General features: G+C 44.2%; 1 protein-coding gene and 1 pseudogene across 1 annotated transcript; one reads left to right on the forward strand and one right to left on the reverse strand.

The window, feature by feature from the left end:
- Positions 1 to 6075: 6075 nt before the first annotated feature.
- On the forward strand, positions 6076 to 22474 carry LOC148121886 (uncharacterized). Its single transcript, XM_087907336.1, has 3 exons — positions 6076 to 6348; positions 7135 to 7230; positions 8011 to 22474. The coding sequence occupies exons 1-3, from the start codon at positions 6317 to 6319 to the stop codon at positions 21584 to 21586; spliced, it is 13704 nt and encodes a 4567-aa protein (XP_087763462.1). The 5' UTR covers positions 6076 to 6316; the 3' UTR covers positions 21587 to 22474.
- LOC146894344 (intraflagellar transport protein 172 homolog) lies at positions 22468 to 45345 on the reverse strand (annotated as a pseudogene).
- Between the last annotated feature and the right edge of the window lie 26744 nt (positions 45346 to 72089).

Genomic DNA, 72089 nt, shown 5'->3' on the forward strand with positions numbered 1-72089 from the left:
TCTGAATTCTTTAAAATTCCCATTACTAGCCAAGAGGGGGGTTGGAGGGCTGCCTTTAATCCCAGCACTCAGAGGCAGAGGCGGACAGATCTCTGAGTTTGAGGCCAGCCTGGTCTACAGAGTGAGTTCCAGGACAGTCAGAAACCCTTCTGTCTCGAAAAAAGAAAGAAAGAAAGAAAGAAAGAAAGAAGAAAGAAGAAAGAGAAGAAAGCAACAACAAAAAATTCACATTGTTTTTCACATTTGATTTTTTTAAAAAAATTAAGAATTGTTTTTATTTTCCATGTATGAGATTTTTGCCTGCCTGTGTACATGGCAACACGTGTTGCCTGGTGTTCAGGGGTCATAAGACAGCATCAGGTCCCCTGAAACTGGAATTACAGTTAGAAGACACTGTGGGTGCTGGGAACCAAACCTGGGTCCTCTCCAAGAGCAACCAGTGATCTTAACGGTTGAGCCTCCTCTCCAGCACCCCACATTTGAATTCGCAATCCTCTTAGAGTCCGTCTCTGAATCCCATATTGAGAAATGTACACTTTATTTTTCTCTTTGTTATTTGCCACTGTCTTAGCTCCTTTCCCGTCGCTGTGAGAGACTGCTCTAACAGAAGTGACTTAATTGGGGGAAAGGTTCAGTTCAGGTCAGTCACCCAAGGTTATGGTCCGCTGGGGAAATCGTGGCCGCGGTAGCTTAGGGTAGCGGTAACATCGCTTCTGCAGTAAAGAAATCAGGGAGGAGTCCAGACTGCAGCTCGCTTCTCTTTCCCCACGGACACAGTCTGGGTTCCCAGAGAAGGGCGCCACCCACAGTGGCACCCCAGGTACAAGACGGTTCCCCATGGGCGAATGTGCTCCAGAGTCTCATCTTCCCGTGAGTCTAGATTTTTCTCAAGTTGATGACGTTTCTCATCACAGTTATGGAATCCTTTCTTGCCACTGTGTGGGGCTCTCTTCAATTAAGCTGCCACACATACGTGAATTTATTTCAGAGCTGGGTTTTGGGGGGTTTGTTGGTTTATTTTGAGACAGGTCTCTCTATGTAGTCCTGCCTGTCTTAGAATTTAGATCAGACTGGCCTCAAATACACAGAAATCCTTCTGCTTCTGCCTCCTGATTGTTTCAGAGATTTTTTTTTTTAAACTCAAATCCCACCTGCCTGCTCCCGTACTTATGAACTGGTTTTGTAGGATGTCTTAATTTTTAACTCAGCAAGTTGCTCCCTTACACTTCTGTTTCTGGTTACTTTTGGCAATGAGCAGGCCTTTATATTGCCACATAAGGGTTAGAGTTTACAAGTCTTGTAACATTCCAAGAGATACATGGATTAAGAATGCCCTAAAGTAGAATTTAAATTGGGGAGGACTGACACTTTTGAAAGTAAAATCATCCCAGTTAAGAGCCTGGAATACCTCTCTAATTATTCAGATCTTTATTTATGTCCCGTGTTAAATGTTTATAGTTTTATATAAGAAAAACTTCTGTATTGGTTGTTAATTAACTACTTTTTAAATTAATTAAAATTTTTATTAATATAAAGAATATAGTTTGTTACTTTAAACGTTATAGAGTTTTTACTGAAATAAAAATGCTCCTTCTTAGTCCCAAATACTGGTATTACAGGCATGTGCTGCTATATGCAGCTGCAATAAATATTTATAAATTGTTTTGGATTAGGGAAATTAGGGAATTTGGTGACTTGTACTATATGCACTATATATAGCTTGGTCTGGTAGCTACATATTAAATTCAAGGATAGCCTGGGCTACATGAGACTGTCTCAAATTAAAAAAAAAACAAACACAACACAATATATGTATTGTATAAATATATTAGATTTGTTGGAGATTATCTATTATTGCCATTGCTTACTGATCCTACTCAAGTGATCTATAGTTTTGCAAATTTTGGTGCAAAAATATTTTTCTAAGAATTTAATGATTTTGATCAGGTTTCAACATGTAGTTATTCAAACTATTTTTTCTTTCCTCTTCTAGTTTTCTGTTTCTAAGACTTACAGTTCCACCTGCAGAACATTACCACCTAGGGTATCTGTCAATACGGTGACATCAGTTAGAATTCCAAACCGATGTGAAGACAGACTCACTATGAAATTCTCTGACAAGGTCCTTTTACAACCTTGCTTTAGTTTCTCACAAAACTGTAAGGAAAACTTACAGGGAGAGTGGTTTAGACACTCGCAGTTTCAGTCCTGCGTTGGCTGGTTCTGAGCCAAGGTGGAACCATCATGGTGAAGCCATCTAATGGCCAAGGGAAATAGAAAAGAGGGTAGGGAAAAGGGACCAGGGACAAGGTATACCCTCAAGGGTAAGGTTCTAATAACCTAACGGGTTCCCCTCCTACTGCTTTCCAATAATGCTACCTTGGCACCCTCGTGACCTGGTCGCTTCTGAATCACTTCGCTGTAGTCCCATCTCTGAATGTAGCATTGAGGATGAAGATTCCAGCAAGAAGCCCTTTTAAAGGTTGCTTTTGTGGAAACACCCAGAGCTCACTCCTCCTCACCTCGTGAACAGGCATTTTCTAGTCACTATTGACCCGAATAACCATCCGAGAGGGGAGACTGGGAACAACAGCACTGTAGTGGGAATAAGTCTAATATAGTACAGTATGGCTGGAAGGAAGACACCGAGATGAAGGAAAGCTCTTAAAGGCAACAAATGAGAAATGTATGCAGTCCGTTCGGCAGGGGTTGGCATCAGCTCATTGGTGGAAGGGCTGTCACTAGGTAAATGTTGTGTTGGGAATATCTTGACTGAAAGTCTGCAGTTTTAAAGACCGTTAAAGATAAACCTGTGGAATCGTGGAATCCGTGGGTACATATGGAGGCTTACGGCACACGGGGTTCATGTAGAACAGTGGTTCTCAACCTTCCTAATGCTGAGACCATTCAATACAGTTCCTCTCGCTGTGCTGACCCCCAACCATGAAAATTTCCTTGCTACTTGTAATTTTGTAATTGTGCTACTATTATGAATCGAAATGTAAATAGCTGTGTTTTTGAGTGGTCTTAGGTGACCCCTGCGAAAGGGGTCATGGCCCACAGGTTGAGAACTGCTGATGTAGAAGGATGCCTCTCTCATTGCACAGGTAGAAAGTCTATGGCACTGTATTTATCTCCAGCAGGCAGGAATGAACACTCTCTTTGACTCTAATGTCGTGTCTGACATGACCAATTTTAGGAGTATCAGCAACTTCTTACCTTGTTTCCTCTGAGCATGTGTCACTTTGAGAATCTTTGGTTTTGTTTTGTTTTGTTTCGTTTTTAAATAAGGTCTTAGTTACTTTATACAGGACATTCTTTGTCCCGACTTTTTTGCTAAACCAGATTTTTTTAGAGTCTGACACTGGCGTGACTTCGGACTTCAGGGTGGCCTCTGAGGTTTCACTCTTGCTCCTTGGGTTTTTATTTTGTTTTGTTCCCTGTGCAGGATTTCTCACTCTTTGACACTTGATAATCAATTCAGCCCGAACCTGTAAAATTAAAAGAACTTATTTGAGTCCTATAAGTAGCAATCCAAGAAGCATAGGTCCAGGAGCCTTGGGTTCATGTTCTAAAGAAGACGGGGGAAGTAGGGATTTGTATGGGCAAGCAGCACTGACTGTTGAATGCTGGGTAAGAACAGGATCCATGTAACCAATAGAAGACAAAGAATAAGAATCTGCATATCTAGTAAAATGTCCATAAAACCGAGTTTCTCGCCTAAAACGCCACTGATTCTTTGATCTCTACCACAAATGGCAATTCTTCCATTTTTTCTTAAGAAATTAATTATGGTCTTTTGTGTTCGCTGATATAGTTCTCCTTTCTCTTTCTTTCTTTCTTTTTCTTTCTTTCTTTCTTTCTTTCTTTCTTTCTCTCCTTCTTTCATTCTTTTTTATTTTCTGTTTATTCTCTTCTTCTTTTCTCCTCCTTTCTTCTTCTTCTTCTTCTTCTTCTTCTTCTTCTTCTTCTTCTTCTTCTTCTTCTTCTTCTTCTTCTTCTTCTTCTTCTTCAGACAGGGTTCTCTGTGTTACCCTGGCTATCCTGGAGCTCACTCTGTAGACCAGGCTGGCCTTGAACTCATAGAGATCCACCTGCCTCTGCCTCCTGAGTGCTGGAATTAAAAGTGTGCGCCACCACAGCTCAACTGATATATTTCTATGACATTTATCCCATTCCCCCATCTATATTTATATATTTAAAAAAGAAAACAATCTCCCTTCATTACACACACCAATCCAAATTCCCACTCCCTCTCTTCCTCTCACTCCAACCACACATCCTCCCACCTACCCCATCCATCCTCAGAGAGGGTAAGGCACATTGCTTTGGGGAAGGTCCATGGCCCTCCCTACTATAACTGGGTTGAGCAAGGTATCCATCCAAAGAGAGTAGGTTCCCAAAAAGCCATTACATGCAGTAGGGATAAATCCTGGTGCCTCCGCCAGTGGCCCCACAGTCTGCCCCAGCCATACAGCTGTCATCCACATTTCTTGCTAACCCCACAATGGCTCCCTCAATCAAGCTATCTCTTTCCTTGCTCACATCTCTGTCCTTCCTTTACCTCAACTATCCCATTCCCTCAAGTTCTTCTCACCTCTCCCCTTCTACCCTTCCTTCTCCCCCAACCCTGTACTCCCAATTTTGTCAGGCGATCTTGTCTTTTGACTTTCCAGGTGGATCTATATATGTTTTTCTTAGAGTTCACTTTATTACTTAGCTTCTCTAGGATCACGAATTATAGGCTCAATGTCCTTTGTTTACACATTAGAGTACTATTCCGCAGTAAAAAATAATGACATCTTGAATTTTGCATACAAATTGATGGAATTATAAAACACTATCCTGAGTGAGGTACCCCATGTTTTAAAAATTACATTTGTAAGCACTCAGTAGGCCGAAGTTAGACCCTTGTGAGTTCCAGATCAGCTTGATCGACAAAGCGAGTTCCAGGACAGCCAGGTTGCTCAGAGAAACCCTGTCTCGAAAAACAAAAACAAAACAAAATGAAAATTATATTTGTATGTGTGTGTGTGTGTGTGTGTGTGTGTGTGTGTGTGTGCATAGGGCATGGGGCCAGGGGAGTGTGGAAGTAGAGGACAACCTGAAAGAGTCAGTTCTTTACATATGCCATACCGGTCATAGGGATTGAACATAAGGTTGCCAAGGCTTGGCCACAGGTATCTTTAGCCACTGAGTCATTTTGCTGGCTCCCATATGGCATCTTACCTGTTTAGTTGGCTATTTTCCTTATGAATGCAAGTCTCTAGAGTACAGGACTCATATTTATCTCTAGAGTCTCAGTACTACACACAATAATCTAGGACTAATTTGTATGTGTGCACATCCATGTACAAACGCCCATGGCATGCATGTGGAGGTGAAGACGACTTGTGAAAATTGCTTTTCTTCTTTTACTCTGTGGGCTCCAGAGATGGGAACTCAGATCATTAGGCTTGGTGTCAAACACCTGTGCCTACAGGGCCATCTTGCTGGTCCCTTAGTATATTTAATAAATTATTCACACATAATTAGATGAGAAGGTAACTAATAATATGGTTACAGATGACAACCGTGTTGATACCTGATATAAAATGTGTCAATAACCCATAGATAAGGTGAGATGTTTTGTCCATAAAACCCACAATATAAAGCATAAACCTTACTTTCTTTTTGTGTGTTTCTCTAGATTTCCAAGCGACACGTAAAACGAATCAAGAAACTCACAGGTCAGAATGATTCTCTCCCTTGCTGATCAGCTCAAGGCTGGTGACTGATCTGTGGGCCATGCTTTCAGACTCTAGTCTTTAGCAGCGGGTGGAAGAAAGTTGAAAAAGAGGGTGTCCTGAAGAGTACCCCCATCTTTCTGACATCTTCACTTCCAAAGTCATGCAAACAGCTCCATAATTTCTCCACTGTTTGCTTTCCTCATGCTTCTCTGTCCCATATATTTTCATGGGAAGCCCAAAATATAGGAAAGGAGAATGGGCAAAGATTAACTACCAAGAGTTTGGTGAGGGCGGTCCATCAGCTTTATTCCTCTACCAAGGATGTGGATGTGGGGTAGACATCTTTAGAGGAAAAGATGTATCAGGATCTCTATGTCCCCCACTACTGCATTCTGGGGTCACTTCTAGTACACAATGAAGACAGTATAGTTTGCTTACAGAGCAAAGTTTGATGGCTGGGCTGTACCACTCATCAGCTTCATGATGTGACTTCATCTTTGCTCCCCTAATTGTTAGATGATGTCAGTAGTCACTGTGCTCACGGTCTCTTTACTCCTGTTACAGTTTCACAGAGGGAAAAAGCAAGAATGACGAAAATTGTTGAAACTAATCTAACATGGTAAGCAGAGTCTGTCTTCAGACTGTCCTATGACAAATACCGTGATGGCTGGTTTCATGTCAACATGGTACAAACTGGCATCATTTTGGAAGAGATTGCCCTGTCTAGATTGCCCTGACGACAAGCCTGTGCTGTATTTTTTTTAATTTTTAATTTAATTTAATTTTGTTTTGGTTTTTCGAGACAGGGTTTCTCTGTGTAGCCCTGACTGTCCTAGAACTCACTCTGTAGACCAGACTGGCCTTGAACTCAGAGATCTACCTGCCTCTGCCTCCAAAGTGCTGGGATTACAGGTGTGTGCCACCATGCCCAGCTACATTTTCTTAATTGATGATTGATATGGGAAGGTCCGCTCACTGTGGGTGATGCCACCCATGGACTGGTGGTTTCAAGTGGTACAAGAAGGCAGAATGAGCAAGCTATGAAAGCAAGGCAGTAAGCAGGGTTCCTCCATGGCCTTTGCATTAGCTGCTGCCTCCTGGATCCATCTTACCCTGAGATCCTACCATGACTTCCCTCAGCAATGGAGTGTAACCTGAGAACTGTAAGCTGAAAAAACCCTGTCCCCCTACATTTATGGTCACCGTGTTTCAGCAAAACAGTGGAAATCCTAGCTGCGACACCATCTTAACCATAAATGTTATATGTAAAATCCTGGGACTTTTACTTCGTTTACTGTGATAGCAATTGCCTCCTTCCTAAATTAACTTCCTATTCTTATGGGCTGGCTTACTGGTACTTTATTAATATCACTTCAGTTCCACTGACATCCCCTTTTGTGTTCAGTGTTTCAGGACTTCCTATGGGCTGGAACCAGGACTTTGTATTCTGGTCAATAGACAAGAGTCTTCAACGGATCATCCAACATCTGGAAAATGCAAGGTCAGGAGACAGAGTTTCTCGGTAGGGGAGAGAGAGGGAGTAAAAAGAGGGAGGTAAAAGAAAAGTGAGTTTGAGCAATGGAGAACAATATTTTGAGCTTTATTTATTCCATGTTTTATATGGGTATTTTACTTGCATGTGTGTTTGTGCACCACATGCATGCCTGATGCCCACAGAGGCCAGAAGAGGGCATTGGATCCCCTGGCAGTAGAGTTACAAATGTTTGTAGACTATCATGTGGGTGTTAGTAAGCAAACTTGGGTCCTCTAGAAGAGCAAACACTACTCTTAACTGCTGAGACATCTCTCTAGGCCCCACAGTGTATGTACATATGTGTGTGTGTGTGTGTGTGTGTGTGTGTGTGTGTGTGTGTCTGCAAAACTTGGTGTCATTCCTGCGGAGTCATCCACCTGGATTTTTGAGATAATGCCTCTCACTCAGACTCACTAATTAGCCTTGGCTGTTCAGTGAGCCCCAGGGGATCCACTTTTCTCTGCTTCCCCAGCGCTGGGGCACTATGTCCCTTTATTTTCATGCGGGTCCTGGGGATGGAACTCAGCTTCTCTCTTTGAATAGCATGTACTTTATTGACTGACTCACACATTTTGCTCTTGGTGGAGGGATTCTTTACACAAACAACTGATGTTTGTGAATGCAACCCCTCCTTTCATCTCTCCCTTAGACCAAAAGTGTTTTGGAATTGAAACAACCACTCTTTCTCTTCTTACTGATTTTGTGCCTACTGATTCCAAAGAAAATGAAAACATTTCTTTTTGTCAGGTCAACACTTATCGAAAGGACTTCAAAAGAGTCCCAAAATTTTTCTTCCTCCTCCGTCTCTGACATTGTGGGTCGGGAGGCTATCCCACCTTCTTGCCACCATATGATGAGAAGCAGTTCTTCTGACTCCAGTATGTCTGTATTATCCAGCGACAGCTCGAACACATCCTTTCTTCCAACGTGGAAATTCCGGAGACGTCGTTTACCTGCTTTCTCCCGAAAGGAACCGTCCATATCCACTTCCAGAAGCCAGAGCTCATCCATGCCTACTTTTCAGCTCTCTCCTTTAGTCAGAGGAGAACTGGAAGGACACATATGTCAGAAGGTTTCTACTTTGCGGGCACAAGTGGTGCCTCTGCCCGTGAAGAAATCCTGGGAAATGCTTAATCATTTGATGGATGTACAAGGAGTACCTGAACAAGGGCTCCCCAAAACTCAGTTACCTAAACTCATCCCTCAGAGTGCTGAGCAAAATAGCAATCGATCTCCAGATGTTCCATCGTTTCATGTCCATGTAAACATTGGGCTGAATTCTGAATTAAGAAGGACAGAAGCGGCACAGCCGCTTACCTCAAACAAGCAGATACAGGCTGAGAATGACCGCCAGGTTCTTAGATACAACCCTTTAGTTATATCAATGGGCACTCCATCTCCCATTAACATAGTTCAGGAAGAAAACACTGTACTGAAAAAGGATCCAAAGCATGCGTTAGAGCTGAATAAAGATCAGAGAGTCCTAGGTCTTCCAGAAGAAAGGATTCAGCCACAAAGGGCACAAGTAACTGAAGTGGAACTGACAGCCCAGGTACCATGCTCAGCCAAGGACAGTGTAAAGGTCACTCCAGAGGCATTGCTTCAGGTTATGGGCTCGATGGGAATGATCCCAGAATCACACGCACAGGTGAGAGACGACATGGGGTTTCCCCCGCAGCCATCAAATCAAGCAGAAACAGCGAGTATAACTCCTGGGCCATCAGATCAAGTAATTGAACCAAAAATAGTAAAAAGTCTTCCGCATCCAGCTACGGAATCAAGGAGTATGGCCTCAAGACTGAGTCAAGTCACAGATAATATGAAGGTAACTCCTGTGACCTTGCTTCACATCATGGATTCCATGGGGATGGTGAATGAATTACACCCACATGTCGTAGAACCAGCAGGAATAGCCCCAAAGCCAGAATACCAAGTCATGGAATCGGCGAAGGTGGATACATTGCATGGCCACCAAGCCATACGACCAGGAGATAGGAGTCTAGGGCTACAGCAATCAGTTCTGGGAACTGTGGAAGTGATTCCCCAGCCTCAGCATAAAGTCATGGGAACATCAAACATGACCTTGGGGTCACAGAATCAAGCCACAGAACACATTGGGATTACTCCTGGTCCAACACATGAAAATATATTGGAAATTAGCTCCAGTGAACTTCCTAAAGCCATTGATTATACAAAGGCAACTCCAGTGGCACAGCAAACTATGGATTCCATGCAGATAATTCCACCAGGACAGCCACATGTTACAGAACCTAGGGCTTTGCTCCAAACTCAAAATCTGACCCCACTGCCAGCGCAGCCAGATGTTCTGACTTCTACCGTCCCAATAGGAGCAGCAGAGTTTAGAGGTGTACCATTGCTTGAAGATACAAAGAGTCTGTTGGTAGAAGGTAGGAGTTTAATTCCTGAGGCACTGGTGGAAAGTGTGAACCTTAGTGAATTGGTCCCAAGCACACACCTTAATGCGCTAAAATCCTTAGAAGTGAACCCTGACCCAAGTTATCATTTCCTGGAACCCAAAGAATTGGTCCTACGGTATCAAGCCCCAGAAGAAAGAGTGGACTCTGACATTCGTCATCAGGTGGAAGAATCTGTTGAGCTGACACAATCATCATTAGGAATGACTCCGGCACCATTGAGCCAAACCTCAGACTCTATGGAGACGTACTCACCACCACTCCAAGAAACTCTTGAAACTAGGAACCAGGTTGTAAAAGGGATGGAAGAGACTCCAGAATCACAAGACGCAATTAAAGATGCTCTGGAATCAGTGGTGATGGCCCCAGAACCACAGCCCCCAGATGTGAAGTTTCTTCATGGAACTCTAGAATCATGTTCAGAAGTTACTAACTTATCAGAAATAACTCTGAGACCAGAATACAAAGACAGAGAGACTATCAGATTGACATTGCCTAAAGTTGATGATACTCAGGGGGCCATGACAGAACTATATTCAGAAGTGGGATCTCTGAAGTTGGGTCTAGAACCAGGAGTGCAAAGTAAGAAATCAGAGTTCTTGGCACAACACTTGAAATCTGCAGAAGTAACCGGTGAACCTCCTGTACTAGCTGTAGAGCCTATGGCACTAACTACAGGACCCAAACCACACATTAAAGATGTGATCCCAGGGCCCCAGCTCCAGGAAGTAAAGCCAGGGCAAATAGATACAGAATCACAGTTGCAAAATGAGAAATCTGCAAATGTAATACAACAATCATCTATAGAAGAGGTAGGTCCTGAAAAGACAAAGCCAGAGCCAGGGCCACAAAGTCCATCACCAAAGGAACTGAGTGAGGAGACACCGCCCCCAAAAGTGAAATCTGTGGATTTAAATCTAGGCCCAGAGCAGCTAAGCATCAAACCTGGATTGATTCCAGGGCCACAATTGCAAAGTGTCAGATGTCCAACGTTATATCAAGGGCTGCTTCTTCAAGGGGGAAAACCAGGAAATTTCATCTCAGGTCCTCCACATTATGGTGTGAAATCTGATGAGGCACTATCACGTTCCCCAGTATCAGAAATCAGATCGTCAGATTTTATCCCAGGGCCAAATCTTCCAGAACCAAAACTGCAACATGTGAAGTCTATGGAAGTAAATGTAGGACCATGCTTGCAAGGTATGAAATTCTCTGATCTGATCCCTGAGCCCAAGCACCAAGGTTTCAAATGTACACAGGTCACACCAGGTATTCAGTTTCAAGATGGGAAGTCTCAGGGACTTACACCAGAATCATTTTTGCCATTAAGCCAAGAGCCACAGGTTGAAGATAGGAAGCTTGTTCTACCTGTGGAAGTATCAGAGTTTCAGAGCAGGAAACACACAATACCAGCCTCTGAACTACAATATCCAAGTGGGATATCTGAGGAGGTAAATCCGGAACTGCGGCAACAAGATACCAATTTTTCTGAGTTGGCTTCTAGGCTAAGACTTCAAAGGGTCACATTTGGGGAGGAAACTCCAGGACCATTGTTTCATGGTATGCGGTCTATGACTCCAGAGTTGGGGATACATAATCCAAAATTAGCAAAGATGACTCCAGGGCTCCACGATACAAAGCAGGCGAGTTCTAACTCGGGGCCGTGTCTGCAAAATGTCAAATTTTTTGATGGAACACCAGAAACTCAATCTCAAGGTGTGACAACTTCAGAGTTACACTTGGGGCCACAGTTGGAGTGTGTAAAAATGTTTGAGTTTACCTCACAGCCAGAGAGGCAAGGGATGAAGCCAGAGTTAATAATACAGGAGACACTGTTTGGAGATAGAAGGAATCAAGTACCAAGTACAAGGAATCAAGTACCAAGCTTTGAAGGTGAGATGTCTTATAAGCTACCATCTGAGCCACAGATGCCCATGGCAGAATCAATGAGATCGACTCCTGGGATACACCTAGCAAGTGTATATGATTCTGAGTTGGTTGGAAGACCACAGGCACAAGGTATAGAACCTTCTGATTCGATCCCTGGACAGCATTTGGGACATAGAAAACCTGCGGAGAAGGTCACAACCTCAAAGCAAGAAGAGTTAATGCCAGGGCCTTATTTGGGAGATGTGAAATCTATGGAGCTAAGGTCAAAGTCAGAGCTGGGAAAAGTCAAATCTATACCATTAACTCCAGGGATAAAAGCAGGAGATAAAGAACCTGAGGAGCTGCCCCTGGGCCCCAACTTGAAAGGTTTAAAATCCGAGTTACTACCTTCAAGACCACAGTTAGAGAATAGGAAATCTGCAGGCTTAACTCTAGGACAATGTCTAGAGAGGATAAAATCTACAGTGGTATCCCCACGTAGTTCCCAGTCAGACGGTACAAAAACTGTGAAGTTGATTCCAGGTTCAACAAGTCAAGATTTGAAGACTGTGGGACTGGACCGTGCCACACATGTTCAAGATGTAAAGGCCATGGGTTTGAACCTTGAACCCAAGAAGCAAGAAGAGAGTCCTGTGACTTTTGTACCAGGGGTACAGTTTCAAGATGAGTTTATGGAGGTGTTGCAAGGGCCTCAACTACAAGGTATAAAACCCAAGGAACTGACTTCACAGTCACAAATGCAGGATAGGAAACATGTAACTATCTCATGTTTGAAGTCACAAAGTCTAAAACCTGTGAATATAGACAAAACACAAGGAATCCCAGAAGAAAAAATTGTGAATTTAGTCTCAACACAACCGTGTCGAGGAATGACACCCACGGATTTAACTCCCAAGCCTGGACAGGATGACCAGATAACTGTAAGATCACCTGAGCGGAAAGGTGGGATTTTAGACCAGGTGAGCAAACATTTTCAGTCAGAAGATATGTTGTCCATGAAATCAGGTCAAGAAGCCAAACCTGCAGATAAAAAACCCAAAGAGATCAAATTTAAAGTACAATTTAAAGATATACCATCATTTGAATTGACTCCTGAACCAGTTGTTCACAGTGTAAAACCTGAAGAGGTCCAAGATGAATCACAGGTGCCAAGTATGAAACCGTGCCAGGTCACTCCAGGGCCACAGGGGCACCAGGTGAAAGTCTCAGAGCCAACGTTAGAGCCACCATTTCAAGATGTGCAAACCATGGTGCTCACAGAGCCACAGATTGGAAGTACAAAATCTGTCCTATGGATACCAATATCTGAGTTTCAAAGTGAGAAATGGGTAGGGCCAGACTTTAGGTTGCAATCTCAAAGTGCCAGACGTACAGAATTGAAGCCATCTACACAATGGAGAGGTGTGAGGCCCTCTGAATTGACTGTCAGGTCTAAAATAATTCAAGAAGAAAAATCTGTAGGGTTTAATCTTGAGCCACAGTCACAGCAAGTAAAAACCTCTCCGTTAGCACTAGGGCTTCAGAAAACAAAAACTTTTGACTTAACATCAGAGCCACAACCTCAAGGAATCAAAACTGTGGATCAAAACAAAGATCCACCAGCTGAAAGTGTAAGATCCGTCCAGTGGATACCAGGACCTGAGTTCCACAGTGTAAAGTTTTTGGGAATAAATCATGAGTCACAATCTCAAAATGTCAAATCTACAGAACAGAAATTATCCATACAGTTGGGAGGTGTGAAGCCATCAGAGACGACTGTAGGGCCAAAGATTCCAGGGAATAAATCTGTGGATTTTAACATTGAGCCAAAAGTACAGCACAAAAAAACCCCCGAGGCGTCCCCGGAACCAGAGTTACAAGAAGGGGAAAACTCAGAGCCACAGTCTGAGTGTGTGAAAAGTATGGCATTACACCACGGATCAGAGCCACAGGCTGAGGGTGTAAAAAGTGTGGCATTACACTGTGGATTACAGCTTGAAAATACGAAATCTGTTCAGTGGATCCCAGTGTCTGACTATAAAGCTAAGAAATCTATGCTGAATCTTAGGTTACAATCTGAAGATGTCACGGCTAAAGAGTTAAACCCTTTGGCACAACTAAGAAACGTGAAGACTTCTAGTGAGTTAACTACTACAGGGCGGAAGTTACAAAGTAAACAACCTTCAGGGTCAACCCCGGAACAACAATCTCACAGGTTCAAAACTACTGATTTTAAATCGGAGCTCCAGTTTAGAAGTATGAAAGGATGTGACCCACACTTAAGGTCAAAGATTAACAATATAAAATTCCCATCCAAACCCAGGTTTCACTTAGGAGGCACAGGCTCTCCTGGATTGAACCCTGGAATGCAACCACAAGAAGTGAAACTCTTAGGGTCACCCCCAGGAACACAGCCTCAATCTGAGATCAACTCTGGGCCCCGGTGGCAAAGTGCAGAATGTTCTGACTTGACACCTGAAACAGAGTCCCAAAATATAGAATGTGTCACGTCAAGTCAAGGTAAGCCATTTGCCAATCAAAGTGTCCGGTTAGACTGTAAACATGGGTCACAGTGGCAAGGTACAAAATTCAATTCAGTTCTGAGGACAAAGTCCCAAGAAATGGAGATGGAAGACTGTGAATCAGGCCCACAGTTACAAGATCTGAAATCTTCAAGGACAATCATGGGTATAAAGGTCCAAGATGTCAAAGCTATGGGCTTTACTCCTGAACCACAATTACAAGGTATGCCATCTGAAGTCCTTACAGAGAAGAGGGTTCATGGTGTGCGATTGGTAGAAAGCAAACCTACTTCAAAGTTACAAGGTAAGGAACCTGATTTCACCCCAAAGATGCTTTTGGGCACAAAATCAATAGAGCTGGACTCAGCGCCCCCTTTACAAGATTTGAAATATCCTGAGCAGATCTTGGGTATGAAACTTCAAGGTGTAAACCCAATGGAACATCATGTTGCAAGTATAAAATCTTCCAAGCTGGCAACACATATAAAATCTCAAGGTGTAAAAGCAATGGACCTTAATTCAGGACCACAGCCACAAAATAAAAAGCTGTCTGAGTTGGCTCATGGGAAAAAGCTCCAAGGTATGGAATCTTTGACAGTGGAGTCAAAGTCTCCAAGTGGGGACTCTGTGGAGTTAAACCCGGGCTCTCAGTTACAAGATGAGAAATCTAAGTCAGTTCTGGGGATAAAGCATGACGATGCAGGACCTACAGAGGTCAGTTCTCACCCATACTTGCAAGGTATGAAGACTTATGAAGTATTTCCAGAGGACATGCTTCAAGGAGAGAAACCCATGGGCTTTGAGGCCCAGTCGCTGTGGCAGGATGTAAAATCTCTTAGGCGGACTTTCTACAAGGCACTTGACAGGAAGATTTTGCAGCTGAAAACCCCTCAGTTCCAGGATGGGAAACGGTCCATGTTAGCCCCAGGATTATATCTTCAAGGCATGGAACCTGAGGCAGTCAAGACTGGATCAAAGTTGAAAGGCGTGCAACCCGAACCTACAAATGTCCAAGCAGTGAAAGATATGGGGATCAATCATGGTGCAGAATTGCAGGTTGTGGGATTCGCTGAGCAGGACTCGGACTCAACAATCTATAGTGTAGTACCTTCTGAACTCAGTGCCGGAAACCTGAAGCAAGATGGGAAATTTCACAAATTAAATCAAAAGCAACAGCTTCAAAGTATAAAACCGGTAGTCTTCAGTCATGAGCCACATTTGCAACATATCAAGTCATCAGAAGTATGTACAAAGCTTCAAGACCTGAAGTCTACGGAATTCACTTCAGAGCAACAGTTGCAAGAGATAAAAGTTCCTGAGGTGTGCACAGAGTCCAAGCTGCCAGAGGAGTCATCTCTGGAATTCAAACATGAGTTTCAAGGTAGGACATTCTGTGACTTGAGTCCAGGGCCACAGATTCACTGTAAAAATATCATGACATCCAAGACAGGAACACAAAATGTACAATCGTCTAAGTTGCACCCTGATCTAGACCTTCAAGGCATAATATCTAACGAATTCTGCCTTGTATCACATTTGGAAGATGTGAATTCTACATGTACTCCCAATGCCAATTCTCAGTATACAAATTCCAGTGAATATAAACCTGGGCCATATTTGCAAAACACAAATTTCTCTGTATGCATTCCAGAGCCAGACCCTCGATATATAAATTCTGAGTGCAACCTTGGGCCACATTTTAATGGAATGAATTCTGTGTGTATTTTAGGACCAAAATTGCAATGTGTGGATTCTACTGGGTACAATCATGAGCCAAATTTGCAAGATGTAAATTCTTCTGCATGCACTTCAGTGTCAAGTCCTTCGTGTGTGAATTCTTCCATATGCACCCCAGGACCGAGTCCTCCGTGTGTGAATTCTTCCATATGCACCCCAGGACCAAGTCCTTCATGTGTGAATTCTTCCATATGCACCCCAGGACCAAGTCCTTCGTGTGTAAATTCTTCCGTATGCACCCCAGGACCAAGTCCTCCATGTGTGAATTCTTCCATATGCACCCCAGGACCAAGTCCTCCGTGTGTGAATTCTTCCATATGCACCCCAGGACCAAGTCCTCCGTGTGTGAATTCTTCTGTATGCACCCCGGAGCCAAGTCCTCCATGTATGAATTCCACTGAGTGCAATCCTAAAGCACATTTGCAAGGTGTGAAGTCTTCTGCATGCACTCTAGGGCAAAACCCTCAGTGTGAGCATTCTAACAGTAATAATCTTGGACCACTTCTTCAAGGTACGCATTCTGGTACAACATTTCCAGCACCACAAATTATGTGTGTAAATCCTGTTTGGTGCAGTGTCCAAACACATTTGCAAAATGTGAATTTTTCTGCATGTACTCGAAGACAAGAATCACAGTCTGCAGATTCTATGGGATACAACCCTGGGCCACATTTAGAAGCTCCTAAACTTCCAGGTATGAAGTTTTCTGAGTTGAACCCAGGGACAGGAATTCAAAGAGAGATGCCTGTAACAGTTAACCCAGGACAGCACTTGCAAGATTTAAAGCTTGAATTAACTCCAGGGTCAAATATTGCAGGTATAGCACCTGTAGAACGCAACCCTGGGCCACAGGAACAATGTGTGAATTTTTCTGAATTGAATCCAGGATTAAAATTACAACCCATAAATTTAGTGAAGCTTGGTTCAGGGCCACAGTTACAAAACATGAAGTCCCTTGAATCAGAATCTCAGTGTACAAGATCTGTTCTATTGAACCCTGGACCCCCTTTTCAAGTTGTGAAACCATCTAACTTAATGGTAGGGGCAAAGTTTCAAGATATCCCACTTTCGAAGAAGCAGTTTGGGTCACGGCAGCAAACCGCACAACCCGTGTTGACTCTGAAGCCTCAGTCAACTGGTGCGGACTCTGTGAAAGTTTTACCAACACCACTGCCTGAAGATAGAATGTTTCCAGTGTTGAACAAACAGCCATTGCTTTGTACGAACTCTGTAAATCTGACACCTGGCTGTGGTCTGCAGGACTTAAGAAGTGAGGAATTTTCACCAGGACCTTGTTTTCAAACAGTTAGAGCTATGCATGTGAAGCCAGGGTCACAGTCTCAGAGTGGGAACTCTTCAGAGTTTGCTCCGTGCCACAGGTCTCAATATGTTCAGTCTTTCTTTGCTTCAGAGCCGTGTCTTCAAGATACAAAACCCACGCAGCTGAGGCTAGGATCCCAACAGCAAAGTATGAATCGCCACCAGATTGCTTTAGATGAGACGCCCACGGTAGTAACACCAGAGTCCACCAGGAAGTCCTTGGCAGGACCAGCCCTGACAAGTGTCAAATTTTCAAATTTAATTCCAGAATCTCAGCCGCAATGTATGAAAGCATCAGAGTCAAGGGAACAAAGTGTAAAACTTGTGAAATTATCATCAGTGTCCCTGCCACAAAGTGGAAACTCCGTGGGCTTATCACCAAGTCCATTCCTTCAAAATGTGACATTTGGAAACCAAATTCCCCAAACAAATGATCAAATCACAGAACCCTCTAAGGCGACATGTAGACCAGCACACCACCTGGTGGACTATGCCGAGACGAACACGAAGATAAGGTACCAAGTCCCCAAGCCAACGGATAAAGTCACAGAATCATCAGGGATGCCTCAGCCGCTAGGGCTTCAAGTACCAGAATTTGTTGATCTGACTCCAACACTAAGTGATCAAGATTCAAACTTCTCAGAACTGACCCCACAGAAAAACTACCAGAGCCTAGAAACTCTGGAGTTTCTTTCTCGTTCGTGGACTCAATCGAAAGATTTCAAGCAGTTACAGACCCAACCAGCCACAGAATCTAAGAGAATGACCCCCGACCTCAAGAATCATGTCGCAGAAATGACAGTGCTAACTTGTAAGGCAAAGCAACAAGGAAAAGAATTTCTTAGAGTGACTTCAATGCCAGTAAATAGAGAGACTGAATGTGCAGAAAAATCTCCAAAGCCATATCCTCAAGGCTTAGGACCTGTGGTGCTGAGCTCTGAGAAAAGAACCCCAAGGGAACAATCTGTAGTACCGCCACCAAGGCCATTCTACCATGTTCCAGATTCTGCTCCAGGGATAACACCAGAATCTAAGCTATGGCTGCAAAGGGAAGAATTCTCAGAGTTGGCTGCCCAGCCAACCAATCAAGTTGTGGGAAATACAGCCTCTGTCGAGCTGGCATTTGAGGAATGTCAGACAGAAGAGGTAGTAAGGAATCTAACAAAGCCCCAGAATGCAAGCATTGGAAAAGCAAATGTAACTCCAATAGAATCACTTAATCAAATGATAAACTTTCTAAGGATCAGCCCAAAGCCACTCGATCAAGTGACAGAATCCGCAAAGACACAGCTTCAAGTTCCTCAAGTTTCTGAATCTGTGACAGTGATTCCTGGACCACCACTTCAAGTTATAGAGTCAGTGATGATACCGGAGCCGACCTCTCAAGGGTCAAAATATGTTGATTTGACTCCCAAACTGTGTGATGCGATAGTTTCAGAGTTTGCTCCAAGACTTTGGCTACAAAATGTGCAATCTAAGAAATTAATCGCAGAGCCAACACATCAGATTTTAGAAACGATAGAATTATCAGGCTTTCAAGTGATAAAAACTATATTGCGTCCCAAGCCACTGCTTCTGATTGTGAAATCTGAAGAACTGGCACCAGGACCAAGTCCCCAGGCTGTAGAACCAATAGGAGTTGCCACAAGATCAAGAATTAAAGTAAAAGATTCTTTGAATTTACTCTCAAGACCACGTCTTCAAGACAAGATAAAACCTATAGAACAAACTCGAAGGGCAAATATTCAAGATAATTTTACAGAATTAATTTTACAGCAAACATCTCCACTTGAGGAACCTCCAGTATTAACTCACAAGCAAAGGCTTCAGGCTCGAAAATCTGTAGGAATCAAAAGAGAATCTCCTAAAGTACTGGAAATGAATTTGAACCAAGGACGGGTGTGCCAGAATAGAGATTCGGAAGCGAAAACATCAGAAAAGTTACAAGCAGAGAATTACTTCTCCAGGTTCATAAGCAGCCCTCCAATCCCATTTATTTCAAGCTCTGTCAAAACAACCGAATTAGGGCCCCTTCAGGGTTCTGGAATGCCAGAAGTGCCAAGAGCCTTGAATACGAAGAACTTTAATGCTGACATTTTGCAGTCTCCAGAATCCTACACAGACACTATTATACAGTCATCAGCTCTTCCCTTGGTCCTTCCCTCTGATAAAACAGGGAACTCTGTGGGATCCCTATATCCTGAGATCTGGGAAATGGATGTCTTAACTAAGGAATCAACCGAAAAGAAGCAAATGGAAGAATTTGGGAATTCACTGCATAGCTATTCTCCGTATCCACTGAGATTACTACCCTCGGAGTTTCAGGCAGGATTAGGATCTCGAAGAAACTCTATCCGTTCTTTCCTGGGCAGACAGCTGAACATCTGGGAAAGTCATGTCTGTAGGCAGCGACTACCCAGGAAGTATCTCTCCAATATGCTAATGCTAGGGAATGTTCTAGGAACCACTATGGAAAGGAAGCTTTGTTCTCAACCGTTTTTAACAGAAGGAGCCACTATGGATATCTGCCGATCTATTCAGAATTTATTTGGGGTTCCAGCTGAACTGATGGAATTTTCCCAGAGCCTACTAGAGAGGGGTCCAAGGACGATTTCACAGACTTCAGTTGTCAAAAACTATATTCAGAGACATATTCTATGTCATGGTCACGAGAAAAGAATGCCCTTAAAGATGTGGACACGCGGATCCACATCCTCCATAATACAGCAGTACTCTGGTACCAGATTGGGACTAAAAACAAACTCAAAACTCGGTGATATATTCCAGGAAGTCACTCAGCACGTGCCTGTCTCATGTCCAGGGGCCCAGTTTTCTGTCTTAGGAAAGCCAGAGTCTCCTCTCGGGATACTTTGCGATAGGGAAGATCCTGTTTCCAGGGAGCCAAGTAAAATCTCCCAGAGCGATTCACAGACAAGAACTTTTGAGTCTCACCACTCCCTCACGGCAAGTAATTTTTCCCAGACCAAGACCGATCTCTCAGAAGAGCTCCTAAAAGATCTACAGCTAAAGGTAGCGGCAAAACTCTTACGGAGTCACATACCCCACAACGTCCCTCCACCCCCAGGGTCAGGTCCTGTCCTGAAATACCCCATCTGCTTGCAGTGTGGTCGATGTTCAGGATTTGAGTGCGGTCATAAGTTACAGTCTGCTTCTGAGGCTTACCTTCTCGTCTACCCACAGATTAACCTTATAAGAAACTCTGAAGGCCATGGTGAGATTCGGTTGCATCCTGTGTTTAGGTTGCACATTAGAAAAAGACCTCAACACTCAAAGTATCGTGGGAGAAACAGAACGGACACATGGAAGAACCCTTCCTCACCATCACGAAGGAAAGCTTCCAAGAGTCCAACTTCTACAAGAGATTTCCATCCCAGATCTCCCCAGTCTCCGGCTTCTGTACCAGTTCACAGGAGACAAAAGCAATGGGGCAGCCATGGTGTGGCAGGGAAGACAGAAGCCAAAGACTCTGGGCATTGTGAATTCTGTGAGGTTCTCTCCGCATCAGAGAGTGGCTTTGAAAGTAACCAGGATGAAAAATGGCCTAAGTCAAGACTCAGAAAGACCTCAGACTTAAAATATCCAATGAATAAAATCACCAAGGAACTTAAAACGCAAAACACAAAGCTCTACAAAAACAGTAGAACCACAGAAGAGAGTCCTTCTGGAAAGCTGGCTGATCCATCGAGGAGCAAGAGTATCGAAACCGCTCAAACCAGCACTGTTTCTTCAAAGAGACAACCTAAGAAATCCATCCAGCCCAAGTTCATCCAGCTGCTTTTTCAGGGCCTAAAGCAGGCATTCCAAAGACCACACAGAATTATGGCCATTAATAAACAGAAGCCTGAGGACAGGTCTAGTCTAGACAATTTGTGGTCAAGCAAAAACTTGTACCCTGAAGGAAAAGACGAGGATGATTGTTTAACAGGAGATGGCAAATGGGCCAGTACACCCGTTATCAAGCAAAGGTTCACGGGTTCCACCCCGAAGCAAGAAGACAGATTGCAGGAAATCTCTGACAGAACCCTTAGAAACCTCTCCGAGAGGAGATGTCACAGTCCCTCTAGAAGAACCCCTCAGAGTATCTCTGACAGGAGCCGACTCAGGCTCTCTAACAGGAGAGGTCGCAGTACCTCAGGGAGGAGCCAACCCAGCCCTTCTGGGAGAAGGCCTCGCAGTTCCTCAGAGAGTACTTGTAGCAGCTCTCCAGAGAGATGGGGACGTAATCCCTCCCCCAAGGGTCGGCTTGGTCTCTATGGGAGGAATCCACACAGTCCCCCTTTTCAGAGATGCCACAGCCCCTCAAAAAGGAGCCATCTCAGTCCCATCCGGAGGACATGGACCAGTACTTCAGAACAGAGCCATGGTACTGTCTCTGAGAGACCCCCTTCCAGACCTTCTGGCAGGACAAGGCGTAGCTAGCTCTTCTGGAAGAGCTATCTGGGAGAGGAGTGAAAATGAGTCCATAATTTAAGATCAATAAAGGGGTAATAATTGAACTCTCTTTGCAGCCATATGATCACTTGTCGGGTGGATGGGACTAGATGTGCAAACGCCTGGAGCTCAAGGGTTGGGGTTCACGGGGACCCCTGAAATCTTCAGGCTTTTCCCACTTGCCCCAACCCTCCCCCGCCCCACGGCCTCCCTGAGACCTAACTTAGGTTCTAACTTTTCATGCTGTTCCTGCCCCACCTGTCTCTCTAGAACCACTGATAAAGCACTTCCCTTCCAAAGATCTCTCTCTGCTATGTTCTCTTTCTTTCCTTCTCTCTCTCTCTTTTGATACAGTGTTTCACTATGTAACCTTGACTGCCTGGCCTGAGAGTCACTCACTGTGTAGACCATGCCAGCCTTGAACTCATAGAGATCTACTTGTGCCAGACAGTGATGGCACATGCCTTTAGTCCCAGCACTCAGGAGGCAGAGGCAGGTGGATCTCTGAGTTCAAGGCTAGCCAAAGTGAGTTCCAGGATAGCTAGGACTGTTACACAGAGAAACCCTGTCTCAAAACAAACAAACAAAAAACCCCACCATCAACAACGACAAAAAAAAAAAAACCAAAATTATGCATTATTATAATGCCTGGCCAATTTTTCACTCTTTAGTTTGTTTTGTTGAAGCATGGTATCATATAGTCTAGGATGGCCTCAGACTTACTATGTAGCTAAAGCTGGCCTTGAACCTCTGATCCTTCTGTCTCCACCTGGAAGTGGCAGGATTATACACTGGCACCACCATGCCTAGCTCACATGTTTTTACTTCTGCTTCAGCTTCTGAAATTATTTTTCAGTTTGCTTGTCAGTTTTCCTTATGTGTGGGCTGCTCTGAGTGGGATGGAGCTGAAGGAGAGGAGACTGCACTGAGACCCACTAGTTGTCAGCAGCATGGTCAATGGCAGCCTCTAGAAGTCCCAGCTTGTTAAGCAGTCAAACTGCAGCCTCTCCTCCCAGACTCTTTGCTCACAGATAGGCCATGTGTTTGTGGGCATTGGCTCCTCCATGGGCTTTGGCCACCTGTAAAGCAAAGTTGTTAGAGCATTGCCCACTGCACAGTTGCCCCCTGTCGCCTCTGGCCTCCTGCCCCAGCTGTGATGAGGATCAGGATTCTGCTCCAGATCAACACTGAAGAGGACCAGCTTCCAGGTCTCTTAATGTAGGGTCGCAGTGTTTATGGACAGAGGATGGCTTCAGGAAAGCCATAAGCCCTTAAAATTATAAGTAAATGCTATATAGACAGGTATGGCTGTATTTCAGACAGAAATACTCAGGTCTTTGTGACTTTAGTTAAAATTTGTCATGTAAGACCAGGAAAGAAGGATGCATGAACTCCTCACCTGGTAGGCCTCCTCCCAGAGCCCACTGGACCAGTACATGTTCACAGTTGCCTTCCATTCCTGGGCTTCAAGGTAGTGATACTCAGCTTCCTGCAGTCGGCCTTCTGCCTCCAGCTCCTGTGGGGTAGTGCACTGTAGAGAGCTGCATGATGCCGCGCCTTAAAGATGGCACTGGTTTCCACCTTCCACCTTCCCCACAATGAGTGCTCTCGGTCGTGAACAACTCCATATATGGCTAATACTAAGGATTTGGCTTGCTCCCGCACTTCTGGACCTATCTGCATTTCCCACGTGGCTTGCTGGGGTTGGCTACCTAGAAGTTATTTAAGCTGTGGGATGGCTTTGCCCGGGGCGAGAGGTCAGAAGATTAATCAAGGGTCCTGAATAAACCGCAGTTAGAAGAGTCTGATGTTGCGTCTTCCTTGCTGGCGAGGCGGTCGCGACAGTGCATCATGATGGAAGGGGTGATGGATACTGACTGGTCCAGCTCCTGTGGGGTAGTGCATCATGATGGAAAGGGTGATGGATACTGGCTGGTCCAGCTCCTGTGGGGTAGTGCATCATGATGGAAGGGGTGATGGATACTGGCTGGGAGGCATGGGCAGGGGTAAAAAGGCTCACCTTGCCCAGGTGAAGGTGTGTGTCTGAGTAGATCTGGGTGGTGCTTCCCTACCAGGCAGATCATATCATCATACAACTTGTGCTTTTTGAACATGGTGATGGCAAGGTCAGGCTCCTCCACTGTCACATACAGCCTGAGGACAGGGAATGCACCTGGAGCCTCCTACAGCTAGATCCCTGCTGCCACTGCTTCTGGGAGGAGGCCACAAGTCCTCAGCCCCATCCCTTCTCCACACTGATGCCTCAGCCCCATCCCTTCTCCACAATGATGCCTCAGCCCCATCCCTTCTCCACACTCACCGTTCAGCCTCTCAGTACTTGCTCTGCTTCTCCATTTTCTGGACCTGGGTGATGTACAGCACTGACACATCCTCTGGCCACATGCATTTCATTGCCAGCTGTGAACATGGAACCCAGAGGTTCAGGTGGCAGGCCACATGGAAACTCTGAGTCCGCCCAACAATCACTGGCATTTAGTTACTGCCACTCTCAGTCAGGTAATGTCATGACCATCAGGAGCCCATGAAGAGCTCCATTCTGCCGAGGCCCGAGAGATGGATATGTAGCATATGCTGCATTACCACGCCTCTGCTTACTCTACTGAGGTCTGCAGTGTAGGGGAGATGACAGTGCTATCAAGGGACCAGGGGCTTTGGAATGGTAGTTCAGAATGCCTGGATCCCTGGTCCACAAGCTGAAGTGCGGGCTAAGGGACAGGATCCAAACTGTCAAGGCCCTAGAGATCTAATATATAAATTGCCTTCTTCCACTGGCGGACACCCGGAGCAGCCTCAGTTGCTTTAATGGAGCACCTGGCATAGTCAGGGAAGACATTAATATGTATGAGGAGAGAGGAGGATGGAAGAATAGAGACCCCAAGCACATCCTAACCTACATTCTGAGATCTCTTCCTTTAGGCCGTGCCGTCGTCCTTCGCCCACAGTTTCTCACGTCATGCCCAGATCCCTGTGCCCTGTGCTGCCATACCTGGCTTCAATGTAGTGATTGATGGCTGCATCCATCTGCTTCTGCTGCACCAGGTAGTCCCCCCAGGCCTCCTCCAGCCTCACAACCTCCACGGGGAAAGCCAGTCGTGCCAGTTCAACCGCTACCAGGGACAGAAGAGGCACTTGGCACAGAATCCCAGGGATGGGACCCAGGGAAACAGAACAGGGAGATGAAGTACGGACGGATGGGTGACAAGTGGAGGAATGCAGAGGAAAGAAAGCCAGTCAGCCTGAAGAGATGTCCCCAAGGAGATGCTGGGATACGGGGTGGGCAGGAGTGCACAGTGGTAAAGACAGCTGATGAGCAGCTAGTACCTTTCATGAATGCATTGCCTTTACAGTAGCACTCAAGGGCCCGCTGTGGGTTTCGAATCTTCTCAAAGAGATCACCAGCCTGCCAACACATGACTACAATGAAACTCTGAACACAGAGTCAGGAATCAGCTCCCCAAAGAAGAAATGCTGGCAGTCAGGGAGAGTTATGAACCCCCAGGTCTCCTTGGGTGGATAATGACCAGGAAGAGGCAGCCCACATACCCTTTCGTGGAGCTCCCTCTTGATGAGGGCCATGGTGATGTGTTCTACCAGCTCCGTGTTGGCCAGCTGCTCCTCGTGGGTCAGCACCAGCCATGCAGCTTTGGCAGGGAGCCCAGTCTTGAGGTAGAGGCTGATGGCTGCCAGCCCATCCCCTTGACTCTCCTGCAGTTCACCTGCTCGCTCCTCTTGTTGTGTGTCCATTAACCATTGATAGTAATCCCTGCGCAGCTTTTCCAGGGCTGGGTGTCCCTGGACATCACAGAGGGAGCTAGGGATTCCTTGTCTCTTCTGTTCCTCTTCTGGGACAGTGTGTCTCCTCCCATTCCACCAATATATTAATCCCTCACCTTATCAGCCAGTCCCAGCCCCATTCCAGATCCTATGGCTTCCTTAGAAAGACAGCTAAAATTGGTGATGCCAAGTCGTGAACAATCATGCAGAGAAGACAGAACAATACCTTGGCCTTGGCCACAGCGATACACTCATCCCAGCGGTGTAGCTCCTGGTACATGTCCATGGCCACCTCCACTGCATTCTAAGGGTTAAGAGCATTCACACAAAAGAAAGAGGACCCCGGGAAGGCAGACCATCAATACATCCTGCTCAGACTGTCTAAGATGCCAGGCATGAACATGCTGTGTGTGTGTGCATCAAAAACTGAACTGAGTGCTTTGCACATTTTAAGCCCAAGATCAACCACTGAGCTATGCACCTGACTCAGTGTTAAATTTATTATAGACTACTGGACTCCTTGTTTGCACAGGTACTCAGAGCAATTTATCTTAATGAAGGCTCCTCAGACTATGTGTTTTGGGTGCCACAAAAACTTGGATCTACCTTGTGCATAAAATTGCAAAGATCAATAAACAAACAAACAAGTAAATAAATGAAATAAAAGGTTGCAAAGACACGTTCTGGAGTAGATAGGAGCTAAGATACTTTTTGAAAGGAAGAAGAAATTAAAACCAAAGAAGGATGTTTGCCTAGATAGAGACTAACAGAGGAGGCTGGGCAGTGGTGGCGCACACCTTTAATCCCAGCACTTGAGAGGCAGAAGCAGGTGTACCTCTGTGAGTTTGAGGCCAGCCTGATCTATAGAGCGAGTTCCAGGACAGGCTCCAAAGCTACATAGAGAAACCTTGTCTTTAAAAAAAAAAGACTAACAGAGGAGAAACTGAAAAACCTAAAGAAGGCATGGGATGAACTCTCTAAACCTAAAAGTTCTCTCCCAACTTTTGGAAGTCTTGGTCTTTCATCGTTTTTCCCCTCCCAAATACCCTCTTCCATCCTGCTCCTCACCTTCCCTTACCTGTTCCGAGAAGATCATCTCTGCCAATTTGTAGTTCTTTTCCAGCATGGCCAGTCGTGCTCGGACCTGATAGAAGTCAGTTCCTTCTCCACCCTACAGGGAAAAGGAGGTTTGGTCATTCAGCGCAGGTGGACACAGGAAGGCCAGGAGGACATGGGGGCTAACAGACTTGAGAAGCTAAAGATCTTTCAGGGACTTAGCAGCCTGAGGTTTCACAGGCAATTTCAAAGTGGGTAGGGTGGAAGCTAGAGAGGCTGGGAAAGTAGGAATCAGGAAGAAAACTAACAGAAACTCCAGCTTGGGAGACTGAATGAAGCAAGAGGATGATACTTGCATATTCCCTGGACACCTGATCTGCAATCTCATTGGTCTCATGCAGAAATCGAGCTTTTGTCACATTACCCAAAGCAGAAAAGCACCTGCAGCACAGAGGCAATGACACCACGTTACATTAGTACAGGGCTGTCATTCAGTCACTGGTTCAACAAACAGGTAGTGGCATTTAGTGTGCGCCGACACTGCTGACTGTCACAGAAAGCCCACAGAGGCACAGGAAGGTAAAAGCCTTGCTCTCGGGGAGAGAATGAAGAGTAAAATGAGCAGCTGCCACAGGGGCCGAGACCACTGAAACTGGCTGGGACCGGAACACAAGAAGCAGCTAGTCACTGGCCAGGCAAAAATATGCTTACTGCTAAAGTGACAAGTCTGTTAAGGAGGGAACCAAGGGTTTTCTCATTGGATTTCAGGCTTGTTCTGTAAGAGGGAATTCACATCTGGTGCTGTAAAACTGGCCCAGAGTCTGTGATCGGGAAGTCAAAGGCCCTAGCTGGGAAGTGACTGCTGTTACTTTTTGCTAAATGCACATGATGTGCTCACCAGACTGCCTTCCAAATAATTACGTTTATGCCCTCGATCAGTGCTGCGGTCAGCATTGGTCAGAGGAGCTTCTTCGTGTAGTGGCAAATGTAACTGCAGGGGACATAATTGGTCAGAGTAATGAGGGTGGGGGACTGTTGAATGCTCAGCCTAAAATGGCACATATGTATCAAAGTTCAGGGGACATCATGGAAGAGGGAATGGGACGAATGTAAGAGTTGGAAGAAAGGGAGGATGTTGTCTTCCAGGTATGACATGGCTCTGCCATGTGGGGACTGGCATAGCCTGTTATGGGGATGGAGACACTCAAGAGGCCCCAGCTCTCCCTCAGAATCTAAGGGCAATTAATGGTTGGTGGGGGAGGGAAAGACACTTCTTTAGTGGTGTGGCCACTGGTAAGGTGCCCACACTTATATAAGCAATCCCTCACCCACCCATGCTCCTGTAAGCAACCCCTCACCCACACCCCTGTAAACAACCCCTCACCCACACCCCTGTAAGCAACCTCTCACCCACACCCCTGTAAGCAACCCCTCACCCACACCCCTGTAAACAACCCCTCACCCACACCCCTGTAAACAACCCCTCACCCGCACCCTTGTAAGCAACCCCTCACTCACACCCCTGTAAGCAACCCCTCACCCATACTCCTGTAAGTAACTCCTCACTCACACCCCTGTAAGCAACCTATTACCCACATCCCTGGTAGCAACCCCTCTCTCACACCCCTGTAAGCAACCCCTCTCTCACACCCCTGTAAGCAACCCCTCACCCACCCATGCTCCTGTAAGCAACCTCTCTCTCACACCCCTGTAAGCAACCCCTCTCTCACACCCCTGTAAGCAACCCCTGACCCACCCATGCTCCTGTAAGCAACTCTAAAAGAAACTCACGGAATCATCAAAAGCCAAAGGTAGCAGAGGGGCTAGCTGGGAAGAAGGGGATCAGAGGCAGTGAGAGGGGACGGGAGAGGGCAATGGGGTGAATATGGTAAAAATGAATTACACACCATAAGGAAGCCCATTAGTGTATATGCTTAATCTATGCCAATAGAAAAAAAGTTAAGGGAGTTAGTCATGGCAAGACATGGCAGAGCGGATGGCTGTGCAACACACGCCCAGCAAGGATGAGGAGGGCATGCTCAAAGCCAAGGGGTAAGATGTGGCTAGAAACTGCTGGGCGAGCAGATAACTGGCCTAAGAAAGAAGCAGAGGCAAATACTTGCACCCCTGGCCACAGCAAGCATTCTGGGTTTTATATGGAATATAAGAGTAAACTACTGGAAAATTCTAGGCAAAAACAGTTATACAACACAGAGGGTTTATGGTTGTTGTTTTATGTACAGGGTCTCATGTAGCCCATGCTGGTCATGAACTCATTATATAGTCAAGGAGTTTCTGATCCTCCTGCCTCCACTTCCCAAATGCTGAAATTATAGGCATGTGCTATAATTTCTTGCATATGTGGTACTGGGGATCAAAGCCGGGCGTCACGTGTGCTAGGCAAGCCCCAGGCCTCTAATTGATAGTCTTTTTTAAAAAAAATAGTATTTATTTATTATGTATACAGTATTTGGCCTGCATGTATGCCTGCATGCCAGAAAAGGGCACCACATCTGATTACAGATGATTGTGAGCCACCATGTAGTTGCTGGGAATTGAACTCAGGACCTCTGGAAAAGCAGCCAGTGCTCTTAACCACTGAGCCATCTCTCCAACCTCTAATTGATTGTCTTAAAAATTATTTTAGTTATTGTTTGTGTGTGTGTGTATTACATGTGGGTGAATGCAGTGCTTGGGGAGTTGATTCTCTCCATCTACTGTGGACTCTGGGGATTGAACGCTCATCAGTAGTAGGCTTATGCAGCAAGACCTTTTAACCACTGAGCCATCTTGCTGGTCCTGTATTGATGGTTTAAAAAAATGTTCATTTTATGTGTATGGGCATTTTGTCTGCATATATGTCTATGTTCCATGTGGTCTGTACACCACATGCATGCCTGGTTTTCCCCAAGGCCAGAAGAGGGCTTTGGATCACATGGACTGGAGTTACAGAAGACTGTAAGTTTCTAGGTGAGTCCTGGGAATCAAATCCTGAAGAGCAACCAGTTCTCTTAACTGATGAGTCATCTCTCTAGCCCCTTAGTTTTTTTTTTTAAAAAAAAATAGGTCAAAAGTCATGGCACAGGTTTTTAACCTAAGCACTGGGAAATCTGAGAAGATCACTGAGTTTGAGGTCAACTTGCTCTACACTGTGGGTCCCCACTGTGTGATGGACAGATTTTGAAGGACAAGGCTAACATCAGTAAGGCTAAGGAAGAGGCTTTTGTACAACTGAGTGTGGGAGATGCTGGTGGTCTGCACTGGTGGTCGTATGGCTAGGCCAGATATCAGACTTGGAATATGTGTGAAGACTAAGACCTATGCTGGGATGTAGCTCAGTTGGTTGAGCACTCTAGTGTTCACTAAGCTCTGGATTTGGTCCCCACCACTGAATAAACTAGGCGAGGCAGTGCAAGCCTGCAATCTCAGCACTGAGAGGAAGAGGCAGGAGGATCAGAACCCCAAGGTCACCCTTGACTATATCTGAAATTTGAGGCCAGCATGGGCTGCACAAGACTTTGCTTAAAAACAAAATCTGAAAAAACAAGACAAAAAACAAGACTGGGGCTGGAACGATGGTTTAGCAGTTAAGAGCATTTGTTGCTCTTGTAGAGGACTAGAGTTTGGTTCCCAGCACCTACAAGGCAGCTCACAACCATCTGTAACTCCAGTTTCAAGGGATCTGATGCCCTCTTCTGACCTCCATGGGTGCCAGGCATACATGCGTACCTATGTAAAGCAAAACAGTCATACATGTAAAAATAAAATACACCTTAAAAGGTAAAAAGTAGACAAATAGATAGAGAGAAAGAGGGATGGAAGGGGGGACAGAGGGGGGGGAGAGGTAAATAGACAGACAGACAGATAGACAAGGTAGGGACCTTAGGACTTGCAGACAGTTTACATGGGGTCGAGGGAGGAGGGGTGTATATGAAAAAACTCAAACTGTTTCTGGAAAGCAGCTGACATGACTGAGCCCTTACATCTAAGTCTTTTGCAGATTTTCTTGTTCTTCACCACAATTACCATCACCACTTTCCTTTCTAATACTGTGTGGTAAATGCTGTCATCAGTGCCCCCAGTTTATATGAAGAAAACCAAATCCCATGGTTGGAAAGGATGAATGACCTAAGTGTATACAAGATGAAAAGTTGAACCAATGTTTGATCTCAAGGAATCTGAGGTCCCAAATGTGTTCATTACCTCTGTGCCATACCCAGGAAAGACACAGAGGTATGTTTAAAATGCTTGGGCAGGCTGCAGAGATGGTTTAGTGGTTAAGAGTGTGTACTGCTCTTGCAGAGGACCTGAGTTCAATTCCCAATACCTACATATGAAGGCTCACAACTGCCTGAAGCTCTCGCTCCAGGGGAATCCTACACCTCTGACCTCTGCAGGGACCATCATTCATGTGGCCACACCCACACATGGACCCTCACACAGACACATGTGGCAGTGTAGATGAGACTGCCTCCCACAGGCTCAGGTGTTTGAAGGTTTGGTCCCCAGGAGGTGGAACTGTTTGGGAAGGATTGGGAGGTGTGGCCTTGTTGGAGAAGGGGTGAGGGTGAGGCTTTGAGGTTTCAAAAGCTTTCTGCCATCTCCAGTGCTGTGTTTGCTGGTTCCAAGATGTGAGCTCTCTGCTGTCCAGGCCGCTATGCCTGCACTGCACCCATCATGGATTCTAACCCCATGGAACTGTAAGCTCATTTCGTGCTTCTTTTATAGGCTGCCTCAGTCACGGTGTTTTGCCACAGTAATAGAAAAGTGACTAAAACACACCCAGCTCAAAGTAACTAAATCTTAAAAACATAAAACCTTAAATATATAAACAGTAATAATACAGACAAGAAACAACCTGTTAAAGGAGAACTTTGTAAAGGAGAAGCTAAAACATTAGGGCATATTCATATTAGGGACGGCTCTGCAATCAGGAGTGTGGACTGCTCTTGTGGAGACTGGGGTTTGGTTCCAGCACCTTTATCAAGGTGGCTCACGACCGCCTGGAACTCCAGCTCCAGAAGGTTCAACACTCTCTTCTGACCTTGGCAGGCACTGGCACTCATGTGCACAAACCCACACATTGACATTCTTACTCACAGAATTTAAAACTATTTTTTAAAAGATACATTGATCTAGAGTAGGAGGGTGTTTGCAGTAAGTGCACCGGGGAGGCTCATATTGTTGGTGGGGTGTGTGGGGAGCAGTGCCCACACACAGGACAGAAGCAGCCCATAGGTGACTACCCACAGGCCTCCTAGTTGCCAGCATTCAGTTCCAAGCACTCTCACCTCTCAGCAGTGTGGAGCTGCCTTGCCTCCAGGGCCAGTTTGCTCAAGGTTTTCCACATTGCCTCTGTTTCTGGGGTCATCTCCAGGGTCTCCAAGAAGGTTGCTGCCCTGGAGAGGGAGGGAAGAAAGCACAGGAGTGAAGCAGGATCTCGAGGAGCAGAGAGGAACCCTGGTGCTGCTGGGGCAGCAGGAGGGGGGAAGAAAGGCTCCTCCCATGATTACAGGGCCCCACTGAGCAGTCACTGCAGGCGTCCCCTATGCCCACATCGGCTCACCACCACACTGGTTGTCAGCAGCCTCTCACCGGGTGTAGTTGCCGTCATCGATGGCTGTTCCAAACTCAATCAGGCCCTCATCCAAGGTGTAGGCCGCAGTCATCACACCCTCGGTCACCATCACCTCTGTCTTCCCTCCACCTCGCTCCAGACCTACAACGTCACCCTGCACAGTATACAAAGAGTGGCATTCAGTTCTTCAGTTGTAAACAAACTAAGGGGTGTGTGTGCACGCACAGACTGTGGGTGCTCGTGTGACTGCGTGTGTCCACATGACTGTGCTTGTACATGTGAGCACGCCAGAAGACACACTCGGGTGTCATTCTTCAGCTGCTTCCACCCTTTCTTTCTTGAACCAGGATCTCAGGTTGGCCCTGGAATTTACCAAGTAAGCTGGGCTGAGCCCGAGGGGTCTCCCTGTCTCTGCCTCTCCAGTTCTGGGATTTGAGTGTGTAATGCTTCACTTTCTTGCTGAATGTTCTGGGGCTCAAACTCAGGTCCCTCTACTGGAACAGCAAGCACTTTACCAAACGAGTTATCTTCTCAACTCTTAGACTGATATTCTTTTTAAAGTATATTATTTTGTCGGGCAGTGGTAGCACACACCTTTAATCCCAGTACTCAAGAGGCAGAGGCAGGTGGATCTCAGTAAGTCTGAGGCCATCCTGGTCTACAGAGTGAGTTCCAGGATAGCCAGGGCTGCACAGAGAATCCCTGTAATATATATATCTATATAATTACTTTTTCACATTTATTTATTTAGCATGTGTTTGTCTATTCATGTGGGCTCTGAAGACTGAACTCAAGTAATCAGACTTGGCAACAATCACCCTTATCCATGGAACCATTTCCCCAGGCCCCAGACTGAGATATTTTTGAGGGTCCTCCAGTTAAATTACAACTTGAACCCGAACCCAGAACATACTTTTTCTTTTCATGCACTGCTCAGTTCATGTGACAAAATCACTAAGAATGTTCCCTACCTCTATGCTACCCATCCCTTTTTAAAAAATTTAAAAAGACAAACAAAACAAAATACATCAGTAAAATGACATTTTTTCGCTGGGTGGGTGATGGCACACGCCTTTAATCCCCAGGATCTCTGTGAGTTCAAGGCCAGCCTAGGCTACAAGAGCTAGTTTCGGGACAGGCTCCAAAGCTACAGAGAAACACTGTCTCAAAAATCCAAAATAAATAAATAAAAAATTTTAAAAAAGGGAACAGACAGAAGAGCAAAGGCCAAGAAGCTAAAAATCTGAGCAGCAGGAAAGGGGGTGCTGCTCTGAAGGCGAACACATGAATCCGAAAATGAGCCTCGAGCCCTTCAGCACGTGGATGGGCTGAGTCAGAGTCTCTTGAGTAAACCTGGCCCCTGTTCTGTAGCAAAGGGCATCAAAGCAAGTGGAGCACAGCCTTAACATGGATTCTGACTGCTACAGAAGCAAACAACCATCTCAGCAGGAAAACAAGCAGAGACTGCCTTCAGAGTGACATGTGGGTGTATGTGTGCAAGCACACGCAATATAACACAACCAATATGAAAGAATAAATTGTAATTATAAATAATAATTTTAGGTCTTTAAGCATTTTAGATATTAAAAATAGCAGTTATAGATAATGCTTTTTAATAAAATTAAATATTGCATATTTGAAGATATAAAGATGACATGGAAAATTAACTAAGGAAAGACTGGAGTGGCTGGGCACACTGGAAAGAGAATCAAATCAAATCTTATGGGAGTGAAGCCTGTGACGTTGAACAAGGACAAGTTCCTCTTGTGGCATAAGCAGCAGACAAGGAAAAGAGTGAGCCCATGAACTGAGGATGGGTCTGAAGATGTCATCTAGAATGTTCATGGAGCAGGAGACACAGGAGAAGCTGGAAAGGCAAACAAGACAGAACAAGAAACGTAGCATATGCTGAGTTAGAATTCCCGGGAGAATGGCAACAGCATTCTGAGAGAATGGCTGAGAAGTTCCCAAGACTGAGCGCGATGTGTGTGTTTGGAACTACATGAAACACAACATATGCTGCATGGGATATCATTTAAATTCATGTAAAAAGGCCGGGGTACAGCTCAGACTAGAGAATTCACTTCTAATGCACAGGTTCAGTTGCTAGCCATCCACGGCAAAAACAACTCCCAAACCCTCTAACCCGATGGGTGGCCTGTGACTTCAGGCTGCGAAGACAGCCTGAGCCCTGAAATTTGAGGCCAGTCTGTGCTATATGGCAAGACCCCTTCATGAGGAAAAATACTATGTACAAAAATTGTAGTCAAGTGTCAAAACATCCAGAAAAAAAAAGTAGGTTTTAGGAGCAACCAAAGGGGCTAGAGTGGACAGCTCAGAGATTAAGAACACTGACTGTTATGGCAGAGGGCCCAAGCTTGGTTCCCAGCACCCAAGATAGGCACTCACAGCAAGTGGCCTGTAACTCCAGCTCTGAGGGATCTGGTGCCCTCTTCTGGCCTCAGCAGGTACTGCACACATGTGTACAACATGCAAGTTATCTATTGGGATAACATGTTACAAAAAGCTAAGAAAAGTTAGCTGTCAGTCTGAAGTTGGGTACTGAGTCCCAAAGTGTTTCTTAAAACAAAACTAAACAAAGCTACTTTCATATTATCAAAACCTGAGAGAGTATAATCTTCCACTAAAGAGACCCTCACCGAAGGGATTTCTAAGTGATATTCTCCAGGCAGAAAAATAATTCCTGACGGGAGACCAACACTGCAAGAAGGAAAAGTAGGAAGAAATGTGCTGGTGGGAAATCTAAGTTCTGTCCATACAAGGTAATAACATCATAAATCACGTGCGGTGGCCAGTGCTTGTGATACCAGCACTCAGGGAGGTCAGCCTGGGTTACAAGTTCCAGTTCCAGGTCATTCAGGGAGGAAGGAGAGGAGAGAAAGAACGAGAAATTGAATATGAATGATGCCCATTTTGGAAGTTAGAAAAAAATCTTAATAGCAAGGCATGGTGGCCTAGGTCGGTAATGCCAGCACTCAGGCACTTAGGAGGTAAAGGCAGGGGAAGGGGAGGAGGGGAGGAAGTGGGAACTGGGATTTGCACGTAAAATGAAAAAAGATAGTTTGTTTCCTTTCTTAAATAAATAAATATTTTCTAAAAAAAAAAAAACCCAAAACCCAAAACCAAAATAAAACAACAACAAAAACAAAAACCCACACACAAAAAAAAGAAAGAAAAACACAACAAAATAAAAAGCCATCAAAACAAAAGGAAACCCTTTACTACTGGAAGCACAGTGGTAAATACATGTGCAGTGTGCTTGAAGCCCGGGTTTGATTCCAGTGCAGCAGCAGCAGCAGCAACAATGAAGATTAGCACTAAGAACTAGAGAGAAGGTTCGACAGGTAGAGGCGCCTATTGGCCTACATTCACTACCAGGACCCGCATGGTGGGAAGAGCAGACTCCCACAGGTTGTCCTCTGGCTTCCATAGATGCATACACAAATACACAAAATAAATAAATGTAATTTAAAAATTTAAAGATTAGAATGAAAATACTGTTCAACAAAGAAAAAAGAGAGGTAACCAAAGTCAAAGCCTTGCAAGGTCCTATATTATTTGTGGCGAGAGAAAGTTACATGGTAGCTAACTTGAGCCTTCAAGGGCCTGCATATGTGTGTGGTATGTGTATGGTGTGTGTATATGGTGTGGTGGTGTGTGTGTGTGTGTGTGTGTGTGTGTGTGTGTGTGTGTGTATTGTGTGCGTGCGTGCTATGTGTGTGGTGTGTGTGTGGAGGATGTGTATGGTGTGGTGTGTGTGTGTGTGTGTGTGTGGTGTTGTGATGGGACAGCAAAGAATGTTTGATGTGAAATTTGAAAAAGGAGGGATTTTGAATGGCCAAGAACAAGGACAAGGATGATGGCATGGAACCATTCCTCCTACTAGGGTCTATCTTCTAGACTACAAAGAATGCCATATGGTGACTTCATATAGTCCCAGGGCCACTGGAATGTGGCCTCATCTCTAGGAACGCAATACAAGGTCAGGAAACGCAAGCAAGGATAATTCTGGAGGCCAGGCCAGTATGGGGAGGGGGGGTGAACGTTTCGCTTGCCAGTTTTATCACAGCGATTGTGGGTGGTGGGTAGGGAACACCACATGGTCTCACATACTTCTCCTTGGAGCGCTAGTGAGTTAGAGCGACACGTCTGGGCCTCCTGGTACCAACATACCCTGATAGAGGACATGGTGACTCTCTCAGGTGCCTCAATGTTGTACCACACACATAAGCTGTTTCGGTTCTGGGCTACCAGCACATCACTCCCGGGAACCCACTGCACGTAGGAGCAGAAGTTGAGGATCATTGTCTTGGAGCAGCTTTCAATATCATATAGATGCAGCTGGAGGAGGAGACAGCACAGTTAGGAGGGCATGTGGTGATGTCATTTAGTTCTGCCCATTTTCCCCATGGTAAAATAACCCACCAGTCAGTTATGTGTTGAGTTGCCAGCCCTTGGAGTTTGTGCTAAGTTGGTATATCCTGACTGGTCGAGTATGAGATGACCACACAAGCTACGACCTAATTCAAGGTATGGTCAGGTGAAGGTCAAACTATAGAGTATAGGTTCTTAGCGTAACCCTGGGCCAGATTAACAGGTAAGGCTACCAAACAAAACTAAGTGAGCTGACAGTCTGCAGTGTGTGTGGCTCTCACTGGAATGAAGCATCACAAGAAAAGTGAACCTTTGGTGATGCCACACTGACAAGAGACTGTGTAAGTGCTAGAAAGGGCTGCTCGAGTCAGTGTCCATGCCTTCAGCTAAGTGTGCCTGAAGCACACTGCGGCAGTGGGACTGGGCAAAGGGCAGCTGGACCTGAGGAGGGGAAGCAGCTTCACGAGGACACAACCTGTAAACAGTCTGTCAGGGTACCTAGGACAGCTTCTGACAGGGTATAGACTGTCCTTGGTCCACTTTGCTATGCTAATGGCATGTGGAACCAAGAACTTATGTCCTGCATTGCCCCCATAGACCTGGTAACAGCTTGTGTACCAGCCCAGGCCTAAAACCCTAGTAACCCCTCTCACGCAAAGTTTCCAATCCCTGAAGAGAAGCTTGTGCCCAGTCTCATTAAGTTCCGGCCAATCCACACGGCTCTCATGACTGATAGTACCAATGTTGTAGCCGCCAATCAGATCCACTGCAAAGAAGACATGGTAAGAAGAGCGAACCCCTCCATGTAGAGGGCTGCAGTTGGTCTCTAGAAGGCTGGTTTGATAATCATGTTGGGATTTAAGAACATTTTATCAATTCAGGGATTTCGATGGGGACCACAAATGACCAATATCGCACAATTTTTCTAAGATGCTTAAAAAACTGGATCTTAGCCAGGCAGTGGTGGTGCACGCCTTTAATCCCAGCACTCAGGAGGCAGAGGCAGGTGGATCTTTGTGAGTTCGAGGCCAGCCTGGTCTACAAGAGCTAGTTCCAGGACAGGCTCCAAAGCCACAGAGAAACCCTGTCTCGAAAAAAAAAAAACAAAAACTGGGTCTTGCCAAGTGTGGTGGCACCTACTTTTAATCCCAGCACACAGGAGGCAGAGGCAGGTGGATGTCTGTGAATTTGAGGCCTGCCTGGTTTACCGAGAGAGTTCCAGGACAGTCAGGAACAGCACAGGCTACACAGAGAAATACTGTCAATAAACTTGTCTAGAATTATAAATGTTTTACTTGGCTTTATAGGCAACTAGATAGAGGATCTCATGGAGAAATGGTGATACATGCTATAACCCAGCCCTCAGAAATCTGAGGCAGAAAGAGTGGGGGTTTGAGGCCACGCCCTTTCAGGTAGGCCAGCTCCAGCTGCCTTGTTTGACTCTGTCTTGAAAAGACAGTGAAAGAGGGTGACCGTGTTACTGAGTACCAGAGAGAGCTGATGAGTGAAGTGACCTGGTGATGTCACCCTGGCTGCGAGGAGTCACCAGAGCAATGGATGCACAAGTGAGACGACGGAGAAGGAAGCCTCTGAGGAGAGCTAGGCTCAGTGAAGCTCAGTGGCTCACACCCAGAGCTCAAGCACAAGGCAAAAAGGCTGAGGCAGGAGGATGCTCAATGGGACCAGCTGGCACACAGACTGGTAACCTGGAGACATAGAAATTATGACAGTAGACATGGTGACTCATCCCTATAATCCCAGTACCCAGGGGTCTGAGACAAGAGGCCCAGGAATTCAAAGCCAGTCAGGGCAACGTGAAACCCTGCCTCCAAACACTGAAAAACAAAACGGTAACCAAAGCCAAACCAAACCAAGTCATGTTAGAGCTTCCAGGACCCCATAGGGACCCTGAAATTATATATAAAATTTGATATATATGCATTTTCCTGGGAAATGTCTATAATTTTCTTTACATTAAAAGGGACCGGTGACTCAGAGGACCGACTGTCATTTTACATATATTGAAATGAACCCTGCGGCCCAAGCGAATGGACAGGTCTGAGGTCTCAGAGTTATCACCGCCACGAGAATTAGGCCTCCTGGCCTACATATCATTCCCACTGCAGATACCTGCATTTCTGAACTCAGATGTGAAATGTAATATTCATGAAATAGGAAACTATCTTAAGAAGAGGCCCATATGTATACGAAAGCTTGACTTATGACAGGGATGGTATAACAAATTAGTGGGCTTTCAGTAAATGGTTAAACAGATGGAAAAAATAAAGTTAAAACCCTACCCACATCACATACAAAAATAAATTCTAGATGGAAAGCAAAACTTAAGAATGTTAAAAATATAGGAGGGAATATGGGGAAAAGTTTTTAAATGAGACCTCAAAAATCAGCAATTTTTATTACTATCATTTTGACAGCACTGGTGATTAAACACAGGGCTCCCATGCACTCCGCCACTGAACTATATCCCTGGACTCAATTTGTGTGTGTGTGTGTGTGTGTGTGTGTGTGTGTTTGTGTGTGTGTTTTGAGACAGGGTTTCTCTGTGGCTTTGGAGCCTGTCCTGGGACTAGCTCTTGTAGACCAGGCTGGTCTCGAACTCACAAAGATCCGCCTGTCTCTGCCTCCCGAGTGCTGGGATTAAAGGCGTGCGCCACCATCGCCCCCGGCTTAGACTCAATTTTTTAAACTAAGAATTAGTTAATTACATTTTTAGCTCTTTGTTTCTAGTTTGCAAGGAGCACAGGTGGGAGTCAGAAGACAGCTTGCAGGAGTTGGTTCTCTCCTGAGGGACTAAACCTGAGTCATCAGGCTTGGATGAGTATCTTTAGAGGCTTTAATTGGCCCTTCAATTAATATTTAAAGGTGTGTGCTACAGGGCCCGAGTCTGATCCTTTAGACCCACACAGTGGAAAGGAGGGATCTACCGCCTCAGTGTGTCTTTTTTTTTTTTTCCAAGACAGAGTTTCTCTGTGTACCTTTGGAGCCTATCCTGGAACTCGCTCTGTAGACCAGGATGGTCTTGAATTCACAGAGATCCACCTGCCTCTGCCTCCTGAGATCTGGGATTAAAGGAGTGCGTCACCACTGCCCGGCTTCTCAGGTTGTCCGTTGACTTCTACTTCAGTGCCATGGCATACATGCTTCCCCCAACTGGTTCCATTACATAAATAACTATAATAAATTTTTAAATGTCTCAATACTAAAGATACCTAAAAGAGCCACACATACAGAAAAAAAAATTCTACAATGTAAGTAACCATCAGAGGTTATATATGTAAAAATTTCACATCTCTAACAAAGAGACCACCTGACTTTCACAATGCATAAGGGATGAGAAATTGGAAGTCACAGAAGAGAAATCCAAGTGATCAATAAGTAAATGAAATGGCATTGCACACACACCGTGCATTTCAAGTCCTGGAGAGGATGTGCAAGAATAGGAACTCTGACTGGAGAGGAACAGACATTGATCGTCCTCTTTGGAGAGCAATGGGAGACTCTTAGTGAGGCTGAAGGCACAGCTGCTCCTCTATGATTCAGCAATTCTGCTCTAAGCGTGGACCTCAGCAAGTAGCAGTAATGTGATTAAAACCACACCAAACAACACCCCCCCCCAAACAATTAGGGGTTGAAGAAATGACTCAGTGGTTAAAAGTACTGACTTTTCTTCCAGAGGACCCAGGTTCAATCCCCAGTACCTACATGGCAGCTCACACCCACCAAGTTCCAGGGATCCCAATGCCCTCTTTTGACCTCCAAAGGCGTAAGGCATGCACATGGCACACAGACATACATGCAGGCGAAATATCCATACAACTAAAATAAATAAACCTTTAAAAAACTAATACTCAGCAGGCTGTGGCAGCACACACCTTTCGTCCCAGCACATGGAGGCAGAGGCAGGTGGATCTCTCTGATTTCGAGGCCAGCCTGGTCTACAGAGTGAGTTCCAGGTCAGCCTGGGTTACACAGAGAAACCCTGTCTCAAATAAAAGAAAACCAAACCAAACCAAACCAAACAATGAAAAAAAACCCAAAACAAACAAACAAACAAAAAAACCCTCTCTCTAAATGCCCATGAGTAAGAGATGAGGTAAAAAACTAAATATAAAAGCAACAAAAAGTTATGATTTAACAGAACTAGGCATGGGTAAGCAAGTATTAACAATATGTCATGACCATCAGCAGCTGGAATTTATTAACGATTATGTGGCAGGGAAGGATCTGAGTGCTTTATCTGACATAGGTACTATCTTCTTTCACTCTGTGGGTGAAGACACTAAGAAAGACGAAGTAACTTTGGTAAGCTCACACAGCAGTAAGTACGGACAGGGTTGCTGACACCAGCCCCATCCTTACAGACACACTATGTGGCATGCTCGTCTCTCTACCTTCTGCACGATCCTAAGCTAGTCTCAGTTCTTCCTGCCATGCCTGGAACATTTGGTGACAGAAATCATAAAGTGGAGATTCATAAATGAAACACTTGCGAAATGCAAATTACGTTTCTATTGTTACTAGTTACTAATAATAAGGGTTATTAATAACATAAATATAAAAAATACAGCCCTTCCAGTTCTAAAGAGTCTAGGATTTGATGATGTCTAAACAGGAAAATTCCTAAATTTGCTAATAATTCTTCTCTGCTGTTCACAACTTGCTGACCCTAAGATATATGACGAGAGAACATGGTAATTCTATGGACAGGCCTTCTGATAGGTCTGAGCATGAATGTATCCATAGCCAGACACTTCATAAAGGCATACCCACAGGGACTTAAACATTTCCTCTAACACTGTAAAAATGAGGTTACATATTTACCTGGTGCCTTTCAGCTTCATCACTGAATACGATCCCATGATACACAAGTGCAATACAGGTATCTGTGTCAGTACTAAAGTTATAAAAGCATCTTACCTATAGCAATAGTCTTAATATCAACAAGATAAGCCAGTTTCTTATTATCTTCCATTCCTCGCTGGCACCTCTCGCTGATACGGACGCTGAAACATGAAACAACAAGGTAAGGTAAAATGGGCTTAGCTAGGGTCTTCTTGAGGGTTCTGAAATACCACACGGGATAACATTTTTAGCCTGATCTGGGGACACACATTTTAGAAGTCCCAAAGGAATCCTTCTGGATTTCCAGGGTTCAGTTACCTGATGAGGTGCGGGTTCATGAATTCAGTGCGTACAGAACCCAAGGAGTCCTTACTCCCATATTCCACCAGGGTCAGCTCTCCAGCATTGAAGATCATACACACCTGGGGAAGAATGGAGGCGATGTGGAGAGAAGTGGGGGAAGGGGCACTGTAGTTCACATGACCTCTCCCTGTCTTTTCCTGTTTCATCCCCACCCTTTACCTGCAGTCTCCCCATCCCTTGCCACTCAACCCTCTGACTAGAAGCGGGAATGGGACTTATTGAAATGGGGACAGGGAATCGAGGCTGCTCACATTCTCATTTTCAAAGAAATATTACTCATTGCCATCAGATCCCTGCCAGGCTATCTGCAAAGTGAGGAGAAAACGTCAGAGACGATGTAGACAATTACACAAGACAAAGTTGAAGGATGTCAGTGGCAAGGAAGAGAGATGACGTTCAGTGAGGCTTTGACGTTACACAAAAGGTGCTGTATCAGACTCTTGCCCTGATTCTCTTATTTCCGAGAGAAACAGCAGCAAAAACCAGTCTGACTGTGGAAGTTTATATTCCAGGAAATAATATCAGAATGGTATCTTTTGGGGAATCTTACTTCTTGGGGCCCTGCGTCTTCAGAATTAGCAAGCCAAGACATCCCGTTACCCACCCTTCCTCTCTCGGTTCCTACCTCACTGAGGCGGTTAGTGTTCACGTCTCCAAGCAGCAACGTGTCCGATGTGTGGGCCACCAAGTACCGTTCCTTCCCCAGGATCTTCACCTCTTCTACCTCATAGCCATAGTGGGACTTGAGCACCACCCTGGTCCCTGAAGACAGGTTCTTCACTATCACCTGGGAAGGGACCAGTCCAACCCATCAGGCTTTCCCGGCGCAGGAGAGGAGGGAAGGTGCTCTGGCCCCTCACCCAACTCCAGGATACCTTGTTTCTCCCTCGGCCCAAGACGCTGTTGATAAGGACAACCTTTGCATCCACACAGGGGTTTGCTACCTAGGAAATACTTCCCCATGCTCTCCTAGGCTGTCCATGACTATTCGGTTCTGAGAGCTCTAGTGGGTAACACTAATCACTCTTTACCTACGAAGACAGAATACTATATATTGTCACTGTTATATAGTTATGTTCCTATTATTATCGTTATTAGATCATCACGTGCCTAAGATGACCTCCAATTGGCCATCCTCCTAAGTGCTAAGATTTTCTTTCTTTTTCTTCCTCTTCTACTTCTGATTTTTTTCTTTTTTGAGACATGTAACCGTGGTTGGCCTGGAACTTGCTATATAGACCAGGCTGGCCTCAAACTCACTGGCCACATACCAGACCACAATGTCTCTTCAAAAAAGAATTTGAATTACGTGTGTGAGTGTGTACAAAGGTGAGTGCAGGTGCCGGCAGATGTCAAAAGAGGGTGTTACATTCCCAAGGCTGAAGTCCCAGTGATTGTGAGACACTAACATGGCGCTGGGAACTGAACTTGTGTTCTCTGTAAGAATAGTAAGAGCCGTATCTCTGACCCTGGCACGATGTCTTACAGATAAATTACCTTTGTACTCTCAGTCCTTAACAGATCTAACAACAGTAGAGAAAGGATAAATGTTTCTGGAGAGACTGGAAAGATCCAGGAACAAATCGGTAATAAACGCCAGGGAAGGGAAGTGGGAGAGTGAGACACGTGTCTCTGGGACAACAGAGTCCTGCGGCATTACAATTTGCCCGTGATCCTGCTCATCCACAACTCTAGTGGGTGGCGCTGAGGACAGCTTCACAGGGGGAGTTACAGGTGCCAATCCCTGCACTCTTGAGCCTAGTGCGTAAACTTTGCTTACAATGGGCTAGAACAACTACATAGCAGGAGGGTTGCCAGAAGTTGTTCTGACACATTCAGTTCCTTACGACAACTCTGTCAGAGGGAGGAAGGTTAAATGTGACACTGTGGCTGTGGCCAGCAGGTGGGGGAAATGTAAGAACAGATGAGCCATGAGAGGTCTCAGCATGATAGGCCATCAGCTGCTCACCTGGCTGGGTCCCACATACGTCAGCTCAAATTTGTTCTTGTAAATACTCCTTTGGAGGCAGCAGTCAAACTGTTCCACCCCACCACAGAGGGTGCCCTGAGAGAGAGAGGGACAGCATGGAAGGCAATGCATGGCGCACTGGCTGTGGACGGCACTGGCTGTGGACGGCATCGGGATATACCCCCAAGACCTCAAACCTCAGTGTCACAATCTAGACAGAAGTGGCCAGCAAAAGGGTGGGCAGGTTTTGAACATATCAGAAAAAAAAAGTGGCAATCCTAGGACTTACAGGGATCACATGTGGGTTGGCAATGAGGGAAAAGTCAGGCCATCCTGGACAAGCGTGTCCCTCAGGGCCTCCTGGAAAGTCTAAGTTTCCCTTTCCTGCCTTTAACAGTATTTTTTAGGTTAAGTCACAAGGCAGCTGGAGTTCTCTTGTGTCAGAGTAGAACGACTCCCTTGGCACAGGGAGTATTTTATATTTTACTGTAGTGTGGAGACAGTCGCCAGTACAGACAGGGGCTCCTAATAACACACCGCACAGAGCCGGGAGCCGTCCCGCTTCCATGCCAAGGCTGTGATGGTGTATAAGTTGGCAATCTCCTTGGGTTTGGCCTCTTCCCAGATGCTTCTTCGAGGACTCCAGTTGAACACCCAGAGTCTAGAAAGGTAAAGAGTGAAAACAGGCTAGCACTAATAGGGAAACATCTCACTCCATCAGAAAGGGAAGCAAATGCAAAAGGGCAGACCAGCGAGGCAGCCTAACGGGAGGGGGAAAAAGTGCGGGGAGTTGAGAGAGTAGGGGTGAAACGAGCAGGTAAGAAGATGGATGTCGGGCATGGTGGTACACGCCTGTAATGGCCAACAGGTGAGAGGCAGAGGCAGCAGGATCACTGTAAGTTTGAGGCCAGCCTGGTCTACCTAGTGAGTTCCAGGCTAACTGGGGCCACAGAATGAGACCTTGTCTCAAAAACCAACAACAACAGAAAGGCCAGAAGTAGAGACAACAGGACAGCAGGACAAGTGAGGCAAACGGACTGCCAGGAGTGGGAAGAGGATGAAACAAAGTGTAAGAGGCAAAGAAGGATGGAACCTAAGGAGACACGCAAGACTGGAAGGACATAAAGACAGACAGACAAAGAGGAGACCTAACCCTAGCTGCTTGGCTGTTTCTTTATTCATTCACCAAACGGCGGCTACGTTACAGACCATGCCAGTGCAGGCACTGGAGATGAAGACAGCTACTCAGCCTTCTTCTCAAACTACAACACAATGGCATAGTGGGGATGAGGCAGGGGGACACGGGGAACGTGATGGCCTCTGCTGTGGAGTCCAGGCTGAGGCAGCACAGCACATCCTGAAGCTGTCAGCATGCCAGCAGACGACAATCTGAGAATCCCTTTCAACAGACATTGCTTTTGTCCAGGTTCCCGCTGCGGTTCAGAACAACTTGGCTAGGGCAGAGCTCACAGAGAAAGTAGAAGATGCAACTGGCCGGGGGCCCTACCTGTCGTAGCTTCCTAGCACGACAGACTGGCCTCCGGGACTTGCTGCAGCTGTGGTGAATTCACGCTCCTGAGGGTCACGGCTGTAGTCGAAAGTCTGTAGCATGTGGCCTTCCTTTCCATAGGCTACAATTCTCCGATCACAGCCTGCAGCCACGATGCTGTTGGTTGCCCAAGCCAAGGCATACAATGGGCATGGGTGGTTAACCAACTTCCCCTGAGACAGAATATTTCAATTGTTCGCTGCAAATGCCAGCCTAGAAACTGTCCAGCCTAGCAGCTGATCCACACACTGTTGACCATCCTACCCTGGAGAGAAAATAAACCTTCCTGCCAGCATTTCCCCACATCAACACGCCCTAATTCTGAAGGCTTTACAACCTGTCTCTGTATCATGAGCACACACATGCCATGTGTACACTGGTCGTGTACTCACAGTGGTGAGAGACCTATTTGACAAGAACTTTAAGTCTTTGAAGAAAGAAATTGAGGAGGATACCAGAAAATGGAAAGATCTCCCTTGCTCTTGGATTGGGAGGATCAACATAGTAAAAATGGCAATTCTACCAAAAGCAATCTATAGATTCAATGCAATCCCCATCAAAATCCCATCAAACTTCTTCACAGACCTTGAGAGAACAATAATCAAGTTTATATGGCAAAACAAAAAACCCAGGATAGCCAAAACAATCTTATACAGTAAAAGAACGTGGGGGGCATTACCATCCCTGACTTCAGACTCTATTACAGAGCTACAGTATTGTAAACAGCTTGGTATTGGCATAAGAACAGAGAAGTCGACCTATGGAATCGAATAGAAGACCCGGATATTAGCCCACAAACCTATGAACACCTGATATTTGACAAGGGAGCTAAAGGTATACAACGGAAGAAGGAAAGTGTCTTTAACAAATGGTGCTGGCATAACTGGATGTCAACCTGTAGAAGAATGAAAGTAGATCCATATCTATCACCATGCACAAAGCTCAAGTCCAAATGGATTAAAGACATTAACATTAATCTGACCACTTTGAACCTGATAGAAGAGAAAGTGGGAAGTAGTCTACAAGATATAGGCACAGAAGACCACTTCCTAAGTATAACCCCAGTAGCACAGACAATAAGAGAATCAATAAATAAATGTGACCTCCTGAAACTGAGAAGCTTCTGTAAAGCAAAGGACACTGTCAGTAAGACAAAAAGGCTACCTTCTGACTGGGGGAAGATCTTCACCAACCTTTCATCAGACAAAGGTCTGATCTCCAAAATATACAAAGAACTCAAGAAACTAGACACTAAAACTCTAATTAACCCAATTAAAAAATGGGGTACTGATCTGAACAGAGAATTCTCAACAGAAGAACTTCAAATGGCCAAAAGACACTTAAGGTCATGCTCAACCTCCTTGGCGATCAGGGAAATGCAAATCAAAACAACTATGAGATACCATTTTACATCGGTCAGATTAGCTAAACTCAAAAACACCAATGATAGCCTATGCTGGAGAGGATGTGGAGTGAGGGGAACACTCATCCATTGTTGGTGGGAATGCAAATTTGTGCAGCCACTGTGGAAATCAGTGTGGCGGTTTCTCAGAAACTGGGAGTCAACCTCCCTCTGGACCCAGCAGTTCCACTCCTGGGAATATACCCAAGAGATGCCCTATCATACTACAAAAGCATTTGTTCAACTATGTTCATAGCTGCACTATTTGTAATAGCCAGAACCTGGAAACAACCTAGGTGCCCCTCAATAGAAGAATGGTTAAAGAAGGTGTGGAACATACATACTTTAGAGTTTTACTCAGCGGTAAAAAACAATGACATCTTGAATTTTGCATGCAAATGAATGGAAATAGAAAACGCTTTACTGAGTGAGGTAACTCAGACCCAAAAAGAGGAATATGGTATGTACTCACTCATAAGTGGATTCTAGCCTTAATTAAAGGTTTTTGAGTCTATAATTCGTGACCCTAGAGAAGCTAAATAAGAAGGTGAACATGAAGAAAATCTTATAGTTATCCTCTTGGATATTGGAAGTAGACAAGATTGTCAGGCAAACTTGGGTTCATGGGGGGTGGGGGTGGAAGTAAGTAGAGATGGTTAGAGAGAAGGGAGAGGGGGAGGATTGGGGAGAGCTTGGGGGAATGGGATAGGGGGAAGGGAGGAAGGATGGATATGGGAGCAGGGAGGTATATATCTCAACTAAGGGAGCCATTTTAGGGTTTACGAGAGACTTGATTCTGGAGGGGTTCCCAGGCCCAAGGACAGGTCCCCAGATTGTTCCCTGGGCAGCAGAGGAGAGGGTTCCTGAACTGGCCTTGCCCCATAACCATACTGATATTTTGCATATCACCATAGAACCTTCATCTGGCGATGCATGGAGATAGAGAGAGAGACACACATTGGAACACTGGACTTAACACCCTAGGTCCAAATGAGAAGCAGAAGGAGGGAGAACGTGAGCAAGGAAGGCAGGATCAGAGGGAACCTTCACCCGACGATGGATGAAGATAGAGACGGAGACCCACATTGGAGCACTGGATTGAGCCCCCAAGGTCCAAATGAGGAGCAGAAGGAGGGAGAACATGAAAAAGGAAGTCAGGACCTCGAAGGGTGCGTTCACCCACTGATACAAGGGGACTGATCGAATGAGAGCTCACCAAGGCCAGCTGGACTAGGACTGAACGAGCATGTGATCAAACTGGATTCTCTGAATGTGGCTCACATGGGGGCTGACTGAAAAGCCATTGACAATGGCACTGGGTCTTGTTTCATCTGCATGTACTGGCTTTTTGGGATCCTGGTCTGTTTGGATGCTCACCTTCCTAGACCTGGAGGGAGGGGGGAGGAACTTGAACTTCCCACAGGGCAGGAAACCCTGACTGCTCTTAGGACTGGAGAGGGAGGAGGAAAGGAAGGGGGGGGAGCGGTAGGGTATTGGGAGGAGGGGAGGAAGTGGAAATTTTTATAAACAAATAAATAAGTAAATTTAAAAAAATTTAAAAAATGGAATATTTGGGGACATAAAAGAAACAAATTATCGATATATGTTAAAAGATGGACAAACCTCAGAAAAACCTGCCCCTCCAAAATAAAAAGCTGAAGTGAATTAAGTCAGCCTCTGAGAGACGATGTCATGATGCATTCACATAAAATGTCCAGAAGCTCCCTGACTCTCAGGTGGAGAGCAAGAAGAAGCCAGGAAATAAGTAATAAGAACTAAATAAGTAAGAGTAAGTAAAGAAATAGTCCTCTTTGGAAGTGATAGAGGTCTTATAAAATAGCAGTAATGGTCCCGTAAGTCCACAACTATTCTAAAATGCACTGAATTATGCATTTTTAATAAAAGTGATTTGGGATATTTTTAAGCCAATCAGTCAATCAAACAGGACACAAAACTTAAACAGCAATAGCAAAATATGTGGTAGCTAGCTTGCTGATTTTCTGTTTTCCTTGTTAGACTTGCCTCCCTTCCTCAGAGTTGCCCTTCGACTCGGCCCAGCAAAGGTTGGCTCTTTCTAAAATTCAGCAGGTAACTCTGCAGTTCCCACCCCTGCCTGGATTGAACTGTGAATCCAAGCCGTGGAACATTGTCTTCAGTGATATATATATATATATATATATATATATATATATATATATATATATATATATATATATATATATTCCTACATCCTTGGACAGCGTGAGCCTCAGGCTTGTACTTCTCCATTTCCAAATTGCTAGCGGTAATTTCCATCAGAAGCGATCATCTGTCTTTCTTAGCCTAGCAGATGATACCCAAATGTTATCCTCATCCATCAAACTGTCAGGATAATTGTTTATAAAAACATCCGAAGCTACTTGTCACAGAACATCAGCTAACTCAGTCCAAACAAAACATCCCTCATGTGAAGGAGAGAGAGCCCTGCTGACATTTATGGTGATCCAGGTTCACAAACATCCAAAGATGAACAGAAACCTGTGTGTGTGGGGGGGGGGGTGAGACTACCACCTTGCAATGCTAAAATGGATCTCAAGGGATTTAATTTTCCTAAGTGAAATTTTCTAAGATGGTTTTGATAATGCAAAAACAAATCAGTTCTGTCCTAAAAGACCTACCTAGGCTTTTAAGTTTCCATTGTGATGTGATGCAAAGAAGGAGCATGAAAAGTTTACCTACATCACTGCAACCCTGTGATTGCAGAGTTAGTTACCGGAGTAGAACCGTGACTTTGCAGCCAAGCTCCCCTGTGATGGAGGTGGAGCTGGGGGTGGGTTTTAGTTCCTATCTAAGGAGGAGCTGACTCCCATCACTGCGGTTATTTCCAGCAGAGCCCTTGCCTCCGACATCCCTCTGCCCTTTCCAGAGGACATCACGTTCAGCCTGGATAAGGTGGCAATCTCCTGGACCACAGTCGGCCTAACATGTCTCTCTCCCCCTGCTCATCTCCCAAAGGATTCTTTAGCCAGTATCTCTACCACTTTTCTTTCTACAGCATTCTATTTTTAATCAGGTCTTGGGACCTGAGCCAATCAGAAACATTGATTTTTAAGGAAGTGGTTAAGCTTGTTGTAAGTGCCAAACACTGTATTAGGCTGATGCAGAAATAATAATAATAGTAATAATAATAATTATAATAATAATGATGATGATGATGATGATGGTGATGATGATGATGATGATGGTGATGATGATGATGGTGATGATGATGATGATGATGATGATGATGATGATGGTGATGATGATGGTGATGATGATGATGATGATGGTGATGATGATGATGATGATGGTGATGATGATGATGGTGAAATAGTGTGATGATGGGCTGGGTATGGTGGTGGATGCCTTCAGCTGCAGTACTCAGAATCAGTACTCAGTACTCAGTAATCAGATGAGTAGACAGATGCAGTACAACCTACTCTACATAATAAATTCCAAGATACTCAGAGTACGGAGTGAGACCCTGTCTCAAAACAAACAAACAAACAAACAAAGGAGCAATAATGATGGTGGTGGTGGTGGTGGTGGTGGTGGTGGTGGTGAGGGCATCAGATCTCTTATCCCACAGTTTTTCCCACCCCCTCTGACTTCTGGCTCAACTGTGAGATCCTTTGTAACTGAGTATTGTTCACTTTTAAAATATTTTTTTGTTTTCAATATATCCAACAAGTTCCTCTCCTGAGTTCACCTTTTCAAGACTCCTTAACTCTTGGTCTTCCCAGGTAGACAAAGAAAATGCTATTTAGTTACAGGCATAAAACATAAACAACAAAACATGTGCAGATACCTGTCCGGTGTAGTAAAAGAGGGGTTCATGACAGGATATTATAAGTCTTAGTTGTCTTATTTCACGTCAGCTACTGAGGAACTGCTTCACACAGCCTAGGAAGATGGGACTGACATAGCTGACACTCTGCTTAGAAAACATCCATCATCACCATCCTCAAAGTAAGAATTTACAGCTGAGCCACAAACTTTCGAGTTTCTCCCCTCTGAACACAGTGGTCCACAGTCCTGCCAGAGACAGAGACTTAAGGCTACTTCTGTAGTCCGCTTCTTCCTCATGAGTGGGACGGAAGCAGGACCTAATAAATACAGCCTGCAAGAAGATAGAGTCATGATGTGCCATCGACTATTGAAAGAATATCTGTCAAACATTTTACAGAACTTGGTAATTAAATGATGTAAACAGATATTAGGAAAGGCTCAAAGAGTGTTTTTAGAAGTTAGGTTTATGTTAAAAAACAAAAAACAAAAAAAAAAAATCAGTTGATGTCTCTCGGGGCACCCAGTCTCTGAAGGAGGATGTTTGTCAGAATTTTTCAGCATCTTTCCTGCAATGATCCACAAATTAATTTCTGCCCTCTTGAGTTTTCTTATAGACAATCCAAGGAAAGTCAAAATCAATGCTTTACTGAAAACACTAGGGAGTCTCACTGGGTTACTCTGAACTGTCTTGTGTACGGACAGGTCACAGCTTCCAGGACTTGGAACTGACTGGAAGAAATCCTATGTTACTTAGTATTAAAAGCAAAAACAAAAAACAGATGGTTTATCAACAAACAAGTGCCAGCCAGTATCCTCCGAACAGAGGCAACAGCCACCATCTCCATGAAGCCCCTACATTCTCTACCTTTAAACGTATGGCTTAGTGGAAAGAAGAGAGAGAAAAGACACAAAACATCATCAACAACAACAACAGAAACAAAGATTGCTAGTGAACCAAGCAAACCCGAATCCAACCAGAATCCCTGCCCTACAAGTGCATAGACCAGAAATACTGCAGGAAGTTTAGGACTGTCCAGCGGCTCTGACCTTTCCAAACAAACATAAGTAGCTGGAATCATCTGAGGACCCAACAGGTTTATTGCTCATAAGATAGGAATGGCATTGCCTTTTGAAAGAGATGGGAAATCCAATTCCTTTCCACTGCCGGCACCTCTACTCCGCCGGAGACTTTCAGATCTCGAAAGAGAAAGCAGACACCATACACATCAATCACTGAGAAGTCCATGATTCTGACAAGCAAAGCTGAAGCCACGAATGAGTTGGGGCTTCTTACAGAATTAGCACACATTACATAAGACTATTCTAAATGATAATGAAGTTTTATAGTCACTGCAATTTTGGTTTTATGACCCATCGTCATAAACATTATTTATATGTGTAATATCTATGAATTATCTCCTGTTGTTAGATTTATATCCTGCTTAGTTCTTCCTGAGAAATGAAATTCTTGGTTACATGATCGCTTCTCATCCAATGTTTTTATGGGTTTAGATTTTTGCGTTTTAAGGTGACATCTTTAGAAACTTGTTACTTTGTGTATGGACTCAGTTGTCCAGAAGAGAACCCAGAATTTCACTTGCTTCAAATAACAATACTGTATTCATGCAATGTGATCGTGTTGGGTCCACTCGGCTGTGAGAAAAACCACCTCAACAGAGGCCTTACTGGGTTAAGGGAGGGAGAACAGGTGGCTCATTGCACACTTACACAAAATATTTCCACCTAAGAGTATCCCCTGCCTTGTTCTCTTATGTTTCATTGGCCAAAGTAAAGCACATGGCCATGGTTAATCTGAAAGAAACAAGAAGTACAATCCCGAGTAGAGTAGATTCATTCATTACCAACTCTAACAAGTGCTAGAACCTGTTTAGGAAAGTAACCCCTTCTTTTTTTTTTTTCTTTTTTTCGAGACAGGATTTCTCTGTAGCTTTGGAACCTGTCCTGGAACTAGCTCTTGTAGACCAGGCTGGCCTCGAACTCAGGGATTCACCTACCTCTGCCTCCCGTGGACCATAGTGGTGCACACCCCTTCTATTTTTAAATGACTTTTATTCTTTTTTTAAAAGTATGTATTCACCAGTATTTTGCCTACATGAGTGTCTGTATTACATGTATGCAGTGCCCTCAGAGGCCAGAAGAGGGCGCTGAATCCCCCGGGACTGGAGTTACACGTTGCACGCTGCCGTGTGGGTCACGGGTATCAAACCCAGGTTCTCTGGAAGAGCAACCACTACTTTTATCCATTGAGTCATGACTCTAGGCCTACCTTTATCCTTTTCCTTATACACATGTGTAGATATTTGGAGTATGTACTGAATGTGTGTGTGTGTTCATGTGTGTGCATGTGTGCTGCAGTACACATGGAGATCAGAGGAACAATCCTGAGTGTCAGTCTTCATTTGAGGAGGGGTCTTTGTGTTATTCACCCCTGCATACATCAGGTTAGCTGGCCTCCAAGCTGCCAGAGAGGCCTCTCTCTGTGTCCCTCATTTTACTGCCCAGGCATTGGGATTATGCATGGGCGCAGCTATGCCCGGCTTTGCAAGAGTTCTGGGGATTAGAACGCAGGTGTTCACACTCATGTAGTGAGTGCCCTACGCGCTGAGGCATTTCCACAGTCGTGTGTTTTATGCACACAGGTATATGGATCTGGTTATTTATTTTGTTTTTTTTCGGCATCAGAATAGGCATATATTTTGATCCATTCATTTAATCTTTAACTCACCGAAAAACACTAATCAACTATAGATTTGTGTGTGTGCCCTTGTTTTATGGCAAAATGCCATAGAAATTAATAATACAGAATCCTGCAACAGTTCCCAAGGCAGGCAATTTGGTCTCAAGCCAGAAGACACAGCTTTCCTTTTTGGACAGAGCTGAGGTTTGAGATTGGCCGTTTCCTTTTCCTATAAGGTCAGAATCTGTCAACCTGCACAACACAGAAGGCTCATTTCTCACACCTGGCATGCATCTGAGGCTTCAATTAACACTGTATTTTGAGACTTTATTTTAGCAAACGTTGGTTAGCAGGAGATTTTGCGGTTTCAATCTTATTTCCTTATTATTAATTTTGTACAGCCTAGCTTCCAGTTGCTGAATCCGGATTTGAAAGCATAAAATTCCTCTGACACAGCAGGCTCAGGTGTAACAAAGGAGTTCACTGCCAAGGTCAGAGGTCAGGTTCAAGGTTGTAGTGTAATGTGTGTCAAGTCACAAACGTCTGCCCCGCAAGAGTCCAGGAAAGGCAGGACGACTCAGAGTCCTTTCCAAAAGCAGGCAGACCTGCAAATGAGCCTCTATAATCAAAAAGTATTGAAAGAAGCTTGCATGAGTACTGGCTGCCAAGTGACATTGGAGCCATGTAATTCTAAGATGAGGAGAGATGTAGGAAACCCAAACTATAACTATTAACTATCATTAGAGGATTTTGTTAGCGTTCCTGAATCCTTCAGGCATGCAGTTGGCATCCTGTGTTAGTTAGGATTATAGCACGAGACAAACAGTCCATTCAGCTAGGGTGATGAAGAAGATTGCTGGTTTGCAGGAATGGCTCAGGATAGCATGTAAGAGTACTGGTTGCTCTTGCAAAGGACCGTGGTTCAGTACCCAGCACCCACATGGGAGCTCAGAACTCTAATTCCAGGTGACCCAAGGCTCTCTTCTGGCCTTTGTGGGCATCAGGCACACACATGGTGCACATACATCCGTGCAGGCAAAACACTTATACACCTAAAATGAGATAAACGGACAAGGAGATTGTTAGTGTGGACTTTACAGGAGCATGGTGGAGACAGGGGAAATGTCAGTGGCTTTTGTGGAACCCAGAGACTAGCCATGGCACAAGCTATTAGCACCATTATGTCTGAAGAATCGGGCAGGAAGTCGTGCCAGAGCTCAGGGAAAGCAGCAGTTGTAGGAAGGGGAAGCTCAACGGGAGTTGTAAACCTGCAGGAACATGGCCACCACTAAAACAGAGCCAAGACCAAGGGAAGTAGCCACATGGACTCCTGCTAAACTAACCCAACTCCAGGGCTTCTAGGGTAACTAAGGCCACCACGGCCAGCCCCCAGAGCGGAGAAAAGCAGACAGGGACTGTGTTGAGCTGGCATTTGTCCTCTTGTTAAATGAAAAGATGCTGTCTGTAACTGTGTGCGAATGTTTCCTCTTTTTGCTCTGTTTGGCCAGAATCATTCTGTCCTGTTTCTTTTCTCCTCAGTACTCCCTCTCCATCTTGCTTTCATTGTTGAATCCAAGAGAGCTCAAAAACGGATGCCAATTTACAAATTAAAATACAAACAAACATATGTTCTTCTCTCAAGCCTCCTTCTCCCCGATCAACCAGGATGCTTAAGCATTTCACACATGTGTACTGTTTGGAGCTTAACTTTTGCAGAGTCTTCATAGGATATTCATTTCATATTCAGTTTTTGGTGTCAAATAACTATCATATTGTCCCTCAGTTGAACTGGGGGAAATAAAGAGGCCCATGTAACGTCCTTTACACATTGATGTTAACCCCCCTTTGATAAGCTCTATGGCTCGTTAGTTTTACTTTGTATATCAGTTTGGCAACTGAATTTTACATTCTGGGAGGATAGCACATTAATTATTCAAAAATGATTGAATGCTTGAAATCATAGCCATAAACTGATCATAAAGTATTGATTTTAAGTTCAAAACTATACCATTTATTTTAATGGATTAATGTCATTTTGAAGATGCATTCTGAGATTAGAACAACATCTTTCTTTTTCTGACCTTCTCAATAAACAACATTTAAAACAAAGTTTCTTCCTGAAAAATCAAAGGCTACCCGAACAGTAGATTTTTTTGTCAGCATCCACTTACAACAAGGCTAGCAGTATATCCTTTAAAGTACTTAAAAACTTGAGTGGTTTCTGCATGTCCTGGTTGCTTTCCCAGAATATTTTTTCCACTAACTTAAAATGCTCAATTATCAGCAGACTTGAATGTTTAATTTTGAAGTCATAAGAGTCAGATGCTTGTTGTCTCTGATTACAAAAAGACGTTAGGATTTGGATTTTTTTTATCCTGATTTATAAAGTGACATCATTTCATTTATCATTCTCAACTACTTCATCATCAGTGTCATTGAGTTGGCCAGAGGCAAGGAGCTTAGGATTTCTTTGATTTCTTACTTTTTTTTTTCGGTGAATAAAAAACAGACAAAGAGATGAACTGTTCATTCTAAGTCTGCAACTTAATGAGTTTATGAGATGAAACGTCCTAAGACAGAGGAAGACCGTAAGCCCAGAATGTGCAACCTATTAAGAACTAGAACAAAATACCCAGCTGAGAAGTTCTGAACAAGGGATCAAAAATCTAGCACGCAGTTCTAAGAAACATCATTCCCAAAGGCTTTGTAAGAAAACACTCAGCAGAGATGACGGACACTCCTGTGTTTCCCAAAGAAAGGGCACCTGAATCTCTGATGAAGGCATCATTGGAGTTTGTTCACCAGTGACCCAGGGTGATTTCTCCTCCTGCAGGATGTCAACAGGACTTGCACCCAATTGGCCTCATCACAGCTAGTGGATGAGGCCTCTGAAGGAGTAGTCTAGCTCTGTTGTACACAGCTTAAAGCCAAGGAGGCTGTCTTTTCATCCACGTGTCCACTACTTAATGCATGGGGAACGCCCAGCAAATGTTCGCTGAATAAAATGGTGGATGAATGAATGAATACATAGCAAATGAGGCTGGAGAAAAAGACCCAAATAAAGAAGATCAGAGAGAAATGGGGAAGACGGAGGGAAATCTTAGTCTGTGTCCTCAAGAAGAAAAGCTCACGGGTCTGTGGCTTCCCCCCAACTTTGTCTGCCAGTCTGACATCTACTGCTCAAGCTGTCCTGATTTTACAAACTCAAGAGTTAATTTTTTCTTTTCTTTCAATATTTGTGCTTCTGGACTTTTATCTCCCTCTTGCATGTATTCTGTTGCTAATTCTTAATTGACCTAGTTGACCTTCTATTTCCACTCACTTCCTTTCTCTTCCTGATCTCAAGAATGCTTCTACCCCCACCCCCATCCCCCAGATCGAATGTTTAAAATTCCCCTCAGTCCTGGCATTTACAATACTACTGAAATATCCGTCCTTTCCCTACCAATTTCCCCACAACATAGGAGCTCTGTTATTCCTTCCCCATATCTTGTCCTGGAACAGTCACCTGCACAAGGTAGGGACAGTTGCATTTGGACAAGAAATTGTCTTAAATACTGTCTTAAAAACTGTCTTAAAGTGTTACTACAAAAAGCAAACCTGAGATGCAAGAGAAGGAGTTGAGTCTCCAAACATTCTCTGGATCCTAAGAGTTTGCGAGGTCAGCAAGGAAGGAGGAAGGAAAGATAGGAGAAGGAAAAAGAAGAGGAAGGAAATTCAGAAGAATGAGAATGCTGGGAAGGAGGAAAGGGAAAGAAGTGGCTTGTTGAAATTCAACTCTCTTCCCCAGTGACAATTCGCCCGAAGAGCCCAATTGCTCGTCATTGTCTACCTCTCAGTCCCCACCTTAGCTGATCACTCTACCTCCTGTAAGTCTTTCCTCCTTGCCTCCAGGACACTTCTGGTCCCGACTTGTCTAACTGACTGTAGGGCTGGCCATCAAGGACTGTTTTGGTTAACCAGCTAAAGTTTCCTGCTAAATTCTGTGCTCTGCTCTGCTAGCCTGGCAAATTAACCTAGGGCCTTGTTTTATCTTATTGGTATGGTAATTTTCCCACCTGCCCAGAGGAGCTCTCATGGCGCCTAACGGTCTCCTAACTGTCTGACACAGCTCCCAGTCCGGTACTCCCTGCCTGGGAAGTACTGCGCCAGGTTCTCAACGCTGTGATCTCACTCCTGGCTGGGAAGGGTTTCCTTTACTGGGGCAAAAGGGTATATTAACCCTGGATAAAGCTAAATAAATTGGCATTCACCTCTTGGCGAATGACCCGGACTCTCTATATGTGTGTCTATGTCTTGTGTTTAACCCCTAGGCCCTTGCCCAGCTCGCGAAAGGTATGGAACCGCGGTCCATACCGGGAGGGTGGTGATGCAGACTCGGGTACATTCCCACAACCGACTCTCAACCTGCTCTGCAGATAGATTCCTCCGCCTAGACCACAGCCATTTTGCTAGCTCTCCCCAGCCTTCTTGACTTTGTGTTCTTTAAAAAGCCACATCAAAACTTGGCATCAACCATTCAGGCAATGTTGATTTAAGAGCTCACATTTTGACTTAGCTTCTCTTTTCAGAAATTACGGTATTAGACAGCCTTTGGGACCCTGTAACTTGCATGTGTTGCAAATAGTTGCAACTGAACCTTTGCATTACTAAATTCATCATTTATATCACACCACACTTGTAATAAGTAATATGTATTAGTGACTGGCACCACCAGTCAAATTACTGAAAGCTGAAGTCTGGGTTCACATCTCCACACTCTCATACAAGCATATGCCTAAGTTCATTCCACTGCCTAAAATTCTCTTGAATTCTTTCAACCTACCCTGAGCTCAGACAGGGTCTCTTGCTTGATACACATGAATCTATTCTTGGGCCCTCCTCATTATTCTCTTAATGGTAGCTGTGACTCTAAAAGATGACTGTTCATGTCTTAATTAAACTGCCCCAACAGTTCCCTACTGCACCTTTAGAATGTCAGCTTTCACTAATACAATCCAACAAGGCTTGCTTTAACAATTGATCCTTGCTTAGTGGTGGCCCATAATATTCTCAATGCTCCATCAGCTGTTTTCAGAGAAACACTAAAAAAGGCAATGCTTCATTAACAAATGCTTAGATGAAAGTCATTGATAGTTTCTAGTAACCTTGACGTGAAATCAATCACAAGAAGTAAATGAAACACAGAAATTTATATTTTGCTTTGGCCCAGGAATATATGTTAGCATTATTCAAGCAAAGACAGTGCATTTATATATGCGGCTCTGTCATTTCTGCAGCAGGAGTCTGTCTTAATTCTTTCAGTGTAATTTGATTTTGCCTCTTTTTATTAAGCTGCATTTACTATACAGAGGATATCATGGCCTTCTGAATGTATGCTTGCTGTTCTCTCTGAAAATTCCATCTTCCAAGTAGCTGTTTTTCTAGAACTGTTTTTTTTTTTCTATTAGAATCCTGTTACTATTTTGTCAGTGGCAGCAGAAAGCCGGGTTGTTTATTTGCGGTGGAGCAATCCTAGAGATCTGGAGCTTAGGTTTCCCCAGATCCCTAGTCCATAATGACACAGTATTCTGATTTTGGTCAAACCTCAGGATTTTTTGCCCATGGCCCAATAAATGGATGTACTCTCACTGCTTAAATCAGTAAAATGTGCTGTTGGTGTCCAATCCCCCAGTCCTTTGGTTACTTAGTAAGCCGATGCCGGCCTTCAGAGGCTTGTGGAGTTTCGGCACAGGAGTCGTCTCCTGTACATGGACCTCCTGTCAAGGTGGCCACTTCTTTTTTCTTTCTTTGATTGTTAAACCACATAGTTCTCTAGGGAAATAATTATGGATGAATGTATCATGGTGCTTCATGTATGAAACCAGAAGTGTCTGGTTTAGACAAAATGAGAATATTTTAAAGGGATTTCCACAAAGCCTAAGAAGTATCAGGAGGTCTTAAACTAAGTAAACTTATGTATTTGTTGGGGGGAAGTATGCAATATCCCTTTGAGTCATGGTTTCTATATGAATATATTATTGGCATATCTAACTATAGTGGCTCTTTCCCGAAGCCAAGGAGTGATTTCAAATTCAGTGTCTTTCAATATGTCACCAGCCTCCCGAGAGCAATCAGCGCAGCAGATGAACAGGGACAGTCAGAGAACCTGGAGGAAATCCGAAAGCACCAGGTCCTCCTCGCTGTCCTTAGCTCTCCACAAGCCCACATCAGCACCTCTGATCTGTCTGTTCACACCACTGCATTGCAAAAGTGTTGAGCTTACCTTGAACACCTTGGCAAAGACGCTGCAGGCTCCCCAAGTGCCATGCCTACAAAAAAGGAAAATGGGTTGCCAGGAAAAATCCTCTGCAACATTTCTATCTTTCTAGGTCTTTGGGCTCCCTTAAAACATTACATCTCAATTCAGACATGATTTTTGAACCACCAAAATACCTGTGTGGGTAGAAAACCAAGTTGTTCCCCAAACAATGTAGACATTCTAGGTCCTTATCTTCCAGTTTGTGTCTGCTGTCCCGAGCACCTCATTCCAGCTGATGGAAGAAGTTTCGGGATGAGTGGGTGGTTCACAGTTCCAAGGTAGCTGAGGAGTCCGTTACGCTGCACCACTAGAGAGGATCGAGGCTGTCCAGTCAAGCACAGAATTGATGTCACCTCACTACCTAATTCCAGGAGCGGCCCTGCCTCTTGCCTCAGCCATAGCTAATCTGAGGACCACCTCATCACACCAGAAACAGTGCCTTCCCCAGAAAGGATTCCCTGCAGAATCTGTCCTCATGAGACACTAGTTACTAATTTACAGGCTTGGGTAGTGTGCCCCATATCCACAGTCCAGCTTCCAAGGAGGCCAGGAAACACATACCAATATATCAAACAGCACCATACAGAGTTTCATAGGAGTATGTCTCTGACAAAATAATGGCAAATATCTACTGCGGAGTGTTTCTATGCTACTGATTTTTCAAAGTATCTAAGGATTACCAGGCATAGAGATGCATGGCTGCAACCCCAACAGTAAGAAGGGAGAAGTAGGAAGCTCAGGAGTTCAAGGGCAGCTTAGGGTACATAGTGAGACACTGTCTCATGAAATAAGTAGAAGGGGTTGGGGTCCAGTTTTCCATGGCTCTCTGATGAGATGCAGATTGATACTCCAATGGCAACATAATCCATTGAGGCCTCTTTGGGAGTCAGGCCATTTTTTTAAGTACTACTAAAGAACCATTGCCAAGTAACCTATGACATGCTGAGAGGGCAGTGCTCTAAAGGATAAAAACTAAAATTATAAGCAACTATCATATGAATGAATACATAACATAGATTTTATTCAATTAAGTATTTAACTTTCTGTTCTTATTTCATTCACCAGGGAGAGAACCCAATGTCTGGAGCATGCTAGGCAAATGTTCTGTCTCTAAGCTGTAGCCTCATCCCTCAACTCATCAATTACTGAGAGAACAGTATGATTTGAGAAGCTGTGTACATAAAGGCAATTTAAAAGCTTGCTTGGTTAGATTTAAACAAAACTAAACAAAATACTAGCTAGTGTTGGAAAATGCTCTAGACACAATTACTGGGATTATTCATCTCACTGAACATAAATTATTTGCATTTCTACTGAAAATAAATCTACAAACTCAACCACTCCTATGGAGCCACAAAAGGGCCAACCGGAGAGAAAACCAGACCCAGCATTGTGCAGAAAGAACATGTAATCATCTCCTCTGCCTTCTTCCAAGCTTGGGAATCACAGTTTTGACAGTCATAGCACTTAGAGTTGCACTGAATTTACACGAGAGTTTTTATCACGGGTCAGTCTCATCCATACATCGAAAGGAATGAGCAAAATAAATTAGAGAATTTAAATCCATTCTCAAATACATTCAAACCCAAATTCTTATAATTCATTTATTAACTCGGAGTTAGTGAGGTTCATATTTTGTTGGTGAATCCTTGTCTCCCTTACATCAGGAGGGTGGCAATGTGGCGCTTCTTCCAGTCATTTGTTCAGGTGTCAGCGTACTTGTGCTCTGTCCTCAGATCTTTCTCTTTCTTTCTTTCTTTCTTTCTCTCTCTCTCTCTCCCTCTCTCTCTCTCTCTTTCTTTCTTTCTTCCTTCCTTCCTTTATTAAAAATTTCTGCCTCCTCCTATCCCCCTATTTTCCTCCCATTCCCCCTCCCTCTCCAGTCCTAAGAGAAGTCATGGTGCCCTGCCCTGTGGGAAGTCCAAGGCCCTCCCCCCTCCATCCAGGTCTATAGGAAGGTGTGCATCCAAACAGACTAGGCTCCCAAAAAGCCAGTGCGTGCAGTAGAATCAAAACCCGGTATCATTATCATTGGCTTCTCAGTCTGCCCTTACTGTCAGCCACATTCAGAGAGTCCAGTTTGATCACATGCTCGTTCAATCCCAGTCCAGGTGGCCTTAGTGAGCTCCCATTAGATCGGTCACACCATTTCCGTGGGTGGACGCACCCTTCGTGGACCTGACATCCTTGCCTCAGATTTCTTTTTAAACATTTTCCTTCTGTGTAGAGTTTGGTTTTGAAATGACTAAATTTGTGGCTCTTCAAGTGTTACATGAGGAGGAGGCCCCTTGTTTGTGCCAGCCACCCAGCTAGCTTACACCTGAAATAACCACACAGAAACTGTATTAATTAAAACACTGCTTGGTCATTAGCTTCTAAACTTACATATTAGTTTAACCCATCTCCATTAATCTGTGTATCGCCACATGGCAGTGGCTTACCGGAGATTCTAACTGGCATCCATTTCAGGCGGAGAATCCAAAATTTTATCGACTGAGTTTTTCTGTCCTGCCCAGTTCCCACAATCGTTAAGTTCCAAAGAAATCACACAGAGGTCTACATTAGTTATAAACTGATTGGCCCGTTAGCTCAGGCTTCTTATTAACTCTTATAACTTATATAGCTCATAATTATCCCATTATTCTTATCTGTGTTAGCCTTGTGGCTCAGTACCTTATTCATCAGGGCAGTCACATCTTGCTTCTTCTGTGGTCGGGTCAGGACTGCAGAGAAATGGGCTTCCTCCTTTCCAGAATTCTCCTGTTCTCATTGACCTGCCTCTACTTCCTGTCTGGTTGTCCCACCTATACTTCCTGCCTGGCTACTGGCCAATAAGCATTTATTTAAAATATAATTGACAGAATACAGACCAGTCTCCCACACCATTCAAGTACAGACAAGCACAGCGCCACTGCTCATGGTCAGCAGTGCTAAAACATCCTGCACCAGTCAGGATCCATTAGAATCCTTATAGGCTTTGGTCTAGTTAACCCGACAATGGCTGATTATGAACAGCAAGTCCAAGAATCTAAGGGTTGTTCAGTCCATGAGGCTGATGTCTCAGATGATCTTCAGTATATGCCAGAATCCTAAAGAAGTGGGCTTTAACACCAGTGACAGAATGGACTTGCGAGCAAGGTGAGGGCAGGCAGGCAAAGAGTAAAACCTTCTTTCTCCCATGTCCTTATCATAGGCTTTCAGCAGAAGGTGTGACCCAAATAAGATCTGGATTAAAAGTGTATTATTCCTACTTCAAAGATTGGATTAGAAATAGCTATTGCCATTTCAAACTAAGCAGAAATCCCTCACAGCTGTGCCCTCCATATTTTGGGTTTTAATTAATTCCAGATATAGGCAAGTTAACAACCAAGAATAGCCAGAAATGCTACAATGAAAAATATGATAGCCCTACATAGAAAATCCTAATTAGTTCTCTGTGCCATGTTTTGACTTCTTTTGCTTGATGTTTTCCACCTGTTCTGGTATCAAAATTGAGATTGGCTTCTAAAGATTCAGTAGGATATATTTTTTCCTTATTTCATTTCACTAAAAGGGTGCTCCCCCACTTTTAAGTGGTTGTTGAGTTCAATGTACTACTCAGATTATCAATGAGAGACCCCACTCACTATGGGGAACTCACATGTGTTGTAGGAATCTATCAGAGCCACTGTATCTAGGGTAAACATGAGAACAGTATAGTTGTTTTCTAGAAGTGCTTTAACCTTGAAGAAATCTTGTTGGATATCAGTGATTGGTTTCTGTGATTTATAGAGCTGTTTTTCTGAGGCAGCTTTACAACCTCTATGCGACTTTGGTCACAAGATGCGCTGACACGCCTGCAACTCTTGGATTATTGGATAACGCAGGCAGTACACAGTAAGGAATAAAGTAGCAGGGGCTTGTCTTCAGAAAATCATATAGATTAGATCAGAAACTTTAGTGTTAGAGACTTGTTTACCCCCAAGACAACTTTGCTCAACAATCAATAAATATGGCTTTGTACAACTGTCTGAGGTTAGGTCTGTCAGAGGCTGGACCTTTCTGCTGTCACACTGGAAGACTAAAAGTTCATCTTGAAGTGATTTCTTTCTTCAATAGAGCCACACAACACAGAACACCCGGCACAAATGTAGAGGCTATCATACTTTTCCATAGGAAAAACTGAGCTCTGGAAAACACACACACACACACACACGCACACACACACACCTTCTATTAAGACAAATTGGTACACCATAATATAGAAATCACAGTGTGGTTACATATATGACTTAGAAAATAGAATCCGACTCATTTTTAGCAATATGAACCAGAAAAGACCGTACACATGTTCATAAGGGCTGCTTTACTTTAGCACCCAACAGTAACAACAAATAACCCTAATGTAATGTCCAAACATAAGTAGTGAATGGAACCATGAAATAATAATATAATAAATTCCTGAACAGAAGTAAATGCTAATGTATGTTTTCTATATTAAGAAATTTTTCAAAAGCATGATACTGAATAAAGACCAACTCTGAGAACACACACACACCATGAAATTTAAGTCACTAAATGGAGCATAGTGTTAGTCTGCTTATTAACACATAGTTAAAGTCATGAAAGCACAAACCAGAGGCATGACAGCAATTGCCTTCAGGAAGAAGAATACGATGCCCAAAGTTATTTCAGCTTGTTTTACAAAGTTGTAATTCTTTTATTTTGAGAATTCTGATGAAATGCAAAAATATGCTGCATATCTCTCTGGCCATCCCGACATAGACATAGCTCATAGACAGGGCTTACTGTATTTTACTTCTTTTTGGAAGAGAAGATTAATGGAAAGAGGGCCAAAATAAGGGGCGTATATGAGAATTGGGGAGCTCCAGCTTTTGAGTTTCAGCTCTGTCATTGCTCATTGCTGTAGTGCAATGCTAACTAGACTTTGACTATTACTTTGGAACCTGTAGCTAGTGCTTAAAGCTGAGCACTGTGGCTTGCTAATCGCCTTGCTTTCTAAAGGGAGCCTTCAGCTTCCCAGGACAAGTGCTCTTGGGATGAACTAGAGGGGCAGAACTAGCCCTGCCTCTGTTTGAGTTTTACCAGAGATCACTGGAAAAGCTCTCGCTGCGTCCTGGGGAGGGTTGCACTGTGGCTGCACCACCACCATCACCACCATCACCACCGTTCCTTTCTGCCTTCACACCCAGACGAGGCAAGGAAACTCCAAAAGAAACATCCATGAAGACTCAAGGCTGAGAACCTGCATAAATTTGAAGTTAGTATCTGAGTTGGACTTTACCAGTGAACTTGCAGGTTGATACTGGGCCAGTCTCAAGCCTGGCAGAACACATTCAGATGGAAGATCCAGATGGCTCTGGTGTTTTCGACTTTCTCAGCCGCGCTCCCTGCTGCTTCCCTGCCACCCCCTTTCTCTTGTGCTCTTTTCCTCTAGGTATGGCTTACAAATTACCATCTATATCTAGAACCCTTTGGCCAATTTACAGTCAAGTACACAAACCCTTCCCATTAACTAGCGCTGGAAGCCAAAGGCAGCACCCTACACAGCTCAGGGAACGACCAGAAGTCCCTCACAGTTCACTTCACCTCTTATGGGTCAGATTCAACACCATCAACAGGTTCCAGAAAAATCCCTCCCCACCCCCACCTGCCTCAGTAAAGCCTTCATTCCAGTGCCATCGCACTTGTCTTCAATGAGTTGTGTGGAAATGTGTAAACCAGTCACTGGCATGAGACCCTCTGCCAACTGGCAATAGCAACTTGACCACAAATAACATAAGCACCCAGAAATGTCTGTGGGAGAGAGAGTTAGTTCACTCTCCTCAGCTTCATTCCCTTACTAGATTCTAACTAACTCAAGGCTCAGCCTCAGGAGGAGACTCACGCGATCACTGTCTACAAGCATAGCTGACACAAGCTAATCAAACAACCTACTCTGGAAATTGAGTCAGAGCCCTCTTTAGCTTCTCTGCCCCTGGTGACAGTCCTGTGCAGAAGTCCATTCTCTCTATGCAGACCACACGATTATAAATTCTGCCAAACCATTGGCTCTCCACTGGGGTGAGTGGGTCTCCTTTTTAAAATATATTTTTATTAATATTTATTGAGCTCTACATTTTTCTCTGCTCCTCTCCCTGCCTCTCCCCTCCCCCTTCAGCCCTCCCCCAAGGTCCCCATGCTTCCAATTTACTCAGGAGATCTTGTCTTCTTCTCTCCATTCTTCTGCAGAGCTACTCCATTAATACTCCAACTGGAAGAAGAAGCTTTAAGAATCTAGCAAGTTGAGATTTACATCATCCTTCAAAGAAAGAAGCAGGCTGTGTGCCTATGCATTTAAGAATCACATCATAGAGATTGTCGTAGGGTTTCCGTTGCTGTGATGAAACAATATAACCAAAAGGCAAGCTGGGGAAAGAAGGCTTTATTTGGCTTACATTTCCACAGTCCACCATTGAAGGACGTCAGGATAGGAACTTAAACAAAGCAGGAACCTGGATGCAGACACTGATGTAGATGCCATGGAGGAGTTCTGCTTACTGGTTTGCTCCTCATGACTTGCTCAGCCTGCTTTCTTAGAGAACTATTGTAGAAGGAGCAGAGGGCTGTGTTGTCTCCCCAGATCCCAGCTAGCTTATCTCCGAAATAATTACATGGAAACTGTATTCTTTTAATCACTGCCTGGCCCATTACCACCAGCCTCTTATTGGCTAACTCTCACATATTGCTTTAACCCATATTTAGTAATCTGTGTAGCACCACGAGGTGGTGGCTTACCAGGAAAGATCCTAACCTGCATCTGTCTCGGAGAGGAGAATCATGGTGACTGCCTCATTGCCTTTTCCTCCCAGCATTCTGTTCTGTTTACTCCGCCTACCTAATTTTCTGTCCTATCAAAGGGCCAAGGCAGTTTCTTTATTAACCAATGAAAGTAACACATAGACAGATGACCCTCCTCCATTAGAGAACCCAGGACCACAGCCCAGGGATGGAACCACCCACAATGGGTTGGACCCTCCCATCAATCAATAATCAAGAATATGACTTACAATGGATCTTATGGAGCCATCTTCTCCTTTGAGGCCTCCTTTCAGATGACTCTAGTTTGTGTGTCAAATCGACATAAGCCTAGCCAGCACAGAGATACAAACATTAAATGTGTCCATTTCAGCTTCTTTATCCGATCTGGTAAAAAGTTAGTATCATAGCTCGCTTCTCCATCACTGTGATAAAATACTGACCAAATCAACTTGAAGGCAGGAAAAAAGTTTATTTGGCTTATGGGTAGTAGTCCCTCATCAAGGGAAGCCAAGGCAGGTACTCAAGATGGGAACCTGGAGGCAGGAACTGAAGCAGAAGCTATGGAGGGGTGCTGCTGACTGGCTGCTTCCCCATGGCTGTACAGTTACTTTTCATCTGTAATCCAGATCACCTGTCCAAGATCGGCACCATTCATTGTGAGAGGAGCCCTTCTCCATCAATATCAGTCAGGAAGGAGCTCCCTGCAGATATCCCAAAGGCCAATCTGATAGAATCAGTTCCTGGTTAACAGTCTGTCTCTCTTCCAGGTTTCTCTGGTTTGTAACAAGTTGACAAGAACTAGCCAGCAAAGCTAGTTATTGAAGATAGTTGTTTATTGGATTTGGTCAAGGCATAAAAACAGAATGCAGAAAGTGGCATACACAAGTTTTCAAAGTCAGACAAAAAATATACTCTAATTTTTAAAAATCAACTGGTATATTAGTAATATCAATGATATTACTAATCATTCTTACTCTTTGTTACAGTGGGAAATTGTGTCGGCTTTTTCTTTAGTTAGCCAGGGTTTTTTTGCATGTGTGTATATGGATATGCTTTCCTGTGGCTGTGGCTGCACTGTGCATGCACATGTGTGTGGAAGGCAGAAGACAACCTCAGGTGTCATTCTTTGGGCACTGGGTACTGTCTACCTTTATCTGTTGTTGTTTAATCAATGTCTCTCTTTGACTCTGAACTTACCAAGTAGAGAGGCCAGGCTGACTGGCCAGGAAGCACCAGGGCCTTTTTCTGCTTCTCTAGGGTAAGGTTACAAGTGCACATCACCACACCTGACTGGTTTGTTTAAAGATGAGTTTTAGGAATTGAACTCCTGTCCCTGTGCTTTCCATGGAAGCCGTTTGCTGACTGAACTGTCTCCGAGTCCCCGTTTATTATCTTCTTATTTAGAAAAGTAAATGGATTCAAAGGCTGTCACCCATGGAGTTCATAAAAACATTTCAATTTTTTATTCATAAATAGCATTACAGGTTTAGTGAGTGATGATCAAAACGACCTATGAAATGTAAAGAAATTACTAATGGGGAACAAATTAAATGATTGATTATATTTTATTTACCTCAAAAGCAACTGAGGCTATTCTATAGCATTTATTAATAAAAGAAATCTAACCACTCAATGAGGATAATAATAATAATAATGACAATAATCCCAAAGACTGAATGAAAGAGATAGAATATTTTTAAATGAAAAAAGTTCACTAGTGAGTACAGTATATATATTTATGAGCATATTTAATGAGCATATTGCTTCCTCCTAAGCCTTTGACTTATTAAATCTTCATATTATAAGAAGTGCTGTGATTGTTAGCTTTTTCAAGTACAAGAAAATCAAGTTAAGCATGAGGTCACAGTTGAAGGCTGTCACAAATCTCCCGGAGAATTCAGTAGCCGAGATGTATAGAAAATGCTTAACAAACTATTTCAGAGACGAACAGGCTATGGAAGACAGTGGCTCACAATAAACAAATTACATCGCAAAGCAATGACTTCATTCAGTTTGGATTTATCTTTTCCATCAAAAATGATCTTCCTGCTGAAAAGAACAGAATAAACATCATTAGGAAATTGAAGACCCAGCTGCAAAAGAGAGTTTGAAACAAGACGCGTCATCATACTAAATGGATTCATTTGGGTTAAGGCAAAACGCAGGCATGGCTATGGTAGCCTCTCGGGAAGGCTGAGGAGCAAGGCCTGGGGCCTAAAGCCGAGATGAACAGACGCCTGGATCTTCAGAAGTGAGGAAAAGTTAGAATTGTGTGCATCTCTGGCAAACGTTGGTAAGCAGAAGGTGTCACAAGCCCTTGCGAAAGCCATGGTGACTGCCAGGCGTCTGTGTGAGCTTCCTAAGGAAGAGACTGCCAAACAAAGCTCGGGGCCTGTCGGTGTCAGGGGCACGGGAAGCAGGCCGGCTGCCTTTGTGCTTTCGAGCTATGGCACTGAGGAGAGGAAACGGCTCTAAAACGACAGTGGCGTGTCACATGGCATGCGATGAGCAAACAGAGGAAACCCTAACCATCTGCACTCCTCATCCAAAGCCAGGATTTCTAAAGTAGGTTAGATTGCTTGAGAATTTAGCTTTCCACAGAGCCCGGGAAATCGAAGGCTGGGCAGGTGACTAGTGAGCAGGTGGCATGGCCAGCTTGAAACAGGCTATAGGCTCAAAACAGGTAGCCTTTGGGCTTGCCAATTGGTTGAGAAAATGTCTCGTTGCAATAAACCCAGGAAAATCAACTTTAAAATAAATGCCACCTGCAGCAGAACCCAAAGTGTTTACAGATCTGTGCCTGAAAAAAAAAAAATCCAGAGATTCCTAATCTCATGAAGAGGCCTTGATGCCTCATGCATAATCAAGGTTACCTGCTGATATCACTAATGGAAAAGAGAAGAGGTAATCAAATTAAATTGATTGTCTTCTGACTGAGGAAATGATGAGTTAACAGAAGGGTGGCAAGCCACATGGTGCCGAGAACAACGGAGCCAAGGAATAAGAATTTGGCTGCGTTTATCCAGTTGGGTCCAATGAAGACCAACACTGTCTGTCCCACAGAGTGTTTTGCTAATATTTTGATGACTCTTCCTCTAGCCATTTTTGTAAAGCATATTGCAAATTATTATATACTTTAAACTGTTTGCCCATTTTAATAAAAACCAGCATAGAAGTATAATGATATTTCCATCATAGTATCCCTTCATGTGAAAAAGCTGCACTTTAGCTAACTACTGGCTTAATTCTTATTTTTAATTTTGGGTGAGTACCAAGATTCTGCAAAAGCACAAACCTTTCGTTCTGTTTTTTTTTTTTTTCTCATTTTCTCGAGGTAGATTTTAGAAATGCCATTGCAGAGCTGGGAAACCATGACAGCTTCAAGCCCTTGACATGCATTAACTAATTGCTTCCCTTGCTTATCAGTGTGTTCCTCCTTCACAACACATCCTTGATGATTCACAAGGTGACATGCACTTCATTTGAATTCCTGTTTCTTAATGAAGCTGAGTTTTTTCATATGTGATTTGCCGTTTGATTTTTCTCCTTTGTGATTTGTATGGTCGTGCCTCTGTCTACTTAGTTACTTAATTTTTGCTGTTAATTTAATGATCTCTTAAAGGTAAAGAAATCAAACACTTATTTGACATCTATTGACAATTATCTTTACCACTTTTCTCTATTTAAGTGGTTTCTCCGTTTTCTGCTTCTACATAATAAAAATATTTACTTTCCTTTGTTGTTCTCTCATTTTTTATTTTAAAAAGCCTTTGTGATCTTCACATTTGAAATATTCCTTTCTTTTAGTACAGATTTTATAATGGTCTTATTAATGATATCTAACTAGCCCAGGGAATATTTTAAAATATGGTATGATTCCTGCTGAATGAGGGAAAGTCTGTTTCCTTCATTGGAGTGGCACTCGGTATAAAGACCACACTCCAAGGACAGTTCCATGTCCAGGAGTAATCACCCAATACAAACCAGACTCGATGGGAATTTCTATGACGAAGAGAGCGATCACAGAAAGTTGAGTGGGTTAGAAGGTAAGGGGGATATGGAAGGAGTTAGGGGAGGGGAACGAATATGACAAAAATACAGTGTATGAAATTCTCAAAGTACAAATTAAAAAGAAAAGAGGAGTGAACACTGTCTAATTAAAATAGTGTGACTCTTTTTAGTACAAAGAACTGCATTGCTTCCTAGATTAAAATCCAGATGCTGAAAGTTCTGTACTAGATCCAGGCAGATCCATCAACATTCCAAATTCTTCTAAAAATAACCAAGAAAGTGGTGTCACTCTATGAAGTAAAAGAGCCAAAAGATATTGACAGTCTCCTAGCGATTTGCAGCTCATCCTATTGTTGAAATGCCTTGTCAGCATCCTTGCCAAGTGATAATTACACTCATCTTCACTGTCTTCTAAGATAGTTGACCTTGTCCTTAGAAAGCTTTAGGTCTTAGACGTTTTATATAGAATAAAGTGAGTATCCTTGAAACATATCATGTGAGTAGGTTTCAGTCCCCATGATACCTAAACATCTACCCCATTTTTAAAGATAGTTCTTCTGTAATCGCTGAATCTTTTATTCTCAAACTAAGAATAATCCTTACTCCGCTCAGTGCCTCATCGAAGATGAGATTTCTAATCTTCTCCTCATTGGTTTACCTAGAAACTCTAATTAGTTTCTCTATTTTGAATTAATCCGAGCTGTGGGCAAGTACACAGTGAAGAAGTGGTGTTTCATTTTTCCCTTAAGACACAGTTCTGTGACTGACCACAGGATCCCAGTTGAGCTGGAGAGACCCATCTGCATAACCGAAGCACACTCTTCTCTAAAACAGAGCATCATAAAAGGAAAGTGGTGAGCAGAACTCATGACAGACAACAACAGACTTCAAGAGTTATACATTCTAAAGTCACCCTCAATAAGTGTCCAAATATCAAGTCTCCTTCGTCACCTCTACTCAAAGATTACAGAAAGACAAACATCAAACCATCCGAGGGTCAAAAAGAAAGCCGGGTCTACCTCAAGAAGAAACTGGGGGATCCCACGTGTGACTCCATAGAAAGCTGGCTTTTGAACAAATTCCCCACTAATATGTGGGAAAACAATCAGGAAGAGAGAGATGGCATCTTCACTCACCAAAGACAGCCCTTCTCATTTGTTTCCTTTGTTTTGCTGTGTTGTGTGACAGGGTCTTCCATAGCCAAGACTGACCTTAAATTGGAGACCTGCCTCTGCCTCCCAAGTACTGAGACTGCAGGGCTGTACCACTACTCTTGGTTTATTGCTTCCCTCTTTTTTTTTTCTTCTTCCTTCCCATTATAGCTGAGTGTAGAAGACTACAGGGGAGATTAACCTGTCACAGACCACGTCCCTTGGGCCCTGCTCCTGAGGAGTGACTGAGCAGAGTAGCAAAGCTGAGGAGAGCTGATCCCCAGACCTTGAAACCCAGACTGAAGCCTGCCCTGGGAGGGGACAGGAAGAGAGGTGGAAAGAGTTCAGAGGCTGGGATGTAGCCACTAATAGAGCACTTGCTTCCCAAGTGTGAGGACCAGGGTTTGATACCTAGCCCCACAAAAAGGAAAGGAAGACAAGGAAATAAACACGCACAGAACTCAGATTGAAGCTTTTAATCAGAGACGATGGAAAGAAACCTTTGAAATCTGCTAAGATCTCATTGGGGGACTGGAAGAATATTTAAATCGAGTGTACAATCTCTACCGCAGCACAATTAGCAGCTCTGTGTCCCTATTCCCCAGAGGGGTACTTGCTCCATACGATAGCTGTAAAGCTCCCTGGTATTGCTTTGCTTTGTTATTTTAAGGTCCATTTTCAGGAAAATTCCAAAGCTAATTAGGGCCAGTTCAGATGGCTACAAGATATCCATTGCCCTGCACATCATCCCT

Source organism: Myodes glareolus, chromosome 6 (genome assembly GCF_982192425.1).
Source record: "Myodes glareolus chromosome 6, mMyoGla1.1, whole genome shotgun sequence".
NCBI classification, from domain to species: Eukaryota; Metazoa; Chordata; class Mammalia; order Rodentia; family Cricetidae; genus Myodes; species Myodes glareolus.

What these genes read in the sequence shown, in the direction of transcription:
- LOC148121886 (XM_087907336.1), top strand. Translation starts at nt 6,317, where the DNA reads ATGACGAAAATTGTTGAAACTAATCTAACATG. An exon ending in GTTGAAACTAATCTAACATG is followed by an intron (nt 6,349 to 7,134) that starts GTAAGCAGAGTC and finishes TTTTGTGTTCAG; the next exon opens with TGTTTCAGGACTTCCTATGG. An exon ending in CAACATCTGGAAAATGCAAG is followed by an intron (nt 7,231 to 8,010) that starts GTCAGGAGACAG and finishes TCTTTTTGTCAG; the next exon opens with GTCAACACTTATCGAAAGGA.